The 72,089-nt window shown below is 37.4% G+C and overlaps 4 protein-coding genes across 8 annotated transcripts; 1 reads left to right on the plus strand and 3 right to left on the minus strand.

The window, feature by feature from the left end:
- The first annotated feature begins 15,078 nt into the window (after positions 1-15,078).
- On the plus strand, positions 15,079-18,577 carry LOC113283496 (adenylyl-sulfate kinase 3-like). The gene is made up of 6 exons (XM_026532771.1): positions 15,079-15,845; positions 16,255-16,545; positions 16,749-16,867; positions 16,952-17,036; positions 17,369-17,415; positions 18,121-18,577. The coding sequence occupies exons 1-6, from the start codon at positions 15,527-15,529 to the stop codon at positions 18,217-18,219; spliced, it is 960 nt and encodes a 319-aa protein (XP_026388556.1). The 5' UTR covers positions 15,079-15,526; the 3' UTR covers positions 18,220-18,577.
- Positions 18,578-18,680: 103 nt separating this feature from the next.
- On the minus strand, positions 18,681-23,745 carry LOC113283495 (WD repeat-containing protein ATCSA-1-like). 2 transcript variants are annotated; one of them, XR_003327505.1, is made up of 10 exons: positions 23,307-23,745; positions 22,361-22,621; positions 22,112-22,271; positions 21,718-21,893; positions 20,735-20,987; positions 19,965-20,119; positions 19,784-19,873; positions 19,421-19,538; positions 19,199-19,270; positions 18,744-19,080 (listed from the first exon to the last, which is right to left on the minus strand). XR_003327505.1 is itself a non-coding variant. In XM_026532769.1 (9 exons), the coding sequence occupies exons 1-9, from the start codon at positions 23,454-23,456 to the stop codon at positions 19,033-19,035; spliced, it is 1,365 nt and encodes a 454-aa protein (XP_026388554.1). In that variant the 5' UTR covers positions 23,457-23,745; the 3' UTR covers positions 18,681-19,032. The 2 variants fall into 2 exon arrangements, 1 of the variants encoding a protein (XP_026388554.1); XM_026532769.1 differs by lacking the exon at positions 19,421-19,538 and having other exon boundaries at positions 18,681-19,080.
- A 9,854-nt stretch (positions 23,746-33,599) lies between these two features.
- Positions 33,600-36,269, minus strand: LOC113283498. 2 transcript variants are annotated; one of them, XR_003327506.1, is made up of 6 exons: positions 36,028-36,269; positions 35,299-35,449; positions 35,124-35,194; positions 34,833-35,036; positions 34,485-34,580; positions 33,600-33,993 (listed from the first exon to the last, which is right to left on the minus strand). XR_003327506.1 is itself a non-coding variant. In XM_026532775.1 (5 exons), exons 1-5 carry the CDS (start codon positions 36,220-36,222, stop codon positions 34,569-34,571), a joined length of 633 nt encoding a protein of 210 aa, XP_026388560.1. In that variant the 5' UTR covers positions 36,223-36,267; the 3' UTR covers positions 34,050-34,568. The 2 variants fall into 2 exon arrangements, 1 of the variants encoding a protein (XP_026388560.1); XM_026532775.1 differs by lacking the exon at positions 33,600-33,993 and having other exon boundaries at positions 34,050-34,580; positions 36,028-36,267.
- A 386-nt stretch (positions 36,270-36,655) lies between these two features.
- Positions 36,656-40,183, minus strand: LOC113283497. Of its 3 annotated transcripts, XM_026532774.1 has the most exons (4): positions 39,709-40,182; positions 38,681-38,762; positions 38,171-38,606; positions 36,656-37,658 (listed from the first exon to the last, which is right to left on the minus strand). In XM_026532774.1, exons 2-4 carry the CDS (start codon positions 38,689-38,691, stop codon positions 36,807-36,809), a joined length of 1,299 nt encoding a protein of 432 aa, XP_026388559.1. In that variant the 5' UTR covers positions 38,692-38,762; positions 39,709-40,182; the 3' UTR covers positions 36,656-36,806. The 3 variants fall into 3 exon arrangements, with proteins under 3 accessions (XP_026388559.1, XP_026388558.1, XP_026388557.1); XM_026532773.1 differs by having other exon boundaries at positions 38,171-38,759; positions 39,709-40,183; XM_026532772.1 differs by having other exon boundaries at positions 38,171-38,762.
- Positions 40,184-72,089: the final 31,906 nt, after the last annotated feature.

Raw genomic sequence — 72,089 nt, forward strand, 5'->3', positions numbered from 1 at the left:
AAGAACATATCATCTTCTTTGTGATGCACTTATGTTAGGAACATATTGTCTTCTTTGTGACGCACATCTGTAATGAAATGTAGGGTAAATCACATTATTATATTTTTTTCGTGGAAAATACTTCGTTGTATTCCCTTGGTAAGCTATTGCGTATGTTTAACACTTCATCCGAACTTAATTTCCACTCCCACCGACTGATTTTAATTTGAACGCAGAACTTCTCTGCGACGTTTTTCCATTCCATTTGCAAAAACCAACTTACACAACTTTTTGTTTGACTTTTATTACCGTTTTCTGAATAATAAAGATAAAAAAATAAGCGGTCTAAATTTGTGAATTTATCTGATTTTGAATTACAACCGGTATGATGTCTAGAATGGTTGTAAATGCAGAGTGTTGGGTTTTATTAAGACAAGTCTTTGATTCTACCAAATCTAATGCAATTAAACCCTTGCAGTGGAGCTCAATGAAGGGAATCATCTCTTTAATGGAGATATACATTTGTGGATCACCTCCCTTAGAGAAGAGCTGTACCGAAAGGCCAAAATATGAACTTAGTGAAATGCATATGATAAACTCGACTTACCGTCAAAGTTTAAGGTTTTTCAAAGCATGAACTTTCCAATGGAATAAAGCTCATGAAATGTAAGCTGGGTGAACTTTTCGTCAGAAAGAGCGACACTGAATTTCCGTTTAGGTGGCACAAAATTGGGAAGAATGTGTTGGGAATCAAAAGTAGTTTGTGTATAATTAAAAATTCGTATTTCTAATCCAAAGATTTACAGAGTTTTATGATTAAAAGTTCTTTATGAAAAGTGAAAACTACTCGATATATCTTACTTTTATGAGCACAAATACATGAACTAATCTACATGGACTAATCTAAATGGCATACAAGGGTGAGGACTGAGGAGCTACATTTTGACCTATCCCGAATAATATCTTTTCCCGTGTCGTTACGGTACGGGTTAAGACCTTGTAAAAATTATAAAGCGGAAAACAAAGTAAAAGACACATCAATATTTTGTTAACGAGTAAACCGCAAATGCATAAAAACCTCGGGTCACAGTCCAGTTTTTAATACTCTCAGAATTAATCCGCTATACAAAATCTAATATCAACTTCATATAGTTGAGACCAAGCAGACTACCCCCAGCTACTTAGTTTCGTCAGTATCCCTGTGACTTCGACTACTAGAGTCACGCACGTGAAGATTTATAAGTTATTCACAAAGGATCTTATGTTTAATCTAATATACTCCTTTGTCTGGTTAGATCAATCTATCCAATGACTACCGAAATAATCAAGTTTAGATTCGCAGTCAATCAGTATAGATCTCAAAGAGAAACTATAAAGTGATGTTGATCTCAAGCAACTAATCAATCAAGTCTATCAAAGTTAAACCGATCCTAGTTGGATCCCAGCCGATCAAGGTTTATGCACTAAATCCACAAGATACGAAAACTAATAAGAATTATTCTTCATCTTCAGATATTCTATTGCCTTCAAAACCTGCACAACAACACTTGAATCCTCTTGTGATCAATCACACATAGAACGGAGTCTGTTAATAATGGATTATCACAGGTGAAAAGACGAGGGTACCCAAATACACCACAAACTTTTTGTTTCAACCCATAAGTCCTCTACCGAATGTGATCGTCTATGAACAGAGTCGAGACAATACGACAATTCGGTTCACACTTCGTGTGATTGTTTATGGATACGAGATCGAGACAATACAACAACAAGATAACTTTTGTTATTTACTATGGATACACGATCGAGACAATACAATGACAAAGTGTGTTACTTGAAAATAGGTTCTGTAATTGTTAGAGCATAGCTCGGTTGAACCCAACAAGCGTTGGTATGTCAAGTTTGGTTGTCATATTTTAGTGAGCCAAAACTCATTTAAGAGTCGCTTGATTATGTAGTAGAGTCAACTTCATACAGGTTAGCTTGAAAGTACTGGGATATGAGACATTACAAGTATTGCAAAGACTTGAAGAAGTGAAGAAGTAAGGAGATACAACGACAACACCATCCTTCCACTTGAGGTTAGTGATATTTGACTTGAACTGTTTCATTCCCTAAAATATTTCAAGTCGTGCATATTGAAAACAAAATTGCGAAGCATGATTACACTCTAGATAGACATAGTATTAAGGAATACAATACGAGGTTTATTTCTTAACCATTAAACTTTGTATATAAGACATCGACATAATCGTTTGAATGCTATTGTGATTATGTATGGGTATAAGGTGAAGATTTCATCCTAGGAAACAATGTTTTTACATGTGTTTTAAGGAAGTAAATTCATGAAATTGTTTTGTGAATCGAAAAGGAAATCACCAGGAATTATTCGTATTGTTATTCATTGCATATATTTTGAACTACCAATATGTGTGATTAGTATAACGGCTCATGACTTGTTTGTGTTCTTGGTAAAACTATTCACAAAGGCCTGACTTTTGTATTGGTATGACTTTTATTAGTGAAACCGATCTTAAGTAATCACCTGAGATGGTATGATCGATTTTGTGTTATGGGTATGACCGACTCTGGGTAAAGGGGAACCGATCTTAGTAAGAGGTACAACCGATCACAAAGGGGAATCGATCCTTGTATGAGGTACAACAAGTTTTTAGTAGAAAGGGGAACTTATCCTATGGACATGTGTAACACGTTTTTGGGAAAAGGGGAACCGATCCTATGGACATGTGCAGAAAGTACAATTTAAATACCATATATATGTGGGGAACCGATCCTAGTACCTATTCAACCGAATTTTGGAAAGCTAGTGTGACTATGCACAGTACTCACATGGAGGTAGAACCGAAACTTGTTTTGGTAGAACCGTGAAACCCATGATTTGTGATTGAGTGTTCTTGATCAATCACATAGTTCTTGAAAGTCAGATGAACCAATTATAAACTTGTTTGGAAGTGTGGAAAATCGATTTCAACATTGTAAGTATGAAAGAGGACTTACAAAGTAAAGATGTCGACATACTTTGAACATGTGCAGTAACGCTTATCTTTAATTGTTCAAAGTTATTCCTTAATAGCTAAAGGAAGAAAATCCCGGTTCGAATAAAATAAATAAGTTAAGAATCTTTTATTTAAGGTTTTTAATTTTATATTTTGAAAACGAAAATTAGTAATGTGCATTTGCTAGTTGGAGATTTTCTAAGATATTTTCGGTTAATATTTGGACAAAGCATTTCCAGGAATTATGGCAACCGAATTTTGAATATATTGCATATCTTGAGAATATTTTCGATTTTGGAAATTCCTTGGTGTTCAAACTTCCTTTGTCTATAAATATCAAAGTTTGCGTTCGAGCAAACTAATCCTCGTACAACAAGAACTATCTCAGTTAGGCTGCTACTGGTAAAGCCGCATATTCGGAGAGGAGAGTAACCTAATTAGGAGAAATCTCTTATGACCGCTCAAAATTTAAAGTCTTCTTTGGAATTAAGAAATTCTATTAGTATCGTTGGTGGGAAACTAGATAATTGCGTTTTATCTTTTGTTTTCGATTGATTTGATTGACTAAACCGATGGTTGAAATTTGATTGCACCTAGTTTGTTTATGCTTGAGAATCTTCTCTTCTGATATAAGATTCACTCAAACTAGATCGAAGTTTCGACGGGGATATTTAGACTGTTTGTAGATCTAAAGACGTCTTGTGATAATCCATTGTTAACAGATTTTGTTCTGTGCGTGATTGATTACAAGAGATTTAAGTTGATTGTGTGCAGGTGTTTATTGAAGATCTAAGAATATTTGAAGACAAAGAAGACTTTGAAGATTTCTGTTTTGGATTCATAATCTTTGGTGTGCACAATACTTGTTTCGGTATAAGAGGATCCAACTATAATCGGTTTATCCTTGTGGTAGATTAGATTGATTAGTTGTGTATATCGGCATTAATAAAATTCTTTGTGATTAAAAGTATTGATTGCAAAATCTTAACAATTACCTCGGCAGTTGAGAATAAGATAGATCTAAGAACCTGACAAAGGAGTTTATTGAGATAAATAGAAGAGTCTTTATCGAACTCATATCACTTGGTTGAAAAGAGTTGATACCAAACAGATTTGTTGTTCCTTTACTGTTTGGAATACGAACCAACGGAATTGTTCCAAGTACGTGACTTATTTATAAGTTGGAGGCGTGGGAATACAGAAGGAACTAGGTGAACTATAGGGTTAGTTATTTGGTCTCAACTGTACGAAGTTAGTGTAATTTTGTGTAGCAGCTTAATCCTGGGAGTATTCAATTCTGGACTAGGTCCCGGGGTTTTTCTGCATTTGCGGTTTCCTCGTTAACAAAATCTTGTTGTGTCATTTACTTTTATTTTCCTCAATTGTAATTGTTGTTATTATAATTTAAAGTAAATTACACAAACGTTAATTCCTATTTACTTGATAGTAATCCTATTTGTGTTTGGTTAAGTCTGAACCAATTATCAAGTAAACAAACTTCGTTGTTGCATTGTCTCGATATAGTATCCATAGTCAATCACACAAGTTATCTTGTTGTCGTATTGTCTCGATCTCGTATCCATAGACGATCACACGAAGTGTGAACCGATTTGTTGTCTTGTCTCGACTTAGTCCATAGACAACCACTTTCGAAAAAAGGACTTTTAGGTGGAAAAGTTTAATTTGAGGTATATTTGGGTACCCTCGTCTTTTCAGTAATAACAAAACTCTATAGGATCATTATAAAGTATTGCAGAGTTAACATATATGTGTATTTTACTTTATTATAATAAACAATTATAATGCGAAAATCATAGTAAAAGACACAACAATATTTTGTTAACTAAGAAACCGTAAATACAGAAAAACCTCGGGACTCATTCCAGTTTTGAATACTCTCAAATTAAGCCGCTACACAAAATCTAACACCAACTTCGTATATTTGAGACCAAGCAGACTACCCCTAGCTACTTAGTTTCCTCAGTATCCCTACGCCTTCGACTTCTAAAGTCACACACGTGAATAGTAAGTCATTTGGATCGTATTCCAAACAGCAAAGGAAGAATCTGTTTGATAACCACTCTAATTAATCTTGCTAAAAGATTTAGATGAGTCTTGGACAAAGGCTCTTCCGTTTAATATTTTAAACTCCTTTGTATGGTTAGATCAATCTAAATTTAAACACCGAAATAGTCAAGCATATATTCGCACTCAATCAATATATATCTCCAAGAGATATATAGAGAATGTCGATCTCACGTAACTAATCAATCGAATATATCTGATTTTAGTTGGATCCCAGCCGATCAAGTATTGTGCACACAATTCCCAAGATATGAAAACCAATAAGAAATCTTCTTCGTCTTCAAATCTCCTTTAATCTTCAAATAATGCACGTGAAGAAATCTTCAATAACCTGCACAACACTACTTGAATCTCTTGTGATCAATCACGCACAGAATGGAGACTGTTAACAATGGATTATCACAAGATATCTTTAAATCTAACAATAGTTCCAAAGATCTCGTCGATATTCTGATCTAGTTTGAGAGAATCTTATATCAGAAGAGAAGATTCTCAAGCATAAACAAACTAGGTGCAATCAAAGTTTCAACAACCGTTAGTCAATCAAATATAACGAAAACTAAAAACACTACAATTATCTAGTTTCCCACCAACGGTACTCGTAGAGCTTCTTGATCCCACAAAAGTCTTTAAACGAGCGGTCGTAAGAGATTTCACCTAATTAGGGTATTTTCCTCTCCTAATAGACGGCTCTACCAGAAACAATAAGAAATGAAGTTTGTCGGGATCTTAGGATAGTTTGCTAGAAATGCAAACTTAGGTATTTATAGACCAAGGTTGTTTGGACACCAAGGAATTTCCAAAACCGAAATTATTCTTAAGATATGCAATGAATACCCAAATTTGGTTTTTCTAATTCCAATAAATGTAGTCCAATATTATCCGAAATCCCTCATATAAAATCCCCAATTAGTAAATGCACATTACTAATTTTTATTTTATAGAGCTAAGCATTAACTGTTGGTAATTGAAGCACATAAAACCAAAAACCTTAATCAAAAGATTCTCAATTTATTTCGGTACAAGATCACCTTGAGCATCAAGGAATATCTTTGAACAATAAATGATAAGAGTTACGTACATGTTCAAATATGTCGACATCATGAAGCTTCTCATTTTGGTAAACCCTTAAACCCTAGTCACACACAACATGAAGAAATATATGAACCACGGTTTTAGATCATAAACATATTATACCATCACTCCAAAGAATGTTGTGATCGGATATAATAAGATTCTCTATATAGGTTGTAATATATTGTGAGACCGGTAACTCCTTGCTTCCCGAACCCATCATGTGACCGGTTACACTTGCTTCCCAAGGTAACTATGTGACCGGTTACACTTTGCTTCCCGAGGTTATCATGTGATCAATTCCACTAATTAATTTCCAATACGTCATGTGACCGGTTACACTTTGATCTACAAAGTGTTTATGTGACCGGTTACATCTAGTATCCCAACATATCATGTGATTGGTTACACTAAGTGACCGACTCTAACTATCTACTTATTATAGGTCGTGACCGGTTATACCTCAAGTCTTAACATAGTCAAGATAGGTTCTACCACTGTCAACTTCATTGGTCATCCAAAAAAGGTATTCAAAGAATAACAAGACCAATCATCATTTCCCTTTCGATTATAAAAACAAGTTCATACATCTACTCCCTTAAAACTGATGTAAAGTTACATATTTTTCTAGGATGAAATCATACATATATGATGCACAGATAATCAAATAAATATATACAATAGATTATGTCTATGTCGTCTTTACAAAGTTCCAAAAGATAAGCATTTATACTTCATCCTATGCTTCCTTGATACTTTGATCATACTATTATGACCAAGTCTCATCACTAGATTATTATATACAATATATACAGCTTCGCATGTTATGTTATCAATATAGCACGACTTGAAAGATACGTTAGGAATTGAAACAAGATCAAGTCAATATTACTAACCTCAAGTAGAGGGATGATATCGTCGTTGTAGTCGTTACTTCTACTCATTCTTCAAGTCTTCAGAGTAATACTTGTATGTCTCAACATTCCTATACTTTCTACTCTAGCCTAAACGAAGTTGACTCTAGTTTTTAATCAAGCGACTCTATATGAGTTTTGATACTAAAATATGATAACCAAACTTGACATACCAACATTTGGTGAGTTCAACCGAGCTGTGCTCTAACAACAGGTTGTGCAATAATCAATCAGAGTAGATACATCCTACCTAGTTTGTTGTATACGACTTGATTGATTCTTGGACATTGGTCTTTGGTACCATCCAAGTAATCTCTTTGTGATTAGGTTCACGGATTTGATTCTGTAAACGTTCTTATCGTAAGAGAGTGAGAGGTACAACTCTAGATATTATTCCTTGATTGAGTTCAACTCTCAGAGTTATATTGAGTTTGTCCATACAGATTTCCTAAGAAAAAGTTGGTGGTGTATTTTGCTACCTTCGCATTTTCATTAATAGCTTATTTCAGCGAATCCTTGGGTCCGAGGTCACTGAGTCTCTCCACCTATGAGAAGGAGTTATTGGAAATTGTAATTGAAATTATCAAATGGAGAAAATACTTGATGAGCAACCACTTTGTCATCTATACAGACCAGTAGAGCATTTAATACTTCATAGAGTAGAGAATGACAACTATATTGCAGCAAAGGGGGTTAATGATACCTTTTGGTTTTGACTATGATATCAAATACAAAATAGTTTTAGAGAATAAAGTTGTTGATGCTTTATCCAGAATGTCATCTTCTTCTTGTCAGATCATTCAACTTCTCAACCAGAATACACCTATAGATTCTATGAATAAGATGAATTTTCTAAGGATCTCATTACAAAATTATTAATTTCTTCATCATCTAAGGAGCATTACAGTTACCATAATGATATATTAAGATACAAGACCAGGCTATATGTGGGTACCAGTAATGACATCAAACAGTCAATCTTATCATCTTTACACTCCTCATCTATTGGTGGACGTTCTGGTATACAAGATAGTTACCAGAGAGCGAAATCTTACTTCTACTAGACAATAATGAGAAATGATGATGTTTTTCAAAGGAATAACAAAGAGCACACCCATCTTGCAGGTATTATCCAACCTGTTCGTATTCCAGATCATGCATATTTCTCTAAAATTTATTGATGGGTTACCCAAGTTAGATAGGAAGGATGTCATACTTGTGATGGTAGAGATATTGACTAAATATGGTCATCATTTCATAGATCTTAGTCATCCTTTCTCTGTTGCTACAATATCCCAAGACTTCTTGAGTCATGGATTCAAACTTCATGCTCGTCTTTTATTACTGTTGACAGAAATAAGATCTTCATCTATAATTTTTGGTACCATCCTACATATCACGACTGCTATCTCCCCCAAAATAATGCCCAAATAAAAAGAGTGAATGCATGGTTTAAGAATTTTTGAGATGCGTGAAAGGTCAAAAACCAAAGGCTTGGCAGAAGTGGTTACCGTTGGTTGAATGGTGATAAAACTCAAATTACCACACTAGCATGCACATGACACTATAAAGTCTCTGTATGGGTACTCACCTCCTCACTTAGCCTTCCATATTTCAGTAATCACTTCAGTGGCAGATGTGGAGGATTATATCAACGAAATATATCAAATGATCAACTAACTCAGAGAGTTATTACATAAATCTCAGGAAAGAACAAAGTACTTCTCTGACATGAAGAGGACTGACAGACAATTCAGGTTGGATGATATGGTTTTTCTCAAGCTACAATCATATAGACAGACTTCCATAGAATTGAGGAAGAATTTCAAAACATATGCAAGGTACTACGAGCGTTTCAAGGTGGTAAACATAATTGGTTCAGTTGCTTACAAGCTTTAGTTACCAGACCACTCCAAAGTTCATCCAGTCTTCCATGTGTCACAACTCAAGAAGAATACAAGAGTTACAGTGACAACTTCTCCTCAATTATCTATAGTAGATCAGTAAGGACAGGTAATAGTGGAGCCAGTTGCTCTTTTGGGAGAAATAGTTATCTCTTACAACAATTTTACAGTTCCTCAGTTCTTGATTCAATGGTCTAATGCATCACCAGAAGACAACGCTTGAGAGGATGTTAGCAATATCAATGCGCATTTTCCATCTTTATATCCTTGAGGACAAGGATCTCTTATTAGGGGAGAATATTGTCATATCCCTGGGAAAACCCCTAGCTAAATAAAATGGGTGTAATAGTAGTTAGTTAAATTTAATTAGTGGGTTTGATTAGTCGTTAAGAGAGAGTTTAATTAGTTGTTAGTGGTTTACGGCTAGGAATAAGTTATGCGCGTCATTGTAAGAAAATGCTATATAAGAATGGTTAACTCTCAGTATTGGCTTAAGAAAATGAAAAGATAAATTCAAGGTTGTCTTCTTTGGCAGAGAACCAGAATTTTTTAATTACTATTTCTAGGGTTCCTATTATCTTTTATTGTTATCACAACATTGTAATTAAGTTATTTGTGTGTGGGTGCAATTGTAGGTTGTTCTTGCATGAATGTTGCTGATATGTTTCTATAGTTGGTCGTTGGTCATTATGTGCCCCTAAAACACGTCTTCTTGATGTAATCCATGCTAACTACGTAATTAAATGAAAATAAAATTGTTCTAAATGGAGCGAGAAAATGAGACATTTAAACAAGATACTCACGTAATAAAGTTGTTAGGACCCATCACTGCTCACATGGATTAGCAAGGGCCCATATTTTTGGCATGTCGTGTTTTTCTTCTTTTTTTTCTTTCTCTGTGTACGTGTGTTTTTTTAAAAAAAATTCTTTAAATAAAAAGAAGGTTAAATTTTTATTTTTCTCGGTCTCTTTTTAAAAATTTTCAATAAAAATAAGACTTTGTTCACATTCCATAGATGAAGAGTAGACTCTTCTACCTAACGTATCAATTTGACTATGATAAAAATTCTTCAGATTCTAACGTATTAAATTGATTTGTTTGGTCAATTCTAAATGAATAATTTTTTATTTTAGAAGATTAATGGTGATGAACATTTGGCACCTAGCATGCCATTTATATATTATACCTCTTAAATTCGTTAGACAATGAGGTTTAGTTAAATGCTCAATAGATCAAAAAAAGGAAAAATAAGTATCAGTTAATAAGATTCATGAATCTCATTTTTGTCGTGTCATCGTTTTAATTACTTGACGTGTCACCGGGATAATTTTTCTTTAATGAAAATTATACCTGTATTAACTACAAAACATCTTTCTTTGCAATGTCACAGTATCTTCAACACCCTGTCTTCTTTCTCCACAGGTGTAAATTCTGTTTGTAAATTTCTTTTTCCATTGAGTAAAAAACATGGAAACAATCTGCGCAAGGCCAGTTTCAATATCTTCCTCATCAGGATTATTTGAATCACCAACTAGTAGGCTTCTACATTTTCAAAAGTATCCAAATATGGTTAGATTGGATCCAAAGGTTAAAGGTTTTATGTGCAACAACGCGTATAATTCAAGATCAAAGGCAATGCAACCAATTAAAGCAATTGAGTACACCGCCGACAGCTTGCCGGAGACTGAATTGCAATCTACAAATTGCAATTGTGCAGATGATTCTGGTATTCTCTCTCATTCCATTGCATCTTATTCCACCACTCTTGGCTGATCAAAAATTTTTTTTTTTTGAAGTATGCATTTTATTGATAGGAAATTAATTTACAATTTTTCGTGGGTATGTGGTACCCACGGAATCATGAAATAAAATTTGACTAATAAAAAACGGGATTGCCTGGTCCCATATTTTGGTTGATGAGTTTACCAATTGACTTCCATCTGCCGCATGATTAGTCAAACCATATGTTGCTTGGTTTGCTTCCCTGTAGTTCTGTTGAACAACAGCATGTGGGATATGTCTGAATCTATTCTTTATTTCCTCAATCATCCCTGAGATGTGCCAAGGAGGGGGAGTAGAGGATGTGATGAAGCGCAAAAGGTTTTCTGAGTCAGTTTCAAAGAGAACTTTTGGCCATTGTCTTTCTGTTGTCGTTCTTGAAGCCAAAAGTAGAGCCCAAGTTTCTGCGGTTAAGGAAGTCGTAATTCCCAAAGGTTAAGCTAGAGTCATTAAAGTTCGTGCGTCGGAATCTCTGCAGATGAATCCTGCCCTCGCAAAACCTGGGTGACCTCTGGCTGCTCCATCTGTGTTAATCTTAATCCAATTGATGTTTGGAGTTGACCATCCTACTGATATTGTAGATATCCTTTTGTCTCCTCTTGGGTGGTTATATATCGATGCATCTCCTGGTAGGACCGGAGGTAAGGAATCTAGTGTCGTAGTGAATTCTTGTTGCAGTTTTTGAGCCCAGATTAAGATTTCGGCTGTAGTTGTTTGTTTTTGGCGGTATATTAGGTCATTCCTAGCTAACCATAAGGTCCAAAAAATAAAGCAAAATGTGGATATTACAGTTGTTGGTGCATATTGTTATAGGATTTGGGAGATGGTTGTCTGAGGTGTTAATGTGAGAGTGAGGGGGGAGTTGGAGTTTGGTGTGTTTGTAAGTTGAGTGAAAAAGGTGTTCCAGGATGTATTCGCTGTCGGACAATGAATTAGAAGGTGACTTGCCGATTCTGGATCAATATTGCATCTGGGACATATGTCAGAGTTGGTCAAATGGATATGATGTAGAAGAGAGAAGGTTGGTAATCCTTCATTGATTGATTTCCACAAGAAAAGCTGAATTTTTGGTGGACATGGTAAAGTCCATAGGAATTTGGTAGGTGGAAGTGGGGTATGAGTTGGTTGACCATGGGTTAGACATTTGTATCCCGAAGATGTAGTGTATTTTCCAGATTTTGAGTATGGCCAAATAATTTTATACTGGGAGTTATTCTGGGGAAGGTGGATGTTTATGATTTTTTGGGCTATAGGATTGGGAAGGGTGCTTAATTTTTCTTGATTCCAGGTATGAGAGATTGGGTCAATGATATCTGTCACCATTCAGAATGGATAATATTGTGTTGGGTCTAGATTTGGTGAGTGTGGAATCCAATTGGTTTCTATTGGAGTTGATAATCCATTTCCAATACTATGGAAAATCAGTTGTTGCATGGTAGGGAAAATTGATGACAGTTGTCTCCATTGAGGACTAGAAGGAGAAGGTATGGTATGAATGCCTTGTAAAATAGGTTGTTGATCAAAATACTTTGCACTGAAGAGACTTCCGCAGATGGAGTTAGGTTATTCATGCAAATTCCAAATTCTTTTCATGAGAAGAGCCTTATTATGATCACTGCTTTTTCTTATGCCTAACCCTCCTTCGGATAATGGTTTTGTTACTTTATCATAGCCTATAGGATGAAGTTTTTTAATTTTTGAGTCATGAACCCAGAAAAAATTCCTAATGATACGATCTATTTGTTTGTGAATAGTACTAGGTAGGTTTTGTGTTTGCATAATGTGGTTTGAGGTGGGGGTAAGGGAGGTTTTGATGAGAGTGAGTCTTACAGCTAGAGTTAGGCATTTTGTCATCCATCCTTTAGCTTTCCGGTCTAATCTTTATAGGAGGGGTGCGAAAGTTTTATTGGATGCTCTTCCTTGTTTGAATTGGATACCTAGATAGGTTGGAGGTTTTGATGTTGTCGGCATATCGAACAATTGTTGTAATTCATTTACCTTGATTGGATCTAGTCTCGGGTGATGGATTATTACTGATTTGGAAGTATTAATTACTTGTCCTGCAGAAGTGCCATAGGATTAGAGTAGGGTCTTAAGGTGTTGGTTACTCTGATCCGAGGCTTTATAGTTGATTAGTAAATCATCCGCATACATTAAATGAGTAATGGATGGTGCTTTTTTTTGGAGATGTTGAGTCCTTGAACTAACTTTTGGTTTTCAAGGTTTCCTAGATTTGTAGATAGGATTTCAGCACATATGATGAAAATATAGGAAGATAGCGGATCTCCTTGTCTGATACCTCTAGTTGGGTTGATGTAGCCATGAGGTGTACCATTTATATTGACCGAATAAGTAACTGTTGTGACACATAGCATAATGTAATCTATAAAGGATGATGGAAATCCAAGTTTTATAAAGGAGGTTTTGATGAATCCCCAGTCTAAGCTATCATAGGCTTTCTGGATATCCAGTTTGAGAGCTATTTTTGGATCCTTGGTAAGGTTTGAGGTTCTGATATGGTGGAAGAGTTCTCCAGCAATTGCTATGTTATCATGGATTCATCTTTGTGGCACAAAATCACTTTGGTAGGGGCTTATTAGAAAGGGAGAAGGGGTCTAATTCGGTTTACTAGGTTTTTTGCAATGATTTTATATGTGACGTTACAAAGTGCTATGGGTCTAAATTGTGAAGGTTTTGAAGGATGATCTATTTTAGATATTAGTGTTATGTTTGTGTGATTCATGAGAGGATGCATGTTTAGATTATTAAAAAAACTTCGAACCATTGCTATCAATTGGGAATGAGTTATTTCCCAGAAAACTTTGAAAAACTAACTTGTGTAACCATCTGGACCCGGAGCACTTTCGGAGTTTATGGAGAAGAGTGCTTGTTTGATTTCAGCTATACTTACTTCCGTCGTAAGCATGTCTGATTCTCTGGGAGTTAATCTTAGCCTGATATTTGTAAAAGGATCTTCATTTATCACCGTAGGTGGGGCCGTATATTGTTGAGAATAATGATCCAGAATGAGTTGAACAATGTCTTCTTTCTTGTTAACCCAGTTGTTTCGTGTGTCTTGTAATTATTGTATATTGTTGCAGGCTCTATGAATGGTAGCTTTAGTATGGAAAAAGGTTGTGTTGAGATCGCCCGATTGCAACCATTGAATTCTGGATCTTTGCTGCCAATAAGTCGCGTGACATTGTAGTAGCTTATCATGATCAATTTTTAGTTGTTTTTCTTGGATCAGCCAAAATTACAAATCGCCGCCCGATTGTGTAGCACATTGATGCTGAGCATGCTTTATATTGGTTGTCGATTCCTTGATCATGGTTGGTAGGTGGCCAAAAGTTTCTTTGTTCCATTCCAAGAGAGTTTATCCGGTTGTTATGAGTTTTAATTGAAGATCAAGGGTAGGTTCAATATCTTGTTGTTGTTCCCAAGCTATTTCAACCACTTGTTTGAGTTGGGGATGAGAAAGTCATAGGAGTTCAAATTTGTAATTTTGTGTTCCTTGCCAATCCATTGCTTTTTCTTGTAGCAGAATAGGGCCGTGATCAGATGCTATTCTTGGAAAGTAACTGCTGCATGTGGATTCGCAGTCCGCCAATGTTGGTTCGCCATTGCTCTATCTAGAATGTTATCCTGGCACATTTGGTTGTTTGTCCAGGTGTAGGGGTCTCCTTGTAACCCAGATCAATAAAACCCATCTGGTCTATTAAAGTGAGGAGAGGTTGAGATTGAGCATATGTTACTTGCGTTCCTCCTTTTTTTTCTGATTGATCTAAGACGTCGTTAAAGTCTCCTAATAGAAGCCATGGTGTAGAGGGGTTGATGTTGCTGAAGATTGTTAGAAATTCTTGCCAAAAAAATTTCCAGATATCTCGGTGTGGCGGCCATAAATACCCATGCAAAGCCAAGATTGTCCAGGAGATGGTGGGATAACTATTGTATGGATGAAGTTTTGGGAGTGAAACTTCTAACCGTTCATGTTCGCCATGCTCTATGTGCACTTTTTGTGCGTGCAGCATATCAGGGTTCTTGGTACCTGATAGTCTCCATTCAACACCATGACAGCCGACACTTTGTACACTTCGTAGGCCCTCCATGAACACGTGCTTGGGCTGTGTTGATAGATTTTCTTTAAAGTTTTTTCGGCATGAAAAGTGTTTTAAATCTGTAGATTGATTTTTATATGGCAACACAGAAAGTATGTTGCTCGATTAAACCATGAAGAATAGTCCCTATTGGCCATACGATGAGGTTGACCAATAGATGTAAACCATGATAATTGTCCAAATCTGAATACGATAAGGTGATAAAAAAAGTTGGTAGTACGTCTGACTAGAAGATAGGCTAAGGCCTGAAGGGTGGAATCTGACACAGCTTTCAAGACAGGATGGAATCAACAAATTTTAGTATAATTGGAAACTTCTTCTTCTTCTTCCTCCCTCAGAATTTAAATCCAGAAAGAAAGAAAGAAAGAAAGAAAGAAGCACCACCATTTTCGTATTTCCTTGCATTTCTTCTTTCTAACCGTTTCTTTCGAAACATTTCCTCCCTCGCTTTCTTCTTCCAGTAAATAAATAAACAGTTTTTTTTTTACAAATTCATTAAAAAAATCTAAACTTTTGATCCCTAATTTTTTTTTTTTTTGATAAAAATCACACATTTTTTTGATCTTTGATTGATAATAACTGAAACCCATTTCGTGAAGATATTTCTCCTTCCAGAGGGTGTAAATTTTTTTGTTCAGATTTGATCTGTTGAGAAATGTCTACAGTCAGAGCAAAACCAGTTTTAATGTCTTCTTCTTCTTCGTCTTCCTGTGGACTTGAATCTTTAAATACGGGGTTTACGAAATTAGGGTTTATACATTTTGGGGAATTGTCTAATAATGTGGGTGTTGGATTAGATCGGAAGCTGTGTATCTCTAGTGTATCTAGTGTAAGATCAAATTTTCTACAACCGATTAAGGCGATTGAAGATTCTAAAACGACTTATTTGAATGGGAAGAAGGGTGATAACTTTGTTAGAAATTCTAAAGATTCTGAGATACAATCATCTGATTGTGATTGTCCTGGCATTTCTGGTATTGTGATTGCTCTGCATGAAATTTTTAGTGTAATTAGGCAATATTGTGTTTTCTTTTGGATCTTCTTTTTTCTATTTGGATATATTCTCTGTTAGGGATTTTGGAATTGACTGGTTACTGTGCAAAACAAGTTTTTTGGTTTTTGTTTTAATCACTTTCTGACTTATCTTTTTGTTTCCATTAAATGTTGTCCTGAAATGTCTAAAATTTATGTAAAGATTTTGTATGTTTGAGTTTGATACAGACCTTAGGTTTAAGCTGATCTTGTTTGCTGTTTTATGTGCTTCCAAAAGGATTAACAACCCCATCTAATCTAACTGCTGTTGTATGGGCTTTTTTGAAGTTTGGTTATGTACTACTTATGCTATCTTGAATCCAGCCAGTCTTTAATCTTATATTTGAACAGGGAATAAGACTATCAAGGTCTCAAGCGTTGGAAAGTCGACAAACATTGCATGGCATGATTGTTCAGTTGGGAAGCTTGACAGGCAACAATTACTTCAGCAAAAAGGATGTGTTATATGGATTACAGGACTCAGTGGTTCAGGGAAAAGTACAGTAGCATGTGCTTTAAATCGGCACTTGAACCATAAAGGAAAGCTATCTTACATCCTTGACGGTGACAATGTTAGGCATGGCTTGAACCGGGATCTTAGTTTTAAAGCAGAGGATCGCGCGGAAAATATCCGGAGAATTGGTAGGCTTTTCTTTGTGTCGCATCTTCCTTTGAATGTGTTATCTTCCAGAATGAAAATGTTAGTATAACTTGAGCATTTCAGACAACTCCGAGACGTTAAAGCACGTTTTGGAATGTTAATTAGGAGATTCAAAGTGTTCTTTTTTTGTGCTTTCTAGTTTCTATTCCAATGATAGTAAAGGTTTCTGTTATGTTTGTTGTAGGAGAAGTAGCAAAACTCTTCTCAGATGCTGGTGTCATTTGCATTGCTAGTTTAATATCTCCATATAGAATGGAAAGAGATGCTTGCCGTGCACTAGTTCCAGATGGGGAGTTTATCGAGGTAAGATGCCTCCTACATTGATGATTTAGAACTCCAGTATGAGAAACTATTTTGGGTGGTAACGAGGTTGAAAACTTTTTCCAGGTTTTCATGGATGTGCCCCTTCATATATGTGAAGCAAGGGACTCAAAAGGCCTATATAAACTTGCTCGTGCAGGAAAGATCAAAGGTATCATCACAGACTATTCTGGACAAGGACTGAGATTTTGAATATTGTTCTTTTCTAAGTTACTCTCAGATTTTAGTCAAATTTTTCAGTTTGTGTTCCGTGAAATTGATCACCATGAAAGCATGTTCCTACTTAAGATAGCTATGTAGTCCATAGGATGTTGAGGGTTAGTTTGAAACAGCCCTATTCTCAGATATAGGTCAACAGTCAACGAAGCTGATTATTGTAATAATACCTGGCAACATTATCTGATGGATCATGTGCGGAGTGTTACTGTATTTTTATCTTTGAACAAGGTAATCCTTTTTGCTCATTATTATATCTGGCTGCAGGTTTTACTGGAGTTGATGATCCGTATGAACCACCATTGAACTCTGAGGTATGTACAGAAACAGTTTCGAGTAGATATTGGCATACCTAACTGTGGTAGAAACCTAGCCTGAATACATATGGCTGTTGAAAGCAATTAACTATGGCATGCATCTCAATCCATTATGCTGTCATTTGATGCAGTTTTCATAATATTTGTGCGGACTGAGGGAGAAGAAGGAAACATTTGGCCGTTACTGTGTTTAGATTTTAGAGAACTCCCACAGAAGCTTGAATTATTTTACACTAATAAGGATCCTTTGAACTATGCCTATCTTACCTGTTCACTCTATATTGGCGATAGTAAAATGTTAGGCTGGAGCCTTCTCTTTTGAAACATCATCAAAATTGTGGGTTTACATTTCTTGAGCATGTATCCTTTTCTATGCACGATTTGTAGTTTAAGAACATATTTCTGGGTGTCTTTAAAAAAAGAAAAAGAAAAAGAAAAAGAAATGTTATATGGTAAAATTGCACTTCGCCTTGTCTTTACAATCTATGGAGCAGCGATTAAATATAGACATTCAGACATCAGGCTTAAATGTTGCTTCAAAAAAAAAATCAGGTTTAAATGTTTGCTTAGCTTGAAACTTCGAATTGCATGAGAAGTTGTTTTTTCTTTGTATTGCCTGCTGGCATTTGTTTTCTTTACTTTAAAATCCTTTTTGTTTCTGACATTTTAGCTGAGATTTTGTTTATTGTTTCTTTATCGCAGATTGTAATACAAGTGAAAGATGGACCATGTTCTTCTCCATTTGACATGGCTGATCAAGTGGTTTCATATTTAGAGGAGAAGGGTTTCCTTCGGGCTTAGCTGTTAAAAAACAACCCAAAAGAAGAGGAAGACAGGATCATTCTGCAATGACCTTGAGTATATTTTTCAGCTGTGAGAAAATGCCTGATTCTGCTAGTCTCCTTGTTCTTTTAAGCCTTCAATAAGTCCTTAAATTTAATTAATTCATCTTTCTTTTGTTTTTGTTTGTTGTTCTTTAATATCCCCCCCCCCCCCCTTTTTTTTGCCTCTTCTTCATAAGTAAAGTCAATGTAATGGGGAGTGGTGGAATCCGTTCTGTTATAAATATGGGGTCAGTAACATGATACTCCCGTGATCAAGGGAACTGTGTAATTATTGTCATCAATGAAAATGTTTCCTTTATAGAAATTTTGAAATTACTGTTCGTCTACAGATTTGACATGGCCATCTAGTGGAGTATTGTGTTATACAACACTAAGGATGGAGTTCATAGTTTAATCCACTCATTTTCATACATGTCGTACCAAATATTGAGCCCAAATATTAGTTTTCGTTTGATTTCCATACAAGCATTAGTGCCGAGATTAGAAGATAATATCAGATCCCACCTCTTATGATAGTTTTCTAAAACCAAAAGATAACAATATTCAAAAACATTAGGTGATCAAGTCTAGTATAACCATTTAAAGGCTCACAAACTTTACATGTTGCTCGACAAAGTGTAAACCAAGTTTGAAGGAGTTATTAACAGAAAGATTCCTATCAAGTTCCACTTCTGTTTATGGTGATGCACATGCAGTTCAACATGCTGGTGTTACTGTCCCAGCTGGCCTCAAATCCTGTAACAATTAATGACAGAAGTCGGGTCTTCAGTCAGTCACTCCAGCAGTCCTGATCTTGCTCACTATTTCCTCCTCCATCCTGCATAATCTTAAATGAATGAGCTATGTTGTGACAAATAAATTTGCACTTGAAGTGCCAGTTATACAAGTTTGATAGCGTTAATGAAAACCAGTACATCATTGCACAGAGGGAGTACCATTTCATCAAGTCGTATTTTGGGTGGAGACCACACAAGAATTTGTCTATCATTGCTACCTGTATACATTTCCTGAAAGCAAGGGAAGAGATTAGCTTTAAACATGAACTATATATATATATATATGCAGTGTAAAATGAGTTTACCCTTTACAAGGAATAAAAAAAGAACTCGTGGGCTTTTCTAGAGATGGATAGAACAAATAAAAAGATGTTCATACACCTTCTATAAGTTGCAGGTAGCATCAGTCAGCCCCATGATGTTTTACCACCAGGTTTAGATCAGCTGACAAGCTCAGAATAACAAAGATTAAAACGATCTTGCCTATTTCAAGGTTTTCCTGCAAAAAAATCCTTAAATAGACTTGAGGAGAAGAAGAAATAGATGCGAAGAAAATGACGGGACTTTAGGCAAGGAGTGAAACAAGTTCCTCCGGTTCATCTAGGGACCATAAGATAGATGGTTCAGACTAATATAATCATCATTGAATAGTGTCATTAAAAGAGAGAAAGCAAAACCAAAAACTCCAGTTTATAGCTTAAATATGTATAGCTTGGTTTACTGCTTAAGTATATATAGACGCACCTGATCCTGTGAATTAAACCAGCAGCAATTTACATTTTCATAGTGACCCCGAAATGTCTCGGATGTTCGACCTGACCACACATCAAATGCCTAAAAAGCGAGAACCTTCGTAAGTTAATTGCTGGCAAATCACTGACACATGCTGCTTATCATTTCTTTGAAACGTCTTGCAACAACTTACCTTGATGGTTGCCATACACGGAACGAAGACAAGGGATGAATCCTGAGTAGTGGCCAACTGTAATGCCTTCCGGGGTTCAATGCGCTTAACTTCATAATTCACAAGAGTGTTGCAGCCAGATTCAATATCCCACAATCTCAATCGTGAATCAGAGCCTGAAACTCTTAAGCAAATAAATTCACTGCTATGTTACTATTTACTTAACAACTACTGTTTCAATGTTGCATACACGTAAAATAATTTGGAAGAAATCATCTCACACGAACAGCTACTTATTGAAATGAACCAAAAACATTAACGGAGCATATTAAAGGCATATGTGACTCAAGATAACAAGTCTAATTTAGCTTTTGCAACAGCAATGGCAATGATGCACAAAAAGATTCAACCTATTCGTGCAGACGATACATATCTGATAAAAACCTTAAGGTACTCATAATGTTGTCCCAATGAAACTTCTCTATTCATGCTGTTTTACATAATAGAAAAATAGTGACACCTAACTGTCTGCACCAAGATAATCTACAGCAGAACACAACTGACTGATATACTTAATGTATTTTCCATGACTTTATGTTGGCAAACACCCACGAAGCATGACGCATACCTATCAGGGGTCTATCCAATGTGTTCCGTAGAGCTTCTCATGTTTAATTTACAACACAATCTAGTCAAAGGTTTTCCCAAGATGAACCTACAAGCATTTTAAGGTTCTAAGGTACAAAAGAATTTCAAGATACTCAACAAAACTAAAATAGATAAATATTGACCTGCGCTCAACAAATACATTCCATTTTCAGTTACTTTTAGCCCAGTAACAGCACCATAGTGAGCTGTAGCACGATCATTACTGGACAACAACCCAGGATGTAATCTCTTCCCAGTTGAACCCTTGGTCTGACTTGGAACTCTATAAAGGGATGGCACCCGCTTTGCACCAGTACCATTAGCTGTTTTCTTTTGTGGTGCCCTCACCTTGATGGTAGAAGATTGACCTGCTGAAAAGGATTTTGGTGTTGATACCTAAGCAGAACAGACAAAAATTTACAATCCAAGGAAGCAACAAGTTAAAGGCAAAAGATCACATAAATTCGACAACCATATGAAATAAATATGCAAATGTACTCACTAAGCATCCATTATACCCCCATTTTAAGCCAATATTTTTTGTTTATTTCATCAAGAAGCGATAAGAAAGAAATGCTTTAAGCCGTAAAACATGTTAGCAAGACACACTATGTCTAGCTTGGCAGTACTGCAGAAGAGGATGATGAGTATTTGATTTTAAAAACTATGCCTATCAGTATCTATTTATACAACTATATTGTAGCAGAAAGAATTGGAAGAACTCTCTGCTTTAATGACATGTGGCAGCCGCACCATGTAAACCAAAGTAGTTGTAACTTTGTATACATCATATAAAAAACGATGCATCTAAACACAGGGACTTCCAAAACTCTCTGTGATACAGTATCTTTTTGTATGTAGGTGTGGCTTTTCAGATTGTAACACTGACGTAAATAGCTTTGGGTCTCTTACCAAGTGTGCACAACTAAGCCTATAATCAACAACTGCAGGGGTTCACCCTCTTTGGTTTAACGTGAGTCTCTTTCCATTTAAAGCAGCAATCATGCAATTGTAAGAGGTTAATAGTATTTATGGAAGTTGGAGTGAAGGGAACAACAAATTTGCGCATACCTCATAATCTATATAGATCCAACCCAAAGGCCTAGTATATCATAAAGGAACTTACTTTTGTGGGGAAGTGTTCAAGGAGAGGCGGTCGTCTCCCAAGTTGAGATCGAGATTGGTCTAAAACTTGAAAACATCCTGCTCTCCTTATGTCCCAAAAACGTATTGCTCCATCACATCCGCCAGTAACCAGAACCCACTCACTAGAAGTAGACCATTCGACTGCCATTACACCATCTGCCACACAAACATAATACGTGGACCATTAAAAACCCGCAAAGCAAGATGAATTCTAGATGCAAGGGCTATAATGAGTCAACCTATAAATTCTACTAACTGTTTGATCTTATAGGAAATCAATAATAACTTTTACAAACCTAATTTAAGAAAACAGAATGTTGACCATGGATCCAGGACATAAAAAAAAAACACTAATACAGGAAATATAATCTTACCACGATGACCAGATAATGTGTGTGTAAATGCCCCTGAAGCAATGTCACATAGACGAACTTGAACATCTTCAGTTCCAGTAGCAATTAGCATGTGAGAACCAGCTACTGACGACATAGCTGTTCGATAGACCTTTCCAGGCAATTTAAAATCGACTACCACCTATGAAGAAATAACAAGATTACAAAGTTGAATACCAAGTGTATCTCAATAGCCTAATAAAGTGAAGATCGGCGGGTCAGAATGCTTACTCGTGTTGTATTGGTATCCCATACGTTTACAGACTGATCATAAGAACCACTGATGAAAAGCCCTGTGTCAACTGGATACCAAGTGGCCGAAGACACTGCATATTTATGACCTTGCTCGTGGCGCTTGTCAACAACCAATATGCGCTCATGCTTCGCAACCATGCCATTTCCTTCATGTTTTGTGGCACTTTGAACATCGTAAACTGCAATTGAACCATCAGAAGCACCAGCTAACAGATACCGTCCTTCGATCAAATCAACCTGGCCTTGCGAACAATTATGAAAACAATCACAACGACAATTTAGTTTCCACGCGAGTTAATATCTCTTGAATATTTTTACTCCTTCCATAAATATATTTGTAATACTGTGTACTTCTATTATTCTATAGTTAGTCTTAAATATATACAGAACAGGGCCTGGACATTTATTTACAAGCTGCTTAAATCCAAAGTTGTGATGCAGCTTTTCGTAAGTAAGGGATCCTGCTAAATTTTATGCGCTTCTGAACTGTTAACGGGATAGGTTCTTCCAAATCATGGATAACCTATTCTAGCATGTGAGCACTATTCAAAATGACCTTATTTCTATATACAACCCTCTTTGTTCTTATAAAAATATATACTATTCTAGCTTTCGATTTCAGCAAAATCTTGGTCATCCAAAAAATATAACAAACTCAGTGGAAAACGTTTGAAACACCAATATCTTTGGTTTGGAACTTGCTCCAAGAGCTATGAAACTGAACCAAATTTAGCACTTCAACTGCACAAACTTGGAAAATTTACTCTCAAAAACATGAGTAGAGACACATTAATTGAAGTGCCATAATAATTGCTAATAATCAAACAAGAAGCTCAAAAGTTCATTAAGTAATGCCAAATCGGTAAAAATTAATTGACTGAAAAAGCAAACGAATTTGATCAGAGAGACGGAGAAAAATAACCTGGAGAGAATTGACAGCTCCTTTATGAGCAGAGACGATTTCTTTGTAGTTTGAAAGTTCCAAAGAAGAGATGCGATTGGATTTGACACGGTTAATAAATTGATAAGGGGGAAGTTTACCAGTTTCTCTATCTCCGACCACCTTCCACATTTCCGTTGCATCTTCGTCGGAAGTCTTACCTCAAATTCTCTGACAAATTTCCCGATTAAGAAATTTGTCTTGTTTTTGTTTTTAATAAATAAATTTGATAAGTATCAACCGGGAGTAGATTAGGTTTACTTTTACAAGATATAACTAAAAAGGAATTAGATGTGAAAGAAGAAACAAACAAGTATTATGATTTTTTCTTTTCTCTGAAGCTTTGCCTTCCTCATCACAGATTCACAGTACAGCAGAGATTTGTTTTTTTGGTCCCCAATCGAAGCAAGTATGTGTTGGGATTTTCTTTCACCAAGTCTTGTTGTCGGTCTACATATACAATTGAGCTAACCTGTAAATCATTTCTGACCATACGATCTGTCAGGAGTCGACTCACCGAGTCAATTGATTGGAAGACAATCTTAACCGTTCGACTACAAATGTCCCATGTTTAGCTTTTTAGCAGGCTGAGTCCAGTGAGCTTCTAGATCCACACATAAGTCAATATCCACGTCAATATGAAGAGGAGGCTAAGCTTAAGAGGTTTAAGAGAAAAATGATGGAGAACTTTAGCCATTGATCTCTAGTGGTGCAAAATGATTTTTGGTATTGTATATTTATAATACAAATTAGCTGAGCTTTACATTACGGGAAAAAGCTCTCCCCAACATCCTCATAATGAAGTGGGAGATAAAAAAAAAAAAAAACAGGAAAAATCTAAAGTCAATTACAAAATTTCCTTCACGATGGAAGTGAGTGAAGGAGATATCATGAAAAAGATTTGCAAGAGAGGGTATATCTTCCGGGATATTTATAAAAAAAATGAAGGAGGTACCGACTAATCATTTACAAGCTGTATTATATACATAAAATCATCAACCGCCTGAAATTTAGAAATACTTAAGTAGTGTGCTAACCTGAGACCTTCTCTAATTGACTATAACTCTATCGTGGTGCTTTCATTCTTGTAGATGTGTTTGGCATAGGCTGCAAAGAAGGAACCACCATCTGCGTGGATGACTGCACATGTACTTGCGAGGTGATCAGAAGTAGTTTCCCCATTAGTATTCAGTTTACAAAACCCTGCCAGGGATAAAACCAACCAAAGCAATAGGTGTCATATTTAGGAGGAGACTAATGATTGGTGAGAGAATTGAATTCCTCAAAAATAAAATTCTTTTGCGCGAAATTGTTTTATGATTTTGTTTAGATTCAAGCTTGCAGCCAAGCTTCCTCTTAAACCACGACTGCAATGTTTTTAAACTCGTACGAGTCAATTATTTTTCTTAAGACTCGTATTATCAGCAATTTACATGGACGACCTCAAACCACTACTCCACGTTGTTATGTGATAATTATTTTTAATATTTATTACCTTATCATTACATTCAAGGTCATTTTATAATTTTATCATGAATCTTCGAGTCGCGATTCAATATATGGTTCGATCCTTAAAAATGAGAACGAGTCACATCATGATTCACCATTTCAATGCACTGCACAGCTAGAAGATCTATTTTGGGCCACGGTTTTTCAAGTTGAAAGCTTGACCTGGAGGACCACTAAACTTAGCCTTAGAGCGAGAGATATGGTTGAAACAAGGCTACGATTTTCCAAGTTGAAAGCTTGATTTGGAAAACAACTAGACTTAGCCTTAAAAAAAACGGTTATGGTTGAATCAAGCTAGGCTACGATTTTCCAAGTTAAATTCGGAGAATCACTAGATTTAACCTTAGAGCAGGGACTATAGTGGAATATGTGGAAAAAGTACGGAATACAAATTGTAATTGTTTCCAAGTAGGGTTGCTGCACAGCTTTATGGACCCATATTTCATGGTTTCGTGGAAAATGATTCGAAAGCTAAACAAATGCGTGGGGAAACAAAACCATAGCGAAATAGTCGTTTGAAACAAACTATAATAACTTAACAAGTGAATTCTTTACATGCTTTAATAATTAGAGATATATCTAAAGTTATGAGCTAAGATGAGATGAGATGCACAAATCATTTGTCTCAGTGTGATAAAGCTTGGAATCTTCGTTTGGGCGGACATCTTGTATAATAAAAGGTTAATATTATATACATATATATATATATGGGGAGATCGGTTGACAACCCCTTAAATGACAGGGTTGACAGAGTCGTTGTGCACCGTTGATTGCCAAATCATTGATGATCCAGATCGTCCGTGTTAAAATGATTAAATCGGATCATATCCATAACCGCAATCAAAGATATTTTTGTTGAGTGTTCTCTCGTGTCTTCTCCCTCCCATGTTTCGATGAAGAGATTTATGAAGTTTAAAATTATATGAGACATTTCTATGAGCTTCACTCAAGTACCATATTAAAAAGAAAGGAAATCCATCAATTTTTTTTGTAGATATATATAATTATATGGTGATGTGTGATTAAGGTTTATTGTTTTTGATTCAAGATTAAGACTGTAGCTGGTTGGAAGAGTTAATTCAAGATTAAGGTTTATTGTTTTTTATTCAAGATTAGGATAGTGGTTGATCAATTTTAGAAGCGAGATATGGCACTGGAGTAGTAGAATTGAATTTGAATAATTTAGGTTAGTTTATGAGTTTTGGATCATACAAGTTTTGTTAAAAATTGAAAAAATTAGGGAATTTCAAGATCAGGCATGAAAAATCCCGAGAATGTAAAAGTTTATTTACAACAATGCTTCACCTAAATATATGTACGAATCGTTCATTCGATTTTGAAGAACTCAAGAACCAGTGGATATAACATGGGTCTTGTTAACTTGTGCACCCGTGCACAAGTTAGGAAGGGTATAAATGGGTTTTTTGTTCTTGTTTTCACCAATTTTCCTTGATTTATGTAATACCTCGGTAAAATTTGTTTAACTTTGGAAACAAAAACCTGTTTCCAGAAATACCCAGACTTTTATTTTATTTTTCTCTTCTTCCTCACTATCTCCGTCTCTTCCTCTTTCTTTGTTTTCTGTACTCGCTCTCTGATCTTCTCAAGCTAATTTGAAAACTCTGTATTCACTCTTTGTTCTTCCAGAGAAAATTGGAAAAAAAAAAAAAGTAAAAGTTTAGGGCTCGGTAGATTGGATTCGTTTTTGTAATTAGGTGATTGGATTTTCGTTATCGTGATTAGGTGATTGGGTTTCTAAAAAAAAAATTGGGATTATGTTTCCCCAATCCAAACTTATTACAGATTGGTTTTTGCTGTTAAAAATACTGTAATGGATTCATTATTCCACATGTAGAGATTTTATGTTTGTGTTTAAGATTGGTATTGGTGTCCGATAAACTACTTAATCATGTGATCCATTATGATCATCAGAAACTATGTTCATGAAATTATTTTTTAGAACAATATGAATTCATGTTGATCCTAGTGGAAGAAACTGGAGATGATGACTTCAAGATAAGAAGATGAAGAATCAATTAGTCACGGTAAAACCGTAAAATTGATCACAATGACGAGCAGTCGACCACCATTTCTGATCCCATCAATCCATATGTTGACTTTCCTGAACGTAATGCTTTGAGTTCACTTTTATTTATTTATCTTCTATATAAACTCATCTTGGCTTCTTATTATCTTTCACTCCTAGATTGATGAAGATATTGACAGAATCATAACAAATTAATGAGAATAATATGTTGTACAATATATCTATCTTTACATAGTTGAAATCTTCCTCGGATCCATAACAAAATTTTGAATTACATAGCCTAATGTAACTGATCAATAAATTCGCTGTCAAACTATCCCTTAATTACGGTGACTGATATTTTTGCGTAATTTTTTTTTTAATTAGAGGGTAATATTGGTAAAACAAGTATTGCTGATTCAGAGACTTCGTTAATATGGTTTTATTAGAAGATTTGTGAATTCAATAAAAAAATTAATTAAATAATGGGGCTTAACTTGTGCACGGGTTAACAAGACCCATATAACATAACAAATGATCTGATTCTTCCCCTTTCTGCATCAACCAAATCAAAATGAAAAACCCCATTAATCTCGTGATAATCTAATGTAAAAAACATACATGGGGAATATCGTATTTTATTTTTTTTATTTTTTTATTTTTTTATGAATCTCAGATTCTCCGTTCCTAATTTGTGATCTGTTTCTGGATACTGGGAAAGAAAAGAGAAAGGAAAGTGATATGAGAAGTGTCTTCTGAATCCTAATATATTTGAGTGAGGTAATGGTTATGACCCGGTTTACTCCTTTAACCTGGATGATCTCGATCGTCTATGATTTAGCAATCAACGACGCACAATAACTCTGTCAAACCATGTCATTTAAGGGTTGTCAACCGATCGCGCCCCATATATATATATATGCGGCTAAATAGATGCTTTAGGTGTTTCTTTCTTTTTGTTATTTTTTTTCTTCTTATTTTTGTATCAAAATGTGGCAACGAGATACTATACAAGTTGCGAGATATTTTAATTGATGGTTGAATTTGGTAATTTTGAAATTTACATAAAAACTTGTACAATCCAAATTTATTATTGTAATTTTCAAAATCATAGAGGATAATTACGTCAAATTTGGTTCTTCGGAGCGTAATAGTGTAAGTTTGGAACTTATAAAAGGAAACCGTTCGCTCGAGCCTTCATGTAGCTTTGTCCCTGATTTGGATTCAAAGAGGTCGCCGTGAGCATCTTTGCGATGTCGTTATTATGTACAGTTTTGAGTCCAACAATGGTAGTTGCATGAGATTTTTTTCATCGCCTCGTCAATTTTTCTTTGAAACAATAAAATTATGACGTTTCTAAAAGGAAAACAAACTCAGAGAAAGATATGTAATATTTCTGATAACTTTTTTCCAAGTAGATCCACGTACGAATTTAAACTGACTTAGATGAGCAAGCTAGAAGGCGTTTTCCTTGATTATTTATTCTGTAGTTTATTTAAAAGAGCATTAATGTTTTTCCCCTCAATTTTTCTTCCTGTTTTAAAATCAACACAAGACGACTTGATATATTTGGGATAAACATTCCCCATTAAATCATCATCCAAACAAGTAATTATTTCTCCAGGTGGATTACATATCCACAACCTTATTAAATCCTTATTACGAGCACATTTTGCTACAATATTAATTGTTCCTTTTGCCTTATTATATTTATGTGAAAACTTAATGCTTCAAAATCATTACTTAAGCTCTTAATATTTAAAACAACATCTATCAGATACTAGCTAGGTTGGAATTAATACTCTTTGACACAATCACTTTCCACCTTGATTCTTTATCTATAGCCAAGACCCCTCGAATAACATACAACTCAACAACAATGTTCCTACAGTTGTATGAGTATTTTTGTAAGAGATTTGTTGGGTTGAACCCACAAGTTTGCTATCTCAAGCTTGTTGTTAATGTTGGATGAACAAACTATATCTTGATTTCTAGTCTACTAAGTCAAGTCTCAGACTAGGTATAGGAATTGGTAGTTGAGTATCAGATATCACCCTCGAAGACTGAAGATCAACGTAGACATTTGGAGAACTTCATCAACAGGATATGTGATTACCGAACCATTCTATTTACTTATAAGATTTATCGTTCTATCTATTTGAGACTATGTCATATGACTTGTAGTAAATTTATTGGAAAGAAGAAATTTCGAGTCAAGCTTGTCTTGTTAAACATCTAGAAATATGATTCAAGCAATGTATGTTCATTGGTCCTTTTGAAATGTTTTTTGAAACAATTTATTATTCAAGAACTAATGTTTTGGATCATTTTAAAATTACGCAAGCAATGATTTTACCATTTGGGAAGTTTTCAAAACATAAAAGAAAGAAATTCAAAATGTATGTAAATTCGGCTCAGGGTAAGTTGACAAACTATCTCGCAACCTTAGATATATGAGTTTTTAGAATACATGAAGGTTGGAAAACCGGTTCGCAAACCTTATAGTTCAGAAGGGGACAGTTCACAAACCCGATTCATCAACCGTGGTGATCTGATTTTGGTGATAAGCTAATGCTTGGGGAACTTGATTCGCAAACTATTGTCATCTGAGTTCACGATCCGAAAAAAAGTTGGTGAACCCGGTTCACGAACTGCAGCGCTTGGGATTCATGAACTGCCTAACGTTTCACAAACCATTTCAAAGACTAACTTTTTAAAATATTTTTAGTATTGCTATGAATCTCATAAACACATCTAAGACATCATTGATCAGTAAAACGCCTTGTGTATGTAGATCATGATTAAACTCTTAAGCGTTTAAACGAACATCATATTTCCTTATAGTTCATAAGGAATATTTTCTAAATAATGGCCATTATATACCGTTCCGTAACCAGACCACTTTGTATATTCTTCTATGTGATTTCAAGACGAACTTTTCACATGCTTACTTGAAACCCTAATTAGAGTTTCATCTAAACAGAGAAAGTGTTTGCTTGAATCTCAAGTTATCTTAGCTTGAATTTTAAGCAACTCCCAGTCTTGAACATCTATAAATAGAGATGTTCTTTCAACTGGAAAATTCTATCCCTGAAACTTGGTGTCCTAGTTGATTGCTGAGTCGTCCTCTATTGAACTAGGTTTCCTTTGAGAAACATAATTAGGTATACAACTTAAAGACTTCCCTTGGGGATTCGTGAAGCCGGTTACGTTTATCTTTACCTTGATAGTTCGTGTATTCTGATCTTAATTTCCTGTTATCAAGGTTCTCGTAATCTCTTTCAGGCAAGATAGATAGAAATCACAAAGTTATCTTCGTTTCAGACTTTGTGATTCCTTAAGATATATCTGAAAACTATTCTTAATTGACTAGTTCAAGATTGTTCTTCAAAGGTGGTTGAGAATCCAGGCATCTCAGCTAACTTAGTGTAAGAGGTTTGATAGCTTTGTCTATTGTAAACAGATTTCCAAGCCTTGATCTTTGATCTAAAGGAAAATCACATAGGTTTATCTATTAGAGGCAGATTTGTATTAAAAGTATTCACTTAGGTTGAATCAACTCTTATACTTTTAAAGATACCAGCTAAGGGTATTCTTGCGAGGTTCAAGAGATGTAAGTAACACGACTTGTAAATGAATCGCTTGGAGGGTGTATTCGGTGTCAACTATATTCCAGTTCGAAGTATGATAGTAAGATAATGTCTGTAGTGGCTTAATAAATTTTGGTGTTTAAATTTGGATGAGGTCCCGAGGTTTTTCTGCTATTGCGGTTTCCTCATTAACAAAACTTCTGGTGTCTTGTGCTTTTTCTTTTCTTTATTATATTGTTTATTTTTATAATAGGATTTACACAAGTAGTATATATTCAATTCTAGTAGATACGCCAATATAATTAAGTTCAATTACGAGACTTGTTTCTTATAGAATTTGTATCTTGAAATATAGATAACAAGTTTCATACTTGGAAAAATTTGGATATGAATACTTGGATACGACTAGATTGATCTTGGATATTGACTTTTGAGATTGTTCAAGTATCCTTCTTAATAATCAGGTTCACGGACTCCTTTTTCTTGACTTTCTGATTGAGAAGAGGTAAATATAAACTCTATATACATATTTTCAAGGATCATTAAGTTGGTCTACTTGCAGTTGTATTAGGTTTTTTCCATACAGGTTGTCGAACGAAAAGGTTGGTAGTATACTTGGTACCCTCTCCTTTTCAATTAGTATCGGAGCAGACAAATAACTTTAGACCTAACAAGTCTATGTTTAAAAGTGTTCCAAATCTGTATCCATGTACTACAATGACGTCCAATGGCTTTAATTATACCAAATGCTTGGGACATACCTTAAAATATAATACCTTAGTTGATTCTTTTGAATCCAGAGGTAAAGAACATGTGACCTCAATCTCTGAAGATATGTTCTCCAAGTTTCCTAAAGGTTCTAAATCAAAATCAAAAGGGTATCTTTCCAAAAGTTGCAATGACTCATCTAAGATTATTGAACATCAAGCCTCTGTGATAAAAGACCTCCAAGAGAAGTATACTCATATTGCTGATGAACTCAACCAATCTATTAACGAAGAACATGTTGAATCTTTTTCAGACAATGTCAATAAAATTGTTCAAGAACTTAACCTAAGAAGAGAAAAGGTTTGTGATTTTGAAGATAATGTCATAGTCGATTTAGGGACATTGGATCCCTTTGTACCCGAAGAAGGTGTGACGTTGGGTCGGGGTTTGGTGAATGGTGAACCAATTGCTCACCCCTTTAGTGTTGATGAAGTCTTGGGAAAGATCCCTACACGAGAGAAAAGATTTGTTGAGACTCATAGCTCTGAAATGGATGTCCTACGTTCCCTGAATGAAAAGATTGAATCTGATCTTATATTATCTTAGGAGCACTGTAAGTCCTTGAGAAAGGAAAATGCTACATTAAAGCGCAAACTTTCTCTGACATCAATTTTCTCTGATAATTTCTCAAAGAACTTATCTAGTGTTGAGAAGGTCACTCCTACTGTTATACGATGTTGAAATACACATCATAAGACAACATCTAAGAGAGATCCAATTCGAGAACATGTTTCTAGTACTTCTTCTGATTCTCTGCAGTCATGTTCTCGTTGTAGTAAAAATGGTCATTTTGCAATTAAATGTTTTCATAGGAAGAAGCATATTATTAATCTCCAAAAATTACTTTCCTTTGTAATCAAAGAGGTAAAAAGCTTGTCAACATCTCCAATTGATCCTGACTGCACAATCAACCAAAATACTTATTATGAGAATACTCAGAATTACTTTACTCGAAAATTTCATAAGTCTAATAAAAACTCTAATGGTACAATATCTTGTCACAAGGAAAATTCCAATATCAGACTTCCTATTGATAAGAAGAGTTTGCCAGAGAAATTTGTGATTTGGGCTCAAAAACCTGTTGACTCCATACCACTAACAGGGATTTCCAGAGGACCACGACTTTCGCCCTTGAGAAAATCTTTTTCCAAAGAACTTTCTTGTGAACTTGACAAGACCAGGAGACAAGAAAAAGTTTACCCTTCTCGGAAGAAGTTTCGAAGCTCAATAGCTCCTCGAAAAAGGGCACTGAAGGAAAAGATGCAAAAAGTAAGTATCATCACCGTCATAAAAAAAACAGACCCAGAGTATTCATTTTGGATGCAAATGGTGAGTTACAACCTCACCATGTCATCACTTAGTGTATCGACAAGTGCATCCTCAAAATCTAACTTGAGAGATATGAGGAGTGCACAATTGTCAGAACTTGACCACGAGAATGCTCAAGTTTGGCTTTCTCTTACTACATGCAAAAGGATTTCTGCCCTCATAAAGATTTAGGAACAAAATCTGTTTGTTGAGCCATGCTCCAATCATGATATATTCAGTAACTTTATGAACATCGTTAGTTGAGTTATTGTCTTTTAACTTAATGGAACCACATTATATTAAGTCCAAAATATAATGACTTGATGTGGGTATCAGATCACATTATACTCTTAATAATTTTTTTCCTACTTATCTGACTCTATCCGCAAGCTTATGTACAAGCTTTGCTCTTAGAATTTCATCTAACCATATCTTGATGCTTGAACTTTCACTTGAAAGAAATTCATGCAAAAGTTTTTCTTATAAAGGGCTTGGAAGCTAAGGTGGTTTGCATTTCTTATTCCTTGAACGGCCCGGGAACACCTTGTTGACCGGTTCGGCTACTCGTTAAGGAACCCTAGTTGTTCATTTGAGGGGACTTCGATCCGTATTTGTGAAGGATTTTAAAATTAAAGGGCATTTTTTTCAATTCCTTCGTTTTTATGATTTCCTCTCATAAATCCCGTTTATGGGTCCAGACAAAGTCACAAAGATGGTCATGGGTGTACCTTGCCGGGGGGTTCCTCTACAGAAGAACAAATCTAGAAGAGAAAGATTAATGTTTACAATCAAGAAGTTTCTGAATCACAAATACCCTGGCAACAAGTCCACATGTATCTCGTTGTATGCAGCAATGAAAGCGTTGCACTTAGAATTTAAGTTATAAATCGAAATTTCCTACAGTACAACTAGAAAATCATCCCACGAGAATTTCTCCTGAATAGATCCATGAGGACTGAGGACAGTCAGGAGGAATAGACCCAAAAATGTTGGTGGATATAAATAAGATATTAGCAAATAGCCGCATGTTTAGTTTCTAAAAGAAATGTTTAGCAGCATTCAGACTAATCTACCAAACCGCAAATGTAATCATGTAAAATGCGTATTACAATTATTATTAAAATTTTTGTTATTCATCCCCTTCTAACCCTCCTCCTCCTCATCTCTAAAAACCTAGCAACAAAAACAGATACAACAGTATTTGTTACAGAGCTCAAGGTATCAAAAATAGCAGAAAATCTCTCTTCTTGCAAAGCCCAGCGTATTGAAACAAAGAAACATATTCCATCAAGAATCTTGCACAGAATCATCATCAGTCCCTTAGGCATGCATCTACCATATATGCTCTACTAACATTCTTAATTCTTCTTATATGAATTTTGTAAACTGATATATGTATCCCACCTGAAGGTGATGAGAAAAGATTGAGATGGATTACTTATACCACTGAATAAGACTGATCACTGACCTGAAATGAACAGAATACACCAAACAAACTTATAGTTTAGACCTGAGAGAGAAGAAAACAACAAGGGTGTCTGTTGTTATTGCCTATAAAAACGAAAGTTAGTTGCTTCTAGGATGCTTCCTTCATTTTTACAAGTTAGAACTACGGACACCCCACTAGCACATGACATAATATATCTGGTGTTTTCATTAGCATCCACCCAAAAGTACAATAAAATGTGTTTCAGATGTTAGAAAAACTCGATCTTCACTACTTTTCTAATATAGTTCTAACTTTTTCTACTAGCTCTTTTCGTGTGAAAACTGGGACCTTTTAAGTGTCACATTCTTCAGGTTAAAAATAAAACCCCCCGATAAATCCAGATTAAAAATAAAGACCAAGCTGTGAATTTAAAATGAATAAATGATCAGGTTGGCCAATTATAGAGACTTTTTTTTTATCATCAAATATATCATTTCTAATACAGAGGATAGCTTTGCAGGACTCCATACACCTATAATTGAATTCTCAGGCGAGCTTGCTGCATCCTGGAGAAGATAAGCTAACAATTCTCAGGCGAGTGTAGTTGTTTCCCTTTACTTCTTCACCTGGTAAAACGATAGAGACAGAATGAAACCCACAATTAGCTGCCCATCCTTCCCCATGGCTCATAATCAACACCCTAGGCTAATAAATCGTAATTAATTTGCTTCTACCATACAGATCTTATTGTCTAGGATCACAAATCAGTGTGATAATTATGACCAATCCAAGAGGTGGCAAGTTGCAGGCCCACATAGGGCAACATGGTTGCTAAAGAATTATAAATACAGATCTAGGAGTTCATTTAACAAGCTTACCTGCATGTGCTTAGCAATAGAAGGTAGCCACTTCTCCCCCCTAATTTTTTTCAACTCTGCAACTCTTTCTTCCTCTCTTTTGGCTTTTGCTTTTGCTGCAGAATCTTTAGCTTCGAGTCTAGCCAGTGATTTGTTACATGCATCTCTCGCAGAAGCAATTATTTCGACACCATCAACAGCTACGGACTTCAGCTGACGTTTAAACTGCTTAGCCACCGGCAAGATAGATATCAACATTATGGAGTGATTACAAACACAGTAAAGCAGCGAATTCAAGATAAGAGGATATACCTTTTTCGACTTCTCATCCACCTCATATCCAGGAAGAATCTTAGGCCTCTTTCTTGGCAGTTTAGATTCATCTAGCAAAGACGAAAATAATCAATTCATTGGCATTTCCCCGAGTAACTACTCTCTATCTTCTAATTGACTAAATTAGAGACACAAATTTTAAGTAAAAACCTACCAACAGGATCAAACACAATCCCCAAAGGAGCATGCCTAAACAATCGAATACCACCACCTTCATCTACTGCAGGTTCATCATCACATTCAGGAAGTGGTGCGTTCACCATCTCTAAGCTCTCGTCTAACATATCTTCTAAAAGTTTTTGTACCTGCCATGCAATCCACAAGGATTTACCAAGAGCGGAGAAAAAAAAAATCACTAATAAAATCATTACAAAACACTATGCATACATCTTTAACTAGACATAAATCAAGACCAGCAGTAATACCAAACCATCATGTATACTGAAGCGAGAACTCGTTATACATGAACTCACCTCAAACAAGAACCAATATGTCAAAACCTACAACTTCCCAAATCAAAAATTTACAAATAACTTTATCTAGGTAATCGGTATTAGTAGCTAAAAGAATATCTTAGTCCCTGCTAAATGTTCCAATTCTTATGCAAAATTTTAATAAATGAAAATTCAATTGATAATTTTCTTTCTCTTCTTCAGGTTTTAAGATATTGAATGAGCTAACAGTGTCAAGTAAAACCCATTAATAGACCAGAACACTAAACCCTACACCCTTTTTAAAAGACAATAACCTAATCACTCTACCTCGAATCAATAACGAACCTAATTCTAGGTAACTAAGTTTGTTTCACTTTTCTTATTTTCTAAGAACGAAATGTATAACTCAAATAAACCTCATTCAATTTCTTAGAGGAAGAGGAAACTACCTTAACAACATAGTGCTTCGGTTTCGGTTTTTCTTCAGAATTTGATGTCCGATTGGATGTTTTTGGAACAGGGCCATTAGTGGCGGCGGATTGATTACTAACATCAGTAGCTATAGAATTGATTGCAGCTCTCCATTCAGCATCTCCATCTTCCTCTTCACTGCTGCTGCTACTGCAATAAGCTGTTTCACCCATCTCTCTCTTTCTCTCTCTGTTTCTCAAGTCTACAACTAAATACGCCCAACTTGTTAAAAGCAAGCTGTCGGTTCTAGAAAATCGACAGGTCTATTTTACAAATTTACAGCAACCAGGAGTCCAGGACAACATTGACAAGGCCGTGGTCTCATAAACACAGTAAGAAGGCTGACGGGTGTAGCCAATTGGGCATGCAGCTGCAAGAATACAGGAACGAGGATCTCTGCCTCTGCCATCTGAAAACACAGTCCGTAGGCGCTGTCCAATAAAGCATTGCTGTAAATCATAAGGGCAGCCGAGAATGGAGGTTGAAATTTCTTGGCATGTCGGAGTATCCTCAAAAAGATAGTTAAACATGGAATGTACTGATAAACATTTTACTTTTGAACTGTATATTGAATTAACAATTGCACATAGATCGTGTAATTACAGGTGGAGGAAATTCAAATATTTTGTGTGTAAGATGTATAAGGATAGGTATATTACAGAGGCAACCACCATGATCCATGACAGCAGGAAAATGAGAAAGAATAATCAGAACTCATATTATGATACAAAGAAGGACGAAAAGCTTACAAAAAAGGTCAACGGTTAAAGGATACAGCATTGGGGAGTTTCCATCTTCTGTGCCAGTAAATAGACACTCTAGACCATAATGGAAACCTAAAACTGTATTCCAGAGGCTCATCTGCTGCACCTCCAACTGTCAGAGGTAGCCAAACATATCTCGAGTCCTTCAAATCAGCCGGGTTCCATCTATCTGCCATGAAAATAAATGAGCCAGGAATTCCTGGCAGAGGGAGCACATAGGTACTCTGTGCAAAGAATGTTGTGTGTCTGAATATCCTGTTCCCTCCAGTACAAGGATCGCCAATTGTTTCCCATGGACCCATGATCGATTCTGCTGCATGGGAAAGTGCCTCATTTGGTGCCCAACCTGAACAACCAGAGGTGATCATATAATATGTTCCTTGATACTTGAACAGTGCAGGAGCTTCTCTGCGGTGCCCTACCAGAATTCTTCTCATTTCATGTGTCACATCGAGATAATCGTCAGTTAATGGTCCGACATGAAGTTCACTGTTGCCTTCTGAAGAGTAGATTACATATGCAATGCCACTATCGTCTTTGAAAATAGTCATGTCTCTGCTGTCATAACCGTGAGGTTGTTTGCTGTATAGGTACTCAAAGGGTCCTACTGGAGTTTCACTTATTGCAATACCGACGGAGGCTTTGGTGTAGTTAGCATCATCAATGTGCATCCACATTATGTACTTCTCTGTCTTGTCATTGTAAATCACCTTGGGCCTCTCAAGCACGTTGAGTTTGTAAAGGTCGTGGGTCATATTTGTTTGCTCTCCTGCAAGTACAATGCCCTCATTCTTCCATGTCCACAAGTCCTTGGAAGAGTAGCAACTGATTCCAATTACGTCAACCTGAAGCAGTAATGAATGTCATTCAACATCTCAGAACGCGTTATAAAGATAACAAAACAACTGAATATAATACAGCGCTAATTCATCTAGAAACATGGTCTGCTTCCTTCCATAGCAGAGAAAATTAGGGATCCCAGAAACATTATAGTACGACACCCCAGACTTTTCTAAAACAAAACCAACTCTAAAAGCATCAACACTCAACAACATCTACGTACTTATCGTATAAACACGCTTCCTTGTCTCGATCGCTCCAATGCTTCCTTTTCCAGAAAGGCAGTAAATACAGACATAGTAATGAAACAATCTATTTTCTCCAACATATGTACACATGCTTTTAGCACAAATTAAACAAACAAAGAAATTTTATTGGAGAAATATACTATATCGCAGTTGTTAAGATTAGTGAACATCCATGTGAGACTATCATTACCATTCTCATCATTAGCTACGTCACAGGTTAAAAGAAACAATTCAAACAATTGTAGAAATTTTACAAACATTAAGCTTACCCGTGCAGAAGCTCTTTGATGAGCATGGTAAGTAGGACCATCTTTGTTCTCTCCATACCAATAATATGTCTTGAATCTGTCAGCATATAAAATCCCACCTCCATGAGCTTGAATGGGTTCTCCATTTGTGTCTAACCACATCCTCCCTGGATAAAAGTTTAATTCATCATTATCTGTGTTGTTCATCGGTCCAACAGCCGTCCTTCTATCAGGAAAGAACAAATGCCTAAACTGAGAATTCTCATCAAGGAATTCTTCAATTATCGAGAGGTGCCGCTTTGGCTTTGGCTTTCGTTTGATTGCACGTGGTGATCTTTTCACCCTTGGGGGTTGGATAAAAAAACTCTCCTCCTCGATTTTTTCAAGGTCACGAGTCAGTAAATGGCTATTCAGCCGCACCTGAACGTCCCCTTCTTCCCCATCTCCATAAAAGATACTAGTATAAAAATGGATAATAAGAACACATCCCACCAGGCACCAAACCACAATAGGTAATGTACATTTGCTTACTGCATCACCATGGAGAGAGGCCGGTTTCCTATATTTATTTCCCATTTATGTGCTCCACCTTCTATACCTCCAGATAAAGCTGCTGTTCAGAAAATGTCACCAGTGTAGTTCGAAACCAATCAGCTAAACAATACTTCAGAAAAAAAGAAGAGACAAACAGGTTTATAGAAAGGAAACTTATAGACAAGTGAGGCCCTCTTCTTGAATGTGTAACTTGAGATCAGATGGTTGACTACCTAGTTACAAGAAGTGGAAAAAAGTACATGAAAAAAATCCCTATTGAATTTCACTTTTTGCATTGCCACAGATATCCGTTTCCTGTACATGTTCCTGATTCTTAGTTTTCATTCCCTTTTCTATCTTTAGGTAAAGTTACAGTTAAAAAAGAAACCCATGTAGGTACAACCCAGTAGGCCATACTATAGCCAAAATTACCCAGCTAGAAGTCTATGTATTAAGTGATCCGCAGTTGGTACAGAGCCGATAATATGCTTTATATAGAAAAGATTCATCCTAACTAATGGGATGCGCCTGCAATTCATTACCAATCCTAAAGCAAGTCTCAGAACTGTAATTCATAGCTCATTTCCAAAACAAACTAACCAAATGCACATTTATCAGGATTACTAGTAACCTTGTATCAAAAACAGTGACTGAATCGAGAACCAACTCATGCAATCAATTACAATTTGATTAGGGAGTGAAAAATTGATACCAAATGGTTCATAAAAGAATACTTGGTCTAAGTAAACGAAGGAATAGAAACTCCAACTCACCACTCCTACTGGTAAATATTCAGATGCACCACTTAAATTCTCAAGTTAAACCACAGAATCCAGTGATAAATAACAAAATTCATGCTTGGCAATCAATCAACTATTACTGGGGATACGGCAATAACAAAAACCTAGCTAATGTGATTAGAAATCAACAAATTAACTTAATTTTAGAAAGCTCAAGAATACCCTAAATCAAGATAATTTCATTAACTCCAGATATAAATACACAGAAAAACTTCAATTTCTTACCCAAAAACAAGATCAGATCTTTAGTAAACCACAATCTCAAAACATGGGTTGTTGTTGAACTCTGTCCACCGTTTACCTCCCCAATACTCAAAAGAAAATGAAGTTATAGCTAACCTTCTTTTCAAAGTCTTATCTTTTAATAAAGAATCCTAATTTTGTTTCAGCAGAAAGTGTTTTTTCCAGCTCCAAAACACTTGTTTACTTTAATGAATTGATTGAAGGAAAAAAAGAAGGTTTAACTACCATGAGAACATCGAGGAGTTGTTGGCTTTGTTTAATAATTTAATCTAAGCTGGATTGGTTTGATTGATGGTATTAGTAGAGATGCTCTGTTTTTAAAGTTCTTCTACTAAGTACTGAGACATTGAAAATTTTGTATCTAGTAATCATGATTAATCATAGATAGTCAATAATGAAACGGATTCTTGTTTATTTTACTCGGTTATTAGCTGTCTCTTTAATCTGCATTGAGTACTTGGATAAGTAGAATCGTAACCACTAGTTAGACTTGCAAAAAAGAATTTGAGTCAACTCAGTGTACTCACTAGGATTGTTAAAGTTTGCTAAAGCTTAAACCCTTGTCGCAGCACTAGAGGATTCCTACATGGCAAATTTAATCTCGACGTCAACCGAAATGCAGAAAGATTCAATGGAGTAGGTGTCAAAAGAAGAAAAAAAAAACGTAAAACCAGCTCAAGATCATAGAATTTGAACGGAAAATAGAGTTTTTGTGTTTCTCACTTGGTGTGAGTTATTTCATTTCACTGACGTACATCGATAAGATTGCAAGAGATAGGTACGCGCATAACCAAACAAACTAACGGGGCTGTATTGGATCCGGATTTATTTGGATAACTAAATATCTTCAAAGCTCCCAGGTATTCAATTTAGGATTATTTCAGATTCCTTAAATATCCTAGGTATTCAATTAGGATTATTTCAGACTCTCTAAATATCCTAGATATTCAATTAGGATCAGATATCTTTGGATTGTAAATGATTCAAGATATATTAGGATTTTCTAGGATATGTTTAGGCAAAATATATATAAAATTATCCTCTATAAATCTCGACCAAGACCATGAGATTTTCATGGATACTCATGGTAGTCATATATTGACATATATTCATATATATATGCGAGTGTTTTTTCTTCATCACCGTAAACAAAATGGATCCTCCATCTCTCTAGCAAGCAAGACAAGGTACACAAGACGTATGTATTTCTCAAATTCAAGATCATTTTTTTTCCTGTTTGATTATCAGTTTATTATTTATTCCATTGTCATTCTACTAACTTGCTAAAAGAAGTTATTATGAAATTTTTTTTTTTCTTTCTTTAATTACTGATGTGATGTATGTACAAGATGATCATCACTTTTGCAAGTGATTTTGATATGATGGCAACAGACCCATTTGCTATTGTGATTGATCGGGTATTCGTCGCCATTATTTTGATGAGCTTTTTTTTTCAGGAACAAGAGGCAGATTTTTTATTGCGTGAAAAGGTATTGTTTTTTAGATTAATTTTTATATTCATTAGTGCTAACGTTATTTAACAATCATAAAACACGTTTTGCTTAAACCTCTAACCTTACTGTACCCAATCTGTATGTACTTGAAAATACGTAACTAGAAATGTTTGATATGGGGGAAGAACAACAAGAGGTTGCAAAGAGCAAACGGAGGTCGTCATCCTGAAACTGCCAATGAGTTGTTCAATCTTCGCCATGCTTCATTAAGAAATGTAGTTGAACGAATATTTGGTATATTTAAATCTCGTTTCACTATCTTTAAATCGGCACCTCCATTTCCATATGAGACACAAGCACATATTGTATTAGCTTGTGTTGGGCTGCATAATTTTCTTTGAAAAGAATGTCGATCAGATGAATTTCCACCTGAAGAGGATGATGATTCTTCGTTTTCGGATGATGAAGACGAAGATTTGGATCCAACTATTCAAAGTCAACAACGTCAGCATGCAGATGCAAATAAATGACGATCAACTATCGCTGCTGAAATGTGGAAAGATGAAACCGGTGAAGGAAATAACAATGAATCATGAGGTTATTTTACTTACATGGATGAACTTTAGATTATAATTAATTAAGAGTAATAGGGATTTTATTTTATTTTATTTATTTATTTGGGTATGTTGAACTTTTTTTAATTATTAATTGCTCATTTTTCTTAAGATATTTGGTGTTAGACATTTATTTCAATCTTTATAAATCTAAATTAATCCAAGTTACAATCCATTATCATCTGAAAATATATATCCTTAAGAATCTGAAAGATTCATTAAGAAACCTACATATCCATCAAATTCAGGTAAAACTTATATCCATATAAATCCAAATAAATCAGGATCCAATACACCCCTCTAAGTATGACTAGATTTACAAGATACGATCGAGAATTATATTACTTGATGTAGCTTGCGCCTGAATGTGTGGGTCTTGGCTTGATTACGTGTAATACCCCATTCAAGTTGGAGAGGGAGGTGAAAGAGAATGAATACCCAACTTGCTAACAAGATGACGAAATTATGTAACTCCAAATGGTTTGGTGAATATATCAGGAAGCAGATCTAAATAAGGAATGTAGCCAGGCGAGATAAGACCAGAGAGTATTTTCTCACGAATAAAATGACAGTCAGTCTCAATGTGTTTTGTCTGCTCGCGGAATACCAGATTTTCGATAATTCGAATTGCAGCCTTGCTATCACAATAGATAGGGATAAAACCGGGAACTGATATATGAAGATCGCAAAATAAATATTTCAACAATTGTAATTCAGATGTAACGTTGTCAAGATCAAGATATTCAGCCTTAGCGGAAGACCGGGATGCAGTCGGTTGTTTATTATCACCCAAATAGTAAATAACCTGTTGTAAAGCGACATGTGAGAGGATAACTTGTCCAATCAGAATCAATATATCCTTAGAGAGAAAGAAAACTGGAAGATGACAAAAAGATACTGTGACCGACTGTAAGTAAACAACGAATGATCTACAGGAGATTGAATAAAACCTTCAGAAAGAAGTGTCGAATAGAATTTACTGAACCATTAACGAGATTCTTGCTTAAGACCATAAAGAGATTTGGTAAGCTTGCAGACACGGGTATCACCCTTTTTAGAGAAACTCAAAGGAATTTTCATATGGATTTCCTGGTCAACATCACCTTGTAAGCATTGTTGATATCTAATTGATGTAAAGACCATTTACGAATAGCTGCAATAGAAAGTAGGACAAGAACAATGGCGAGTTTCGCAACAGGTGCAAAAGTGTTGGCATAGCCAATTTCTTCATGCTAAGTGAAACCTTTGGATACTAAACGAGCTATATAAAGTTCAGCTGAGCCTTCCGCATTAATTTTCACCTTATAGACCCACGTACAACCAATAGGTGACTTTCCGGGTAGTAGGTCTGTCAAAATCCAAGTTTTAATAGCTTCAAATGCAAGGATTTCTTTAGCCATGATTTCTCGCCACTTATGACATTTTATGTCTTTCGAGAACGACTTAGGTTCCTCAGTTATAAAGACACGAGCGACAAATATCTTATGAGAAGATGTAAATTTATCAAATTACAAATAATGCGTGAAAGGATATGAGCAAGCTGGTACAAATGTAATTTTCAAAGTACGTCGGCAGATGACGAAGTTCTGGAATTAATATAAGGAGAAATATATTCATTAACACCATTTAATGAAACAAATGATGAAGGTGATGAATTAATATCAACCAGTGAGCCATTATAACCGTAAATCAGATAAGTTAGAGTAGGTGAGCGCGAATATTCCATGGAAAGACCAGGAGTGGTTGTACCATCGGTTGGTCCTGTGATATTTGGAGTAACAATACTAGGTATTGGAGTTGCTTGTATAGCCTTAAAATGAAGAAAAACAAAAAAGAGAACAAGATGAAAGCGCCTAGGCGAAGTCATGGGTGATGACAAACCACCACCAAAAACAAAATAAAAACTAAGAGAATGTTAAAGACCAACTCCAACCAAGAAAATAAAAAAATCATATTTACAACTACATCAATTTACTTTTCTTTCCTAGCCGCAGATCTTTGGCCTTTCCCTAAATTTTCTATGTTTCCTTTATTAGGAATTTCCCCATTTCATTTGAGCGTTGAGAGCTCTTTTTCCGTTTTCCTACTAGCTTTATCTTCATAATTCATATAGCGAGTGTAAAAATGGGGATCCAACAACCACACCCAATATTTCGTTCGGCAATCTGTATGGATTAACTCCAATATAATTTCAAAAGAATAAACTAGACAGTCAGATTCAATCAAGGAAAAACATCCAAGAGTTATATCTCAATTTCTCAATACAATTTGCAATCGAACAGATAGAAATCTGTGAGCCTGCTTGATATGAGAAATAACTTGAACGGTATCAAAAATTAATGTTCAAGTGCCAATCAATTTCAATCAACAACCAAATGTCAGATTTACCAATTGATTGAACTACGCACAACCTGTGATATTTCAATTATATAAACAAATATAATGTGGAAAAGAAATTACACAGACACCAGAAGTTTTGTTAACGAGGAAACTGCAAATGCAGAAAAACCCCGGGACCTAGTCCATATTTGAACACCTTACTGTATTAAGCCGCTACAAACACTAGCCTACTGCAAGTTAACTTCTGACTGGAATGTTGTTGAGCCCTAATCAAGTCTCACACCGATTAAGGTACAGTCGCATTCCTTACGTCTATGAATCCCAGTAGGACTCTACGCACTTGATTCCCTTAGCTGATCTCACCCACAACTAAGAGTTGCTACGGCCCAAAGTCGAAGACTTGATAATAAAAAAATTGTCTCACACAGATAAGTCTATTCTGATAGATAAATCTGTCTCCCACAGAAATATCTATGAAGTTCTTGTTCAGTTTGATAAATCAAGGTAATCAACTGATAATTTAGTCTTATATTCCCGAAGAACAACCTAGAAATATCAATCACCTCACAATAACTTAACTATATGGTAGTAGAACAAGTTATTGTGGAATCACAAAGAATGAGACGAATAGCTTTGTGGTTACTTTTTATATCTTACATATCGGAGATAAATCTCGAACCAATCTTAGAGAAGATAGTACTCAATACGATAGAACAAGTAAGATCAGAGCACGCAACTACAAATAAAATAGTTGGGTTTGGCTTCAGAATCCCAATGAAGTCTTTAAGTCGTTAACTTATAATGGTTTTAGGAAAAACCTAGGTTAAAGGAGAATCGACTCTAGTCCATAACTAGTATGACACAGGAAGTGTGGGGATTAGGTTTCCCAGTTGCTAGAGTTATCCCTTATATAGTCTTCAAATCAGGGTTTGATAGCTTTGAAACAAAGCAATCAATATTCACCGTTAGATGAAAACCTGATTGAGATTCAAGCTATGTTTACTTAAAACCAAAGCAATATCTCTCCACCGTTAGATGGTCGTAGCTTGTTACACACAAATGAAATATACCTTCATTAAGATATGGGAAACCGTACCTAAACGTGTATATTGAGTTGGCTCAATACAGTTAACCGAAGTTAGCCATATAAACATTTTTCTATTAACCACATTGATCTAACACTTCTAGATCAAATGATAATCAAATGAATCTAATGGTGTTGCTCATATAGTTGTTCAATTTTTTATATTCTCATAGAAGTATACAAGACACAATTGAAACAAAATCGGATTTGATTCAAGAGAATCAATTCATGAACATTTAGCCACGGTTTGCTAAGATTGCATTCCTTAAATATATGAATGTACTTGTTCATGAGTATGAATCATACTTAACCGATTTTATTACTTAAACCAACTTAGTTTGCAAATTGGTACGCAAACTTAAGTTCCGGATATTGGTCTTGTCCAACAGTTTGCAAACGGGTATGCATACTGTCGTACGGACCGTAACTCGAGTGAAACCGTTTGCAAACGGGTATGCAAACTTGGTTCCCGAACTTTGACAGTAAAAACCGTTCGCATACTGGTATACATACCTGGTTCCTGGACCTGAATCACACTACAACAGTTTGCATACTGGTATGCATATTGTACTATATCCAGATAATGGTTATTTGTTCTAAACTCCAATTTCAATCATTGAAACATCCTTAGAAAACGACAATAGCTGTCTCACACAAACTATTAACTTATAAGTAATTTTCAAATGATCGAATAATCAATGCGAAACATTCCGAGTCTACATCAAATGATTGTCTCATACATATCATGTAAGATGTTTCAAGGCAATTTTCACATGATCATCTTTTGAATCATTCTTTTGTGTCCAACAAATAAATCGTTTCCAACTAAACTCACTAAGAATAATGATGAAGGTAGTTAAAGCAAAAAGCTTTCGAACACATATTTCAAGAAAGATATAAGCGAGTTAAACTCAGCTCGAAATATCAAATGTGTATAATGTAAAGTCTATATAGTTATACGACTTAGTCTCAATAGAAGATAGAATAGAACAAACTTTTGAGTGATAGATAATTTTTAGTCTTCACATACCTTTTGTTGATGAAGTTCCTCCAAGATCTCCCCAGTAGATCTTCGTCTTCAATCGATGAACGTTGTGAAGTCTAAATCTCAACTACACATTCTATCATAATCCGATACATAGCTATAAGTAGACTAGAAATCAAGACTTATAGTTTTGATCACCTAAACTTGACAAACAAGCTTGAGATTGCAATGCTTGCGAGTTCGACCAAGCACTGCTCTAATAATCTCCTCCTTGGTCAATTTTAGTGACAAAACTATCAATATATATGGATTACAAAATAAATAAACTTTGTAGCTTCTCATCCAACATGCTTGATTTCCTTGGTTCTTCAACATTCCTTGAATTCTTCGTCACTCCAAGTACTCCAGTGATTCTAAACGTATTCAACTCAACATCATTGTTGTTGAAGATCTGTAGCCATAACAATAAGAAAACAGATGTTCTCAATTATTGTTATACAATGTCATAGTATTATTACACAACATCAAAGTTCAATTGTATCACAACTTTGACAATAATATTAAGGTGATATGTATCACTCCCCCTTAGTCAATACTTCATCTCACAATGAAAACCATTCTCCCTTACATGATGATTCGTAAGCCATATGTATGTGTTTGTACCGTCAGTTAATTGATGGTGGCCCGCTAATAAATCCCGTTACGTCTAGCCCGTGAAGAAGATTCCAGAAGTTTCTAGAAGTCTTGTTGTCCAAGTTTCTTGCACATCAAGTTTAAACCAGAATTAGAGTTACATAAACACTATAAATATATGTATCCTAAACCCTAAGAGATATGGAATCCTAGGTTAGTTAACCAAACTGAAAATGTGGGGGGTCTAACAACCACACCCAAAAATTCGTTTGGCAATCTGAGAGGACTTAATCCAATATACTTTTTAGAGAATCAACTAGACAGTCAGACTCAATATAGAGAAAAGTATATCAAAGAGTTTATATATATATAACTCTAAATTTAATCCGCAATCAGCAAATAGAAATCTGCGAGCCCGATTGAATATAAGAGGAGTAACTTGAACGGTACCAAAGACCAATGTTCAAGGATCAATCAATTTCAATCAACAACCAAAGGTTGGATTTCCCAATTGATCGATTCAACGCACAACCTGTGATATTTCAATTATATAACAAAATATAATGCGAAAAAGAAATAACACAGACACCAGAATTTTATTAACGAGGAAAACCGAAAATGCAGAAAAACCTCGGGACCTGGTCCAGTTTGAACACCACACTGTATTAAGCCGCTACAAACACTAGCCTACTACCTATGAACTTCGGACTAGACTGTAGTTGAACCCTAATCAATCTCACACTGATTCAAGGTACAATTGTGCTCCTTACGTCTCTGATCCCAGCAGGATACTACGCACTTGATTCCCTTAGCTGATCTCACCCACAACTAAGAGTTGCTACGACCCAAAATCGAAGACTTGATTAACAAATCTGTCTCACACAATAAAGTCTATTGGAATAGATAAATCTGTCTCCCACAAAAATACCTATGAGTTTTTGTTTCGTCTTTTGTTAAATCAAGGTGAACAAGAACCAATTGGTAAACCGGTTTTATATTCACGAAGAACATCCTAGTATTATTAATCACCTCACAATAATCTAAATCGTATGATGGCGAATCTAGATATTGTGGAATCACAAACGATGAGACGAAGATGTTTGTGATTACTTTTTATCTTGCCTATCGGAGAAATTAATCTCGAACAAATATTAGAGAAGATAGTATCAAACGATAGAATCGGGCAAGATCAGAACACACAACTACAAAGAAAATATTTGGGTCTGGCTTCACAATACCAATGAAGTCTTTCAAGTTGTTAACTTACAGGGTCTCGATACAAACTTAAGGTTAAAGGAGAATCGACTCTATTTGATGCAACTAGTAACACACAAGAGATGTGGGGATTAGGTTTCCCAGTTGCTAGAGTTATCCTTTATATAGTTTTCAAATCAGGGTTTGTAATCCAAGTTACCTTGGTAACAAAGCATTCAATATTCACCGTCAGATGAAAAACCTGATTCAACCAAGATAATATCTTTCAACCATTAGATCGAACTTAGCTTGTTACACACAAATCAAATGTACCCTCATTTAGGTTTATGTTATCGTACCCAAACGTGTACACCATGTTGACTCAATAATAGTTAACCGAAGTTAGCAATATGATTACTCTCGTATCAACCTTATTCATCTTAACCGTAACTAGTTCAAATGACTTAAATGAAACCAGTTAAAGAGACGTTCAATTTTTATATTCTCATAGAAGTATACAAGAACACAATTGAAGCAAAATCGGTTTGACCCACTCGAATCAATTCATGAACATTATAGCCACGGTTTGCAAAGATTGCATTCCTTATTATATAAATGTTTAAGTTCATGTACACAAACGATTTTAGAAAATAACCCACTCAAGTACGTAAACTGGTATGCATACTTAAGTAGATGGACCGAGTTTGGTTACGCCAGTACGCGTACGGGTGCGGATACTAATTCATACTTCTAAACTCCAGCAGAAATTCACGGACGTGAGACTTTCTCCAGACATCAACAACCGCCAGTACGCATACGGGTATGCATACTTCAGGCTCCCGGTTTTGTACTTACACACAAATATGATAACACACTATGTTTATATCCAAACATGGTTACTTGATTCTAAACTCTTTATTTCAATCATTGAAACTTTATTAGAGGATGACAATAGTCGTTTTCACATACTATTAACATCAAAGCGATTTTCAAGTTATTGAAATTATCATAATGAAACATCCCAAGTTTACACCATATGATTGTATCACAGAAACCATGTTGCCGATGTCTCGGCAATTTTCACATGTTCATATTCTGACTCGTCAAGAATGTAATATGAACTTGGTCGAAGTGAAAGCTTGCCAACACATATTCCGAGAAATATATAAGCGAGTTAAACTCAGCTCGAAATCTCAAATGTGTATAATAGAAAACTATATCGTAGCACAACTTATGTCTCAATATAGGAGATAGAGTAGAAATAGACTTTCCAAGTGATAGATGAGTTTCAGTCTCGACATACCTTTTGTTGATGAAGTTCCACAAGATCCCCTCGGTAGTTCTTCGTCTTCAAATGATGAACGCCGTGAAGTCTAAGGCTCAACTACACAATCTATGTCCTAGTCCGAGACATCTACAAATATGCTATAAATCAATACTTATAGTTCTGATCACTAACACTGACAAACATGCTTGATATAGCAACGCATGCGAGTTCAACCGAGCAATGCTCTAACAATCTCCCCATTTGTCAATTTTAGTGACAAAACTATCAATACATATGGATTACAAAATAAATAAAAACTTTGTAGCTTCTCATCCAAATGCTTGATCTCCTTGGCATCTTCAACACGACTCGAAATCTTCGTCACTTCCAAGTACTCCATGATTCTAAATGTGTTCAACTTAGCATCATAGTTGCTGAAGATCCGTAGCGATAACAGTGAGAAAACAAGTGCTCTCAATCATTGTTATACAGTGTCATCGTATTATTACACTGCATCAAAGTTCAATTGTATCACATCTTTGACAACAATACTATGGTGATATGTATCACTCCCCTTTAGTCAATACTTCATCTCAATATGAAAACCACTCCCCCTTACATAATGATCCGTAAACCATATGTATTTGTAGTATGAAACTACACATTAATTCTCCCCATTTTTGTCAATATAAATTGGAAAAGGTACAAAAACTAGTGAGATCCTCATGAAATTTTCATAGAGATACTTCATGATCAAAAGAGAATAACATACCAACAAATTTAGATACAATCATAAAGCCAAAGCTAAATGCATTCATCAAGGAGTTTATAAATATACAAGATAACCCCTATAATATTCCACAGCCGCACTTCCCACAAAGATATGGTGATTAAGCACAAGTTCAAAAAAGAACTCTCCCCCATTAAATGTCATTCCCGAAAAAACAACAAAGGCGACCTTGTTTTTACAAGAAAAGAAGGATTTCTTTGGATATAACCAAATCACATGAAAACATGAATTTTTATCCAAAAATCTCAATTGAATCAACCACAAAAATGATCAATTCAAATGGCCATGCTCGACATAAGAGAACTTACGGAGCAACACAGTATATATACAAAGATGTGAATCAGAGATAGACCAATACTACGAAATAAACAAGGATTCATTGTACTTTTCATCACTATTTGCACAACGACATATAGTAGACTTAATCCCTGTAAACAAAAGTGCATCCTTTCTTCCATCAATAATGACACAAGAGGCTTTACTTTTGTTTTACTAAAATTTCATTCTATCTTTTATCAATACTTTCATACCGACATATAATAGAAATAACTTTTGAACACGTATGGGACAGTCAAGGTTCACGGACGTAAACAACATATCCCATAAAAAATTACAATATATAAAAATAATAAAGATTAAAATTTCAAAAATCATTTTCCAAAAGCTTAGAATTTAAATAAATAAATCTAAAAACATTGAAGATGAAAACGTTGGAAATAGCTATGTGTACTCAAAATAATGGCTATTCCAAACCCTAGTAATCCTTCTAAAAACACAAGAAATAAATTTTCATAAGAAGTTTCCAAGACAAAATCAAATCTCTTTGAGAACCCCATACCTTTCAATGAATCCATCATAGAAGGTATCATTGATTTCCTTGATTCTATTGACCGTAGATCTCCATGTTCGTGAATTAGAACAAAAACCTTACGATCAAAAACCCGAGCAAGTTGTCTAGCCTTGACATTGTCCACGATGAGCTTCTTCTGATTCCATATCAGAATGTTTTGATTAGCAAGGATTCTGACCTGACCATCTAAGAGTTGGTTTATTTGCAGTTGAAGATTTGCAAACTCGACCTTGGAATCGTCCTGAAAACGAGTTAAATCCTTGACAGATTCATCAATCCAGGAGTTGTGATCTTTCCTTGCAAGCATCTTCTTCAGAACCAGCTCTTGAACCGAATCACGTCCTTTAATGTCTTCCTCCATATCAAGATGCACAATCTTTTGAGATTTTGCAGAGTTCTCCATATATTTTTTTTTGTCATGGATGGTGTTGATGGTGGTTTTTAGCTTAGGGTTAAAAGCGTAAAACCTTACATCTGACATGACGTCACTAGAACCACTAGTCAAAAAATTATTGAATCATTCAACACGCCTACATAAGAATTACCAGGGTACCCCTTTATATATATGTATATATATGTGTGTGTGTCTGCCATGTTCCACGGTAGAACCCTTAGTATTGACCGATATCACCTTCGTACACCAAACCCTAAATTCTTACACCACCGTTCCAGTGGCAAACCATGCCAGCCACGTCTCTGCGCCAAGGCATGCCAACCATGCCAGCCGCACCACTGTGCCAATGGAAAACCATGCCATCCACGTCTCCGCGCCAAGGTATGCCAACCATGCCAGCCGCATGTGCCAATGGCATGCCGTGCCAGCCACATCTCCGCGCCAAGGCATGCCAACCATGCCAGCCGCACCACCATGCCAATGGAAAACCATGCCAGCCACGTCTCCGCGCCAAACCATGCCATACGCGCCACCGTGCCAATGACAAGCCGTGCCAGCCACATCTCCGCGCCAAGGCATGTCAACCATGCCAGCCACGTCTCTGTGCCAAGGCATACCAGCCACACCACCGTGCCAATGGAAAACCATGACAACCACGTCTCCGCCACAAAATATGCCAACCATGCCATCCGCGCCACCGTGCCAATGGAAAAGCATGACATCCACGTCTCCGCGCCAAGGCATGCCAACCATGCCAGCCGGACCACATGTGACAATGGAATGTCGTGCCAGCCACACCTCCGTGCCAAGGCATATCAACCATGCCAGTCGCGCCACCGTACCAATGGAAAACCATGCCAGCCATGATTCCATGCCAAAGCCATGCCGGCCACGCTACATGTCGCTGGTTGCCAAAACGAAGAGTTGCAACAATCAACGGCCACCCTTCCATCTGAGATGCAGATCTTAGCCGTCCAAGGTCGCCAGCCAACACATGGTAACCTTTGGCCCAACGCCAAAACCCTAGTTTTGGCCACGCCTAAACCGCGCCAAGGCATGGAGACCATGCCACATGTGCCAATGTCATGCCGTGCTAACCACCTTGACGCGCCTAAACCATACCATGCCGGCCTTCCCTTTACGACTGCCAAAACGAAGGCGTGCGACAATCAACGGCCGCCCTTCCATCTTAGATGCAAATCTTTGCCGTCTAAGGTCGCCAGCCAACGCATGGTAACCTTTGGCCCAACGCCAAAACCCTAGTTTTGGCCACGCCTAAACCGCGCCAAGGCATGCCGACCATGACACATGTGCCAATGGCATGCCATGCCAGCCACCTTGCGGCGCCTAAACCATACCATGCCGGCCTTCCCTTTACGACTGTCAAAACGAAGGCGTGCGACAATCAACGACCACCCTTCCATCTTAGATGCAAATCTTAGCCGTCCAAGGTCACCAACCAACGCATGGTAACCTTTGGCCCAACGCCAAAAACTTAGTTTTGGCCACGCCTAAACCGCGCCAAGGCATGCCGTCCATGCCACATGTGCCAATGGCATGCCGTGCCAGCCACCTTGCCACGCCTAAACCATACCATGCCGGCCTTCCCCTCACAGCTGCCAAAAAGAATGCATGCGACAATCAACGGCCACCCTTCCATCTTAGATGCAAATATTAGCAGTCCAAGGTCACCAACCAACGCATGGTAACCTTTGGCCCAATGCCAAAACCCTAGTTTGGCCACGCCTAAACCGCGCCAAGGCATGCCGACCATGCCACATGTGCCAATGGAATGTCGTGCCAGCCACCTTGCCACGCCTAAACCATACCATGCCGGCCTTCCCCTCACGGCTGCCAAAACGAAGGCGTGCGACAATCAACGACCACCCTTCCATCTTAGATACAAATCTTAGCCGTCCAAGGTCACCAACCAATGCACGATAACCTTTGGACCAATGCCAAAACCCTAGTTTTGGCCACGCCTAAACTGCGCCAAGGCATGCCGACCATGCCACATGTGCCAATGACATGCCGTGCCAGCCACCTTGCCACGCCTAAACCATACCATTCCATCCTTCCTCTCACGGCTGCCAAAACGAAGGCGTGCGACAATCAACGGCCACCCTTCCATCTTAGATGCAAATATTAGCCGTCCAAGGTCACCAACCAACGCATGGTAACCTTTGGCCCAACGTCAAAACCCTAGTTTTGGCCACGCCTAAACAACGCCAAGGCATGTCGACCATGCCACATGTGCCAATCGCATGCCGTGCCAGCCACCTTGCTGCGCCTAAACCATACCATGCCGGCCTTCCCTTCACTGCTTCCAAAACGAAGGCTTACAACAATCAACGACCACATTTCCATCTAAGACGCAGATCTTAGCCGTCCAAGGTTACCAGCTAACGCAGGGCAACCTTTTGGCTCGACGCCAATCCCTAGTTTTGGTCCCGCCCAAACAATGCCAAAACCCTAGCTTTTGGCCACACCTAAACTAGGTCATATTAAAGCCATGCCGGCCATGATTTCATGCCACTTGCTACCAAATGAAGGTTTGCAATAATCAACGGCTACCCTTCTTCTCAAGATGCAAAATCTCGACTGTCGAAGGTCACCACCGAGCCGACAAGTCTCTCAAGCTCAACTTGCCAAACAACAGCAACATGCTACATGTTTTCCACGAAAACACTCGAGACATCAACACATGTCACAAACTGGGGGATGCTCAATGGGTATTGGTTTGGCGGTTTACAGCATGCGGCGTACACTACGCCCGTTACAAGACAGTGTCATAAGGATGAGGCGGTTAGTAAATACAGGGAGTAATGGTAAAACGCTTTCTTTTATGGAACATCAATTCCAGGCGTTACCGGTTACCACCTCCTCCCATTTAATCATCTGTTTTCCATTTCTTACGAGACCAGAGTACGTTTCACTTCGACTTGTATAAATAGGTCTTACCTATTTCCACCGAACAACAAGTTCTGGTCAGGAGCATACAACACTCAAAAAACGTTTGCTAGTTTTCTCATCTGTTAGCTTCCCACTTTCTGATGCAAGTCACAAAACAACTACTCTTCCAGGATCAACTATTCTGGTCTCAACACTCTCTTCGCTTCCCTCCCCAAAACCAACCCTTCTCCTCCTCTTTGTGACCGAAGCAAGTCTGGAACGACCATTTCTTGGTTTAGGCCGGATTTGTACAGATTGATCTGTTGAATCTAAAGTACTCCCTTGCAGTATATTTTTTAGGGTTTAGACTCGTTTCTCACCCACACACCCGAAATTACCAAAATCAGCAGAAACCGTTTTTACCCTCAAACAATTAGCGGCGACCACATTTGGAGATTGATCTTTCGGTTACAATGTCAACTTTCAATCCTCGATCTCATATTTCGACCCAGACGCCAGGACGGTAGAATCCAAACGATATGCCCATGGATCAACGACTCAGTTACCAGACGGCTCGATTACCAGTCATGACACGACAAGGGATGACTGGGGATTTTCCATAGTCACGGCGGTGCTTCCCACAAAACTCGGTCTTACACCCGGGAGATTCCTTTTCATCAGGAGATCCGAAAAACCGAGTAAGTCTTGTTAGACAAAATACATGGTATACTACTTCAAATCTTCACAGGGGAGATAAAAAAACGATAGCCATATTTTTCTCGTGTTTCATGCTTTCTATTATCGCACAACATTCACAATTCCAACATCCACAACCCTCAGGGGTAATACTTTTCTATCAACCTAAAAATCCACAAAATCAAAACCATAAACCAAGCGCTTTGTTTGCCTTTCAAAAAAAAAAAAACAGTTACCTACCCGTACGTGCCTACTTTGCATAATAATGATTACCCGTCACTATTCATGAGGCTGACAACGTTACTACGGTGATATTTGAAGAGGAATTGCTTATGACAAAGTGTTTCTACAAGTTTATGAAAGGAATACCCACGGCTAGGGTTTACACCAGTTCAGAAGAACAATATTTCTACAGATTTATTGAAGGAATACCTATGGATAGGGTTTGCAACAACACATGAAAACAAGAAAACAATGTGAAAGAGAAACTCTGGAGTACATAACTGGAATATGCTTGCCCACTTTATTGCTACCGCTAATACCAGGACGTGAGAACAAATATACGAGATAAAAAGGAGAGCCAACCCATTTCATACGCATAACACTTTTGGAATTCGAATAAGGAAATGATTTCCTATTTGAGCTACGTATGGAAAGAGGCAACTGGGCCCGCAAGAACAAGTCCGCGCCACGCCAAACCAGCGCCATGCCAAGTCAACAGTCCGTGCCATGCCCAGCCGACAATCTGCGCCATACCAAATCCAAGCCAGCGTCCATGCCTAGCCAACGCCCATTCCAAGCCGATCCAGCGCTAACAACTTGCATCTTTCCAGCGCCAGCATCTTGCATCCTTCCAGCGCTAATAGCTTGCATCTTTACAGCAGCTTGCATCTTTCCAGCGCCAGCATCTTGCATCCTTCCAGCGTTGCTCTTGAACGCCCCGTAGAAAGGAATCAACAATATAATTTCATTACACGAAAATATCAGGAACAACTTCTCCAAAATCGAAGCAAAGAAAAATCAGCAATCTCCCTGAGTTCATAAAGACTCTTTTTCCTGTTAGGAGATGCATGATTTCTGGGGACTTCCCCCGCAAAATCGTGCAGTCTATGATGAAACATATATGTGAGATTCTATATTTCCCCAAGGCGCAACATCAAGGCATATTTGCATCCTTCAACCGCACTGCATCAGGGAAGCAGCTGTTTCCAACCAGAGAAGTCGTTCCCAAACCCCAACCTCTTCTGGGAAGCACGATTGATAGATGGAACTAGGGACTCCTAACCATTGTTCGCTTTAAGGGTGTCCAGTTTGACAGCACACTGTTTAACGCAGCCGCTCTGCTTCAACATCCTCCAGCAGCGACTCCGCTTCAACGATCAATCCGACAGCCGCTCCGCTTCAACGCTCGCTCCAGCAGCCGCTCCGTTTCAACGTTCTCTCCATAAGCTTATCCAAGAACCGAAGACGAGGCTTCAGCGTTCGGCTTCTTAAGTTTCAACATCTTCTCCAAGAGCCGAAGCTGCTTCAACGACGCTTCTTCTTGCAAAGGGTCGTACCACTATGATCCCCATGTCAAGGGTCATGATCACAGCCAACCAATCTTCGTAGTCATGGACAGTTTGCTCGCTTACGCATCCAGCCAATCCTTTTACTTCCACGGATGCCCGTAAAACTCCATCCAATCCTTTTACTTCCACAGATGTCCATACAATTCCAGCCAACCTACTTTGTTACCACGACAATGTAGTCTCTTCTGATTACATATGCTACCAAGAATTGTTGCCGCTCATTTGTTGATACCAGCCAGAGATTCACCACAGCAGCAATCACTACAAAGATGGAAACATGTAAACCATACTTGAGGACTGAGGATATACACGGAATCCCTTCACTGTCAAATCTCAGAAGACACAGTCAACCAAAAGGCCATATCCGCAACAAGGTCATCTACTCTTCAAGGGTGCAGCGCAAGAATATCATCACCTCTCTGTCTATAAGACGCCTTCAACACTTTACGAGGCCGCGGAGGATCCCAAGCCTGCTCAGAGGAAAAAAACTTCGAAAACTGAAGAAAAATGCAACTGGGGACTTCTCTTCGCAGCCCATCGACGACCATCAAAGACTCATGAGATAACTCCAGAACGCGGCTGAAACATTTTCTTGAAGAAACAGAGGGAGACATGATAAACAACATAACTCTCTTATTCCCACATCTTCGCTATCCAGAATATTTCGTCCATGCAATATCCTGAGCATCCCAGTGTCACATCCAGAAGAGTATGATAAGCTTGTATAAAATCACGTGGACGTGGATTCAAGTCGATGCAATGAAAATAGGATACACATGGGGACTACCGGCATGAGACGCTTTCACTCCCCTCAACCAGGTTATTTATGATTTCAACATCATCACTGTCGAAGTTTCACGAGCCGCAGGAATTTCTCAACACGAAGCTGTACATGTACACCGAAGACTTCAAGAGCACGCCACAAAGATACATTCACATATTCATCCATGCCATCGGATCAAACCGAAGTGTAACTGGGGACTTCTTACCACATCTCATTCCATACGATAGTACAAGATTCAGAAGATTGTTCGAAGGATGTCGCTTGGAACAAAGTCCTGGAAGACTTGATAGCAGCACATCGGCAACGGAACGTCTCCCTATTTCATCCGGGGGTGCCAGAAATTTTCGACCATACAAGCATTCACAACACATCATCATCATGATCAGAAGGTCCAGGCACTGAACAACCTAAAGCCGAGGATGGACCGACACCGCAACCACAAAAGATTAACCCTGACATGATCGTTTCTGAGCATATATTCCATCCATCTGTCCCAAGAATGCAATGGAGTTTGGTAAATTTTGGAATCCACTGGAGAGACACTGCAAACGAAAGCGCGGATACAAACGAGCAACAGAAAATAGAAGAAGGTCAATACCTCTTTTCATACGGACGTAGTTTCTAGAGTTTTGCACAGAATAAAGTTCCCTTCTTACTCCATGAACGGGAACAGATGACTCGGCGCGACTATGTTACCCTGGGCCCGCAACATCCCTCTTGAATTTTTCCTGAGTTTCACTGTCGGGCCGTTTTCACCTTCTAAACGAGATCAAAACCTAAATATTCCTTCGTAAGGAGATATGAAATTCTTTTCCGGTCAGATGGAGGGGCGGACCGTCAAAATCCGAGTTCGTACGAGAATTCCACAACGATTTTAGTAAGGACCGCTAATTAGGGATTCGGCATCCCAAACCCTGATCTCGACAAAGTTTCCTTGAGCCATCACTACCATTTGATAACCGAAGTTCCAGCGTCATCACCATCGTTTGGTAGCCGAAGTTCTGAAACCAGTTTACGCCATTCTGCGGACTGAAGACAGTTTCCACCATTCCGCTGACCGAAGCCAGTTTCCTCCATTCCAAGCCGACCAACGCCTGCAACTCCCATTCCAAGCCTACCAACTCCTTCAGCTCCTATTCCAAGCCGACCAACGCCTGCGGCTCCCATTCCAAGCCCATAATCTACATCTCACCACTTCACGGTCTAGCCAGCAACGCCACAAGTAGAATCTATGCAAGGCCGCCAACACGAGAATCACGAACTCTCCTTAACTCTCGAAAAAGGTTAGTCGGGTCTGCTTGACCATCTTTTCACGCTTGTCATTTCGATTTTGTCCTCGCCTGTCACCATCTTATGCTTACCTCGCAACAATGCTCCTGTTCCGAGCTAAGCAGGGGACTTAATGTTGACGATGGTCTTTAGATTATTGTTAAAAGCGTAAAACCTTACATCTGACATGACCTCATTAGGACCACTAGCGCATTTATTGAATCATTCAACACGCCTACGTAAGAATTAGCAGCGTACCCTTTCTTTCTTTTTTTACATATATATATGTCATGTTCCACGGTAGAACCCTTAGTATTGACCGAAATCACCTTCGTACACCAAACCCTAAATTATTACACCACCGTGCCAATGGAAAACCATGCCAGACACGTCTTCGCGCCAAAGCATGCCAACCATGCCAGCCACGTCTCCGCTCCAAGGCATGCCAACCATGCCAGACGCATGTGCCAATGGCATGCCGTGCCAGCCACATCTCCACGCCAAGGCATGCCAACCATGCCAGCCGCACCATTGTGCCAATGACAAACCATGCCAGCCACGTCTCTGTGCCAAAGCATGCCAACCATGCCAGCCGCGCCACCGTGCCAATGGCAAGCCGTGCCAGCCACATCTCCGCGCCAAGGCATGTCAACCATGCCATCCACACCACCATGCCAGCCACGTCTCCGCACCAAGGCATGCCAGATACACCACCGTGCCAATGGAAAACCATGACATCCACGTCTCCGCGCCAAAGCATGCCAACCATGCCAGCCGCGCCACCATGCCAGCCACGTCCGCGCCAAGGCATGCCAACCATGCCAGCCACACCATATGTGCCAATGGCATGTCGTGCCAGCCACAGCTCCGCGCCAAGGCATGCCAACCATGCCAGCCGCGCCACCGTGCCAATGGCAAACCATGCCAGCCACGATTCCATGCCAAAGCCATGCTGGCCCCACTACATGTCGATGGCTGCCAAAACGAAGGGTTGAAACAATCAGCGACCACCCTTCCATCTGAGATGCAGATCTTAGCCATCCAAGGTTGCCAGCCAACGCATGGTAATCTTTGGCCCAACGCCAAAACCCTAGTTTTGGCCACGCCTAAATCGCTCCAAGGCATGCCGACCATGCCACATGTGCCATCCACCTTGCCACGCCTAAACCATACCATGACGACCTTCCCTTTACGGCTGCCAAAACAAAGGCATGCGACAATCAACACCACCCTTCCATCTTAGATGCAAATCTTAGCCATCCAAGGTCGCCAGCCAACGTATGGTAACCTTTGTCCCAACGCCAAAACCCTAGTTTGGCCACGCCTAAACCGCGCCAAGGCATGCCGACCATGCCGCATGTGCCAATGGCATGGCGTGCCAGCCACCTTGCCACGCCTAAACCATACCATGCTGGCCTTCCCTTTACGGCTGCCAAAACGAAGCCGTGCGACAATCAACAGCCACCCTTTCATCTTAGATGCAAATATTAGCCGTCCAAGGTCACCAACCAACGCATGGTAACCTTTGGCCCAACGTCAAAACCCTAGTTTTGGCCACGATTAAACTGCGCCAAGGCATGCCGACCATGCCACATGTGCCAATGGCATGTCGTTCCAGCCACCTTGCCACGTAATCCCTTGTAGTACATTGCTTAGGGTTTAGACTCGTTTCTCACCCACACACCTGAAATTACCGAAATTAGCAGAAACCGTTTTCACCCTCAAACAGATGGATTACTACAATATGGAACATATATATGTAGTTGTGAATAAGAGAACAAACTTCTCATTAAGAAAACCCTATGAACTCATACAGGAGGGTCACAGACGTTCGTGGAGCGGTTACATGGAAAACATGGATCAAAAGAAAATCCAATAAGAGGAAACACTAAAATAATTAACATATCTCAATAATTTAGAGAGAAAGCCTCAAATGAGAGCCTGAGACCGATAACAGAATCGAAAACTCGGAAAATTAACATGAAAATGCACAAAGAATACAATACATCTTGAGACTCCCACGATTATCATCCTTGCAGCTCTCAAGAAAAATGCAAGAATGAGATTACCTGGAATCAGGTAATGATGTGAGAAGTAATCTCACTATGAATTATGGGAGAGGAGTTGTACAATTCTTTAGAGCGTTTAAAGTGTGTATTCCCTTGTTTCCATTGATTATAACTTATTCCAGAAGAATTCGTCATAAACCTTTTTAAATATCTACCAGAAGGATTTCTCTGAGGGCTAAGTCTAGGTCCTCTAGAAACGGGTTCCAGAGGTGAAGATAAAGGAGGCTTCCATCTTCTTGACTTATATTTGCCAGACATATTCTTATAACCACAGGGACTTTGTTCACTAGGGACACAAGAGCTTTTACCATAACGAGGAACATGCAACCTGTGGCGATCTCTTGAAAAGGGATCTTCCTTATAAGAATTCTGGTTTTCTGTAGGGAAGAAATTCACTGAAGAAGACGATGGTCGAATTACTCCATTGACAGTAAAAAGAAGCAACTTCCGAAGATGCGAGATTTGTTTCTTTCTAGCAAAGCAATGAAGAGCATAGTGATTCTTTTTCCCGCAGAAGGAACAACATCGTGGAATACAAACATGATTTCCTTGTCCCTTAACTTCTTCTGGCACATGCAAGTTTTGCAAGTGATTCTCAGTGTGTAATTCCTTGGAAGAAATTTTCTTTACATTAGGTAAAGCCTTTTGGGTGGCATAAGAAGGTGTAGAAGATGACTTATTCATCAAAACATAGTTTTCTTTTTTCAAGGTATAATACTGTTCTCGAGCATATCGAAGTGATGCAACAAGCTTTTCTTTTTCAGCACAAATATTTTTTATTTCAGATGAATGAGTCTTGACTAAACGTTCTTCTCTAATTGAGTCTTATTTAATAGTATCTTCAAGCATACTAATCTTTTCGCGTTGTACAACAGTTTCTTGAACCAGATTTTTGATATTGTTAGAGAGAGACTCAATGAATTTGTAGAGTTCATGTTCCCTTTCAAGAGATTTCTCAAATATATCAATAAGCTGATCATTCTTTTCTTCAAGAGTCTTGATTTTAGAAGTTTGAAAATTAATGATTTCAGCAGATTTTTTTAATGATCTGGTGAGTTCCATTTCACATTCTGACACAATCTTACAAATCTTGTTTTTTCATCAGGATTCGAAAGAATCTACTAAGGAGTTATCCTTCGAGGCAAACCCAAGATCTTTGGCGTAATCAGAAACTTTTGAAGGCAACTCTGTATGCGTTATTTTGTGAGATACTTCTTAGGTCCTCAGATCTAAGATTGATACAAACATAAACTTATATGGTATTTACCGTGTTTTCCTGCTCTGATACCAATTGAAAATGCGGGGGTCTAACAACCACACCCAACAATTCTTTTGGCAATCCGAGAGGACTTACTCCAATATACTTTCTAGAGAATCAACTAGATAGTCAGACTCAATCTAGAGAAAAGTATATCAAAGAGTTTATATATCTCTAACTCTTAATTCAATCCGCAATCAGCAAATAGAAATCTGCGAGCCCGATTGAATATAAGAGGAGTAACTTGAATGGTACCAAAGACCAACGTTCAAGGATCAATCAATTTCAATCAACATCCAAAGGTTGGATTTCCCAATTGATCGATTCAAAGCACAACCTATGATATTTCAATTATATAATAAAATATAATGCGGAAAATAAATAACACAGACACCACAATTTTGTTAACGAGGAAAACCGCAAATGCAGAAAAACCCCGGGACCTAGTCCAGTTTGAACAACACACTGTATTAAGCCGCTACAGACTCTAGCCTACTACCAATGAATTTCGGACTGGACTGTAGTTGAACCCTAATCAATGTCACACTGATTCAAGGTACAGTTGTGCTCCTAACGTCTCTGATCCCAGTGGGATACTACGCACTTGATTCCCTTATATGATCTCACCTACAACTAAGAGTTGCTACGACCCAAAGTCGAAGACTTGATAAACAAATATGTCTCACACAAAAAAGTCTATTGGAATAGATAAATCTGTCTCCCACAGAAATACCTATGAGTTTTTGTTCCGTCTTTTGATAAATCAAGGTGAACAGGAACCAATTGATAAACCGGTCTTATATTCCCGGAGAAAAGCCTAGTATTATCAATCACCTCACAAAAATCTAAATCGTATGACGGCGAAAACAGATATTTTGGAATCACAAACGATAAGACGAAGATGTTTGTGATTACTTTTTATCTTGCCTATCGGAGAAATTAATCTCGAGCAAATCTTAGATAAGATAGTACTCAAACTATAGAATCGGGAAAGATCAGAACACACAACTAGAAAGAAAATAGTTGGGTCTGGTTTCACAATCCCAATGAAGTCTTTCAAGTCGTTAACCTACAGGGTCTCGATAGAAACCTAAGGTTAAAGGAGAATCGACTCTATTTTATGCAACTAGTAACACACAGGAGGTGTGGGGATTAGGTTTCCTAGTTGCTAGAGTTCTACTTTATATAGTTTTCAAATCAAGGTATGCAATCCAAGTTACCTTGGTAAAAAAGCATTCAATATTCACCGTTAGATGAAAAACCTGATTCAACCAAGCTAATAACTTTAAACCGTTAGATCGAACTTAGCTTGTTACACACAAATGAAATTTGGTTTATGTAACCGTACACAAACGTGTACACCATGTTGACTCAATAATAGTTAACCGAAGTTAGCCATATGATTACTCTCATATCAACTTTATTCATCTTAACCATAATTAGTTCAAATGACTCAAATGAAACTAGTTAAAGAGCCGTTCAATTGTTATATTCTCATAGAAGTATACAAGAACACAATTGAAGCAAAATTGGTTTGATTCACTCGAATCAATTCATGAACATTATAGCCACGGTTTGCAAACATTGCATTCCTTATTATATAAATGTTTAAGTTCATGTACACAACCGATTTTATAAAGTAACCCACTCAAGTAAGCAAACGAGTATGCATACTTAAGTAGCCAGACCGAGTTTGGCTACGCCAGTACGCGTACGTGTGCGCATACTAATTCACACTTCCAAACTCCAGCAGGAATTCATGGACTTTTGCCAGTATACGTACGGGTACGCATACTTTCCCAGACATCAGCAACCTCCAGTACGCGTACGTGTACACATACTTCAGTCTCCCGGTTTTGGATTTACACAAAAATGTGATCACACACTATGTTTATATCCAAACATGGTTACTTGATTCTAAACTCTTTATTTCAATCATTGGAACTTTCTTAGAAGATGACAATAGTCATTTTCACATACTATTAGCATCAAAGCGATTTTCAAGTTATTGAAATTATCATAATGAAACATCCCAAGTTTACACCATATGATTATATCACACAAACCATGTAAGATGTTACTCGGAAATTTTGACATGATCATATTCTGAATTTCGTCAAGAATGTAAGATGAACTTGGTCGAAGCGAAATCTTTCCAACACATATTCCAAGAAATATATAAGCGAGTTAAACTCAACTCGAAATCTCAAATGTGTATAATAGAAAACTATATCGTAAAACGACTTATGTATCAATATAGGAGATAGAGTAGAAATAGACTTTCTAAGTGATAGATGAGTTTCAGTCTCCATATATCTTTTGTTGATGAAGTTCCACAAGCTCCCCTTAGTAGTTCTTCGTCTTCAAATGATGAACGTCGTGAAGTCTAAGGCTCCACTACACAATATATGTCCTAGTCCGAGACATCTACAAATAGGCTAGAAATCAAGACTTATATTTTTGATCACTAACATTGCAAACATGCTTGAATAGCAACGCATGCGAATTCGACTGAGCAATGCGCTAACACAAACAATAAATATTGTAATCTCATATCAATATAATATCTCCCTTATGGGATTCCTCCGTGGATGTAGGAAACACTTGCCGAACCACGTTAAATTATTGTCTCCTCTATTTATCTTTGTTTTCAAGCCCTAATTCACATTATCATCATCAAATCATCGTGTTTAGTGTCTATAAGTAATTTTAGGTACAAACATTGGCGCCCACTAAGGGGATTCGTGAAAAGAATGGTGTTTTGCCATCGATAAAGGTGAAGAACAAATCGTGCACGAGTACCATGCAAATATCAGCAGAAAAAAAAGGTTAGGGTTTCAGAAAAACTGTTACGACGGTTGAAGAAACAATTACGAAGGTTTAAGAAACTGTTACGAAGGTTAAAGAAAGTGAATAAACTGTTGCGAGGTTGAGGAAACCATTACGAATAGTTGAAGAAACTATTGCGAAATCGTTGAAGAAAGCGTGACCAAACAGCAGCAGCAGAAATCGTTAACACAGGTTTCTGTTCATGTAGAAAGCATAACAGCCACCCAGAAGCCGGTCCAACCAGGTTCACCAGTCCGTTTCAGATTCGGCCCAACCGGTCCAAACAGTTCGGGTCTGGCATGTTTCCATATCAGCGGCTTAGGTACAGTCAGCAGTGCCACACTGGCACCGTTCGATCGCCACATCAGCATTCTGGTAGAGTCATCAACCGACAACTCAGCAACATGTCCCATCAGCACCCACCATGCCAGCAGGTTGCCACGTCATCAATTCACTCCCATGTCGGCACTGTTTGAGTGCCATGTTAGCATTATTGTCCTGTCATCAATACTACGTCAGCATGCTCTGCACTGTCATCACTGCCACGTCTGTGACAGCGATGCGCTTTGTTCAAATCTTGTTTCATTAATAACTTCTTCGTTTTAAGTCAGAATTGAGTGATTTTTGGCTCGTTGAAATCGTTTTTAAATTTCCTATAGTATGGAAGCAAAATATCTTGTGATCGAGGAACTTTGGTATGCACTTGGAGCAGCAACATGATCGAGTTCGAGGCTTGTGGATAGCAACATGATCGAGTTCGAGATGAGAATTTCTTAGACCCTTAAATATTTATCCTTGCATCACATCGCAAGCACCTAAAGCCTCACCTAGCACGTGAGAATTTAATTCTTACTTTCGCAAGCATAATGTCATAAAAGTCAATGGCAGACCTCACTTGTTTATGGCATCCATTTATCATTGTACCATGTTATAGCTTTGGGGTAGCCTTAGCAATAGATCGGTATAAAATATGTATTGTTGGCACGTGCTTCGCATGTATTGCTAGTTGAGTTATAGTTCGGTCTTTTTAAGGACAAACCTGATGTATTAGATAGGTATGAAAATTAGTAAATCAAAATTATCTTTCTCTCTAAATCTTCTGTTCTCCAAATCCATCTTTATCCTTAGAGATTAGAGTTGCTTCCTGAGATCCAATTGTCACGTAGATCATGACAAATGGTATCAGAGCACTCGATTCCTTGTGACCGAGTGACAAGGATAATCAACAAAGTTGATTTTGAAGCTGAAGTGAAGAATTCAATTGTCGAATTTAAGGTTGGATTTGAAGTTGCAGTGAAGAAATCATTTGCTGATTTGAAGGTTGCGTTGCAGGCTTTCACTGCTGAGTTAAGGGATGTGGCTGATTGTGTAAACAAGATGAAATCAAATGAAGATTCACTCAAACCCTCATCTGAAGCTGTTGAATCAAAATCAGTGAGTGATTTTACTCTATACTCTTCAACTCCTATATATTCAAATCTAGCAGATGAAGGAAATTGTAAATCTACAACCAAAACTCAAATATCTCATATGGATAAAGCTGTTTTTGAAGTTGAAGTTCAGAAATACCATGGTGATTCAATGTTTCTATCTTATCAGGAAGGCAAACCTTTCATTTATACGCATAATTTTCTTAATGTTTTTGTGGAATCTCAAGGTACAAAAATTAGGGTTCATCAGCAGAGTCATTACAAAACCTGGAATCTTCCTTCCAGTGAAGAATTTCGGAAGTTTGATGATTGGAAGTTCATCACTACTGATAATATTAATCAATTTACTTCTTACTTATTCAAAATTCTCAAGGTATTTTCTATCCTACACATAATTCAAATTAGTTTTGTTATTGATGTTTCACCTAGTTCTGAGTATGGTCGTATGCTTTTTGATCGCGGTAAAGTGTTTGTAGTTGGTGAGATGTGTTCTAATTGTGCTATTGTTAGGAGAGGTTTCAAATTCTGTCTTGAGATGCTTGTTCCTAGTTTGGTTATTCCAATTGAGAAATATGATGAGAAATGTTTTTATGAGGTTGTTCTTCAACTGGGATACCAATTTGATTCCAGACTTGTGAATTCGGTAGTGTTTATATTGGTTAGAGATGGTGACAGTTGCTACCGCAGGAGTCTATTTGCGAGAATGTCACACATAAATAATATCACTGGTTATGCTTGTGATTGTATTTTTCTTGATCCAGGAATTATTGAATTGGGGTATGTTCATATGTTTGCAAGTAGTGGAGACTGTTTAGATAATAACCTGGATTTTTCTCAAAGGATATTTGATCGAGGGAAAATGTTTGAATTGATTGGGAAGCATTCTTATTACATTAATAGAGGTTCTGAATTCTCTTCTCACATAATTACTTCTCGTCTGACTATCTAAAATGAGTTGATTTAAATGCATAAGTATAATCTGAAATTTGTTTATGAGTTGAATTCAGAGCAGGCGTATCATTTAGATTGGTTGTTTGCGAAGTCGAATGTGTTTCAGTTGGGTAAAAATGGGAACATACGTGTGGCTAGAAAGTTATGTGATGAAATGCTACGGAGAAATATCAGCATCCCCATGTTACTTGTGATGAAGGTTTTAATTCCTTTAGAGTCCAATCATTTTTTTTTGGTTTTCTTGTCAGAAATTGCTTTTGCTTTGTTTATTGCTGGGACTATGAGTGGTATGAGTAATGGTTGGATTTTCATTGAGCCATCTAGAGTACCTAGATGTATGGTTCATGGTGATGATGGATGGGTTGTTGCTTGGAAGAAATTTCTGGTAAGGATGGTGGGAATCAAGAGAGTGGCTTGTGCATGTACTCATCTAGAAGTTGCAGCCTTGAATTTAACTATCATGATTAAGGAAGAAAAGATTATCATAATCTTTAAGTGTACGGAGATTGTTATTGTCATTTATAGTATTGTTCGACAATACCCTTCTTGTGGCAGTCGACTGTTGGATATGTTATTTTAGGTTTTGAAAACTGATGGGGTTGTTTGGGATGGGTTATTTCGTGAAGACACAATTTATAACTTGTCCAGTCAAATACATTTGGAAGTTTTTTTTGATGAGAACTGGCTATATAAGTGCACTTCCTTCCATAAAAATGTATCCAAGCTACATAGCTCCGTAATTGCTGGTAGTACCATGTTTTCTCTAACTCGATGGTGGCAGCAGGTCTTCTTAAATTCAAGGAGCAAAAATAACAGATATGTTATAGTGAAATCTGAATATTATGCTGAGAATACTCCTAAATCATTGAACCAACTGAATATCTCCACAGGCTCAACAATACAAGGGAAGGATGAGCCTGTCAAGTCCATGTTGTTAGCAAGTGCATTACTGAAATGCTCGGCATACATTGGGATATTATCTTCTAATTCAACTAATTATCCAGTATTATTGTGCTCAAGCCTGAAGAGGTAATCGCAGTTCTGGTCAGTACTTTACATTGCTTTCTAATTAACTTACTGCACATAAAAGACTACACATTTCTTAGAAGGTTCTGCATGAGTCGTACACCATAATAGATATTTCTCTACAAGTCAGCACAGATCACCATCATCGTACAGCTGAACTAATGGGCGATATGAATATATCCATATCACACAATGACCTGGTGGGAATCTTAATTATTTGGGTTGTGTTTGATCCATACAAGTGCAGAAATTCATAAGTGGTGCTCATGGAAGACAATGCAGTTGTAAGTAGTAGCCCACTTAGTGTGAATAGATTACCATACAAGATTGAATTAAACGAGTCCAGTGATAAAGGGGTCAGAGGTAGGGCTGCACATGAGCGGGTATGGGCGGGTATAAGCTAAAACCAACCTCGCACCCACATACTGCGGTTTTTTTTTTCATAACCAACCCCGCACCCACAAACAGCGGGCGGGTTTTGTTACCCGCCCGCTACGGGTTGGGCGGGTATGGGTTTAAACGGGTTTAAACCCGCTTTATATTCAAGTATTTAGAGTAACTTCTATTCTCCTTGATTAAGTGAGAAAAAAAAAACCAAAACCCCCAAAATATTCATATCTAGGAAGTTCACAGATGAAGATTAAGTGTTGAATCTGTTGATTTTTCGATTGTTGTCGATTTCTGGTGAAGATTCGAAGTTGTTGTTGTCGATTTCTGGTGAAGATTTCTGGTAATTGTCGTTCGTAGGTGAAGAAGAAGAACTGAGGAGGAAGAAGAGGAGAGGCTGAACATAGAGAAGAGTGTAGAAAGTGAATGAGGGTTATCAGTTATCCTATCTACTAGTATTAGGGTTTCATAATGGACGACTAGGATTAGTTTTATCTAATGGTATATAATCTGCGGGTTTTTTGGGCGGGTATGGGCGGGTATTAGCTTAAACCAACCTCGCACCCACAGACAGCGGGTTTTTTTTTTTCATAACCAACCCCGCACCCACAACGGGCGGGTATGGATTAAAAACCCACGGATTTAGTGGGTACGGGTGGGTTTGGGTATCGTGGGCGGGTCTTGTGCAGCCCTGGTCAGAGGCATGGGTTCAAGGCATTGGGATGTCAATAATGAGGTGAATGAGCCTGGCCATACATTAAGGATCCAGTTTGAGATAATCTTGCTCTCTTCAGACCCAGGGATTGCTAGTGAGTCTTGGCAGGTCAACAGTGGATGTGCTACTTACTATGCTTTCTTTGCAAAAGTCTTGGTCATTAAAATCTTGCATATGGTGATCTATTTACGACTGCAACTATATAGGCAAGTTAATGCTCATTCCACAGCGGGTAACGAATGTACAATTCCTGTGCGGAAAGGTACTTATACAATTATTTGGAATGCAATTATTGAAGTTGTTGTTCAGCGCTGCCATGGGACCATAGCCAAAGCTGTTATTGCTGCAAGTGGTGCTCTTGTTAGTAGTACCCACCAAGCCGCAAATTATGAAAATACTGTGTTTTTTTTCCTTGGAGTATTAAGCACAGCAAACTTAACTGCATTGATCACTACTGAAGGTGGAACATCGATTACTTTTGAGGAAGGACTTCAACCAAGTTTGATTCATACATTTCAGATGAATGGTTTCAGATTTTCATGGTTCCAGGTGTGGAAGCTTGTGAAGTTAATATTTCCTTCGGTAATCGAGATGAAGCTCCAAGTCCGTGACTGCTTCCCTCTTTATTGGTCGAGCTCATTTCATATCCTTGAGGACAAGGATAATTTGAAGGAGTGGGTTTGTCATAAAATTCAATGGCAGACCTCACTTGTTTAGTGCAGCCATTTATCATTGTCCCATGTTATAGCTTTGGGGCAGCCTTAGCCATAGGATCAGTAGCAAATATTGTTGTTGGCACGTGCTTCGCACGTATTGCTTGTTGAGTTGTAATTCGGTCCTTTTAAGGACAAACCTTAGGTTAAGAGGGGCCGATGTATGTATCGTCAATAAATTGATGGTGGCCCGCTAATAAAGCCTGTTACGTCTAGCCTGTGAAAGAAGATTCTGAAAGTTTCTAGAAGTCTTGTTGTCCAAGTTGCTTGCACATCAAGTTTAAACCAGAATTAGGCTTACATAAACACTATAAATATATGTATCCTAAACCCCAAGAGATATGGAATCCTAGGTTAGATAACCAAACAATAACTATTGTAATCTCATATCAATACAATATCTCCCCAGTGGGATTCCTCCGTGGATGTAAGCAACACTTTCCGAACCACGTTAAATTCTTGTCTCCTCTATTTATCTTTGTTTTCAAGACCCAATTCGTATAATCATCATTAAATCATCGTGTTTAGTGCCTAAAAGTAATTTTGGGTACAAACAATATGTAATGTGAACTACAAAATAATTCTCCCCCTTGTTGTCAATATAAATTGGCAAAGGTAAGAAAATTAACGGGATCATAACGAAATTTTCATATAGACACTTCATGACTAAAACAGAACACATCATCTTTGTTTTGATGATTTCACATAGTCGAAACTTAGTGTATTCATCAAGGAGTTTATAAAGATACAAGAAAACGCCTACAATATTCCACATCTGCACCCGCCACAAAGATTTGGAAATTAAGCACAAGTTCAATTAAGAATTCTCCCCCATAAAATGTTATTCCCGAAAGAACAACAAGAGTGACCTTACTTTTACGAGAAACGAAGGATTTCTTTGGACATTAAAAAATCACACGAAACATGAATTTGTATCCAGTAAACTCAAATAAATTAACTACAAGAGAACCTTAATGTCAGAGCATTGCTCGGTCGAACTCGCATGCGTTGCTATCTCAAGCATGTTTGTCAAGTTTAGTTGTCAAAACTATATGTCTTGATTTCTAGACTACTTATAGCTAAGTCTCAGTTTAGGAAAATTTAGTGTAGTTGATCTCCACACTCCATGGAGATCATCTTACGAAGACGAAGAACTACTCAAGTAACCAGTGGAACTTCATCTGACTAAAAGGTATGTGGAGACTTGAACTTATCTATCACTCAAAAGTCTATATACTATATCTCCTACTCTTGAGACAAAGCCGTATAAGTATGATAGTTTTCATACATACACATTTGTTATTTCGAGACGAGTTTACTCGCCTATCTTTTTCTCGAAATGTGTTGGTAAGCTTTCGCTTTAACCACTTTTCATCTTAACCCGTGACGAAAGTCATGATGACGTTTCAATCTTGAAAATAGCTTTGATGACAATAGTTGTGAATAAGGACTGTTATAACATTATAGAAGAATGTTTCAATGATTGAAATGTAGAGTTGAGATTACGTAACCAACTATGGATATAAGCATATATAGTGTGTTCGCACATTAGTGTATAAATCCATGTGCCGGAAACCAAGTGTGTGCATATATGTGCATACGGTATTAGTGAAGGAGACAGGTTGGGTACGCGTACCTGTACGAGTACCAGCGGAAGTTTTCGAACCGAAAATTTCTGCAAGTTTGTAAGTTTGCAAACTGTTAAACCAGTCACCTTAGGTACGCATACCCGTACGCGTACCCAAGGAAGTTTTCGACCGAAAATTTCTATTGAGTTTCTAAACTCAAATCCGGTAGCTATGGTACACGTACCCGTACGCGTACCCAAGCTGGTTATATTTCTCAAATCGGAAGTTCATGAACTTAAACAACAAATCAATAAGGAATGCAATCTTTGCAAACCGTGGCTATATCGTTCATGAATTGATTCAAGTGAATCAAACCGATTTTGTTTCAATTGTGTCTATTCATAAAAACCTAAGCAATTGAACAACTCTTCAACTAGTTCTTATGAGTCATTTGAACTAGTTAAATGAAGAAGATGAATATGGTTAATATGGAAGTGCTCATATGGATAACCATTGGTTAACTATTTGTGAACCAACTAAGTGTACACATTTAGGTACGGTTACTCAAACCTAAATGAAATACATTTCATTTATGTGTGA

Source organism: Papaver somniferum, chromosome 5, assembly GCF_003573695.1.
Source record: "Papaver somniferum cultivar HN1 chromosome 5, ASM357369v1, whole genome shotgun sequence".
NCBI lineage: Eukaryota > Viridiplantae > Streptophyta > Magnoliopsida > Ranunculales > Papaveraceae > Papaver > Papaver somniferum.

Coding starts and splice junctions, on each gene's coding strand:
- LOC113283496 (XM_026532771.1), top strand. CDS start 15,527: ATGTCTACAGTCAGAGCAAAACCAGTTTTAATGTCTTCTTCTTCTTCG. Junction 16,546..16,748: donor GGAAAATATCCGGAGAATTG/GTAGGCTTTTCT, acceptor TGTTTGTTGTAG/GAGAAGTAGCAAAACTCTTC. Junction 16,868..16,951: donor CAGATGGGGAGTTTATCGAG/GTAAGATGCCTC, acceptor AACTTTTTCCAG/GTTTTCATGGATGTGCCCCT.
- LOC113283495 (XM_026532769.1), bottom strand. CDS start 23,456: ATGTGGAAGGTGGTCGGAGATAGAGAAACTGGTAAACTTCCCCCTTAT. Junction 20,988..21,717: donor TTGAACACTTCCCCACAAAA/GTAAGTTCCTTT, acceptor TGTTCTGCTTAG/GTATCAACACCAAAATCCTT. Junction 19,081..19,198: donor AAATACGACTTGATGAAATG/GTACTCCCTCTG, acceptor AAGATTATGCAG/GATGGAGGAGGAAATAGTGA.
- LOC113283498 (XM_026532775.1), bottom strand. CDS start 36,222: ATGGGTGAAACAGCTTATTGCAGTAGCAGCAGCAGTGAAGAGGAAGAT. Junction 35,450..36,027: donor CGAAGCACTATGTTGTTAAG/GTAGTTTCCTCT, acceptor ATTGCATGGCAG/GTACAAAAACTTTTAGAAGA. Junction 35,037..35,123: donor TGGATGAGAAGTCGAAAAAG/GTATATCCTCTT, acceptor GTGGCTAAGCAG/TTTAAACGTCAGCTGAAGTC.
- LOC113283497 (XM_026532773.1), bottom strand. CDS start 38,725: ATGGGAAATAAATATAGGAAACCGGCCTCTCTCCATGGTGATGCAGTA. Junction 37,659..38,170: donor ATCAAAGAGCTTCTGCACGG/GTAAGCTTAATG, acceptor TTACTGCTTCAG/GTTGACGTAATTGGAATCAG.